Source organism: Apaloderma vittatum, unplaced genomic scaffold (assembly GCF_000703405.1).
Source record: "Apaloderma vittatum isolate BGI_N311 unplaced genomic scaffold, ASM70340v1 scaffold3506, whole genome shotgun sequence".
Classification (NCBI taxonomy): Eukaryota; Metazoa; Chordata; class Aves; order Trogoniformes; family Trogonidae; genus Apaloderma; species Apaloderma vittatum.
Window position 1 is genome coordinate 1 of NW_009719820.1, and position 70,783 is coordinate 70,783.

General features: G+C 40.6%; 2 protein-coding genes across 2 annotated transcripts; both read right to left on the minus strand.

Moving 5' to 3' along the window:
• Positions 1-238: 238 nt before the first annotated feature.
• Positions 239-10,110, minus strand: LOC104268921 (cysteine-rich secretory protein LCCL domain-containing 2-like; the record flags this gene model as incomplete). The annotated part of the gene is made up of 5 exons (XM_009870769.1): positions 9,868-10,110; positions 4,460-4,578; positions 2,353-2,485; positions 2,158-2,273; positions 239-339 (listed from the first exon to the last, which is right to left on the minus strand). Coding segments are annotated over exons 1-5 (712 nt in total), but the record flags the coding sequence as incomplete, so codon positions are not given.
• Positions 10,111-21,365: 11,255 nt separating this feature from the next.
• Positions 21,366-51,108, minus strand: USP10 (ubiquitin specific peptidase 10; the record flags this gene model as incomplete). The annotated part of the gene is made up of 13 exons (XM_009870770.1): positions 21,366-21,638; positions 23,165-23,230; positions 24,102-24,246; positions 27,128-27,293; positions 30,803-30,983; positions 32,247-32,346; positions 33,118-33,221; positions 35,126-35,181; positions 35,660-35,769; positions 37,284-37,375; positions 43,028-44,053; positions 48,549-48,594; positions 51,040-51,108. Coding segments are annotated over 13 exons (2,349 nt in total), but the record flags the coding sequence as incomplete, so codon positions are not given.
• Positions 51,109-70,783: the final 19,675 nt, after the last annotated feature.

A 70,783-nucleotide genomic window follows, 5' to 3' on the forward strand; every position in this document is an offset into this window, starting at 1 on the left:
CAGCATTCGCTCCCAGTTTCACCGAGGAAAACGCATTCAATACCAGCTCCAGGTTTTAAGTAGCTCACGGGCTTTTCAGCTTCAGGAGCGGCCACCAATTTACCACGTGTCACGTTGTGAAGATACTAATGACGGCTAATTAAAAGGTGTAGAAAGCTGTGGCTGCTTGTGATTAAGAGTTTCCATGCAAAAGTTTGCTCCAACCTTTTCCCCCAACCCAAGGCCCTCCAGCACGTACTTTTGTAGCAGAGGTTGTTCTGGCAGCCTCCTCCGTAGCTCGGTGGGCACTCGGAGCAGGGGCGACCGGTCTTGTACGGGGCTTCTCCGATCCAGTTGCCCCTGCAAGCACAGGAGCGACACGCACTGTCAGACACTCAAATACCCATCCAAGCCCCTCTGAGACCACCCAGTACTAAGAAAGTGGAGAAAATTGGAGTTTCTGCTGTGCTTATCCTTGGATGGGGAATTTTCTCCCATACCCACACTGCCTGTCGCTCTCCACTTATAGCTCCACCTGCCTGACGCTTGCCTTCATCTCTCTTGTTTATCAGAACCACAGGTCTCCCAACATTTTCTGCAACACCCCCGGGCAGCTACACGGGACAGGCTGAAGTCATTTGAAAGCTTACTCTGTTGTCCATCTGCAGCCATTTCCAAACAGAAAACCACCAGAAACATACAGCCCCTCACATTAGATCATCCTCACCCAACCTGGCCATCTTCAAGTCACCAATTTTGCCTCTCAGGCTGCAGAAACATCATCCTGGCCGGGTGCAACTAAGCAAACACTAAACAACCAGCCCAGCAAAGCCTTTCCAGAAAAATGTTCCTCCTCGTTTCACCTGTGAGATGACTTTTTTAGGGTTTAACTTCAATAAATAGCGTGCAATACTGCTGTTATATTAAATAATCCAATAAAAATACTGCAATCCGATGTGAAGAGAAGGAAATCAATGAATTACTGCTTTTTCCTCAAGAAACTACCTAGAAACAAAAGCTCTTATTGGCATTTTACTGCAGTCTTAAGGGGCTGAGAAGGTTAAAGAAGTCGGAGTTCAGCCCATGGTTACAAACCGTTGGGTTATTGCTCTTTCAGCTGTCTCCACCTATAAGGCTAGATGAGGACAATGCGCACTGATGCCAGAGAGACAAGATTAAGCAGAAATGGCAGAAACAGAGTATTTTTCCATCCAGCAGCCCTGAATGGATGACGTACAAAGAGCCCAGCCTGCTGCTGGAACCCCGTGGGCAAAGATGAGATCCCTTCATGAGGAGCAGGTTACTAAATCCAACCAAACCACAAGTATAACGTGCTCAGCAGCGAATGTGAGCAGAGGGGCTCAGACCACCCACCCACAGAGCTCTGCCCAGATCATGCTATGAGCTGCCAGCTCTGTACCCGCACCTCTTTCTTCTTTGCATTATTCTCCCCTACAATCTCCAGAAGTCAGATACTCTCCAAGCCACTCCCTTTGTATATAATGATTTCCCTAGCTCATTTTGGTTTTAGGTTTTAAATTGTCGAGCACTTGGAGAGGGAATGTTTCCCCTATTAGCCATTAAAGCAGAAAATACTAATTGCCATGCCAGGTGGGAAACTTCTCCTCAAAATAATAATCAAGAAATGGGATTTTCATTCTGGAATTTAGTCAAACAGTCAAGCCAACTAAATCTTGACCGATGCAGTTATTGCTTTTCTTTTTTTTTTTTCCCCTCTCGCTCCGCTTCCACCATCGGCAGCTGCAGGGCTGGCTTTTTGCAAAAGGGAGGGTGCAAACGCGTCAGGACACAGCAGCCTACCTGGCTGGGTACCGAGGCTGCTGCTGGAGCAGCGTTAACCACCACCCCATCCCCTCCCACCCTCCGAGCAGGGAGCGAGCAAACCTCTCTCGCCAGCTCGGTCCCAGCCATCTCCTGCTCCTCCTCCTTCCCATGGCAGGAACATCAAAGCTCCAGCCTGGCCCCAGCCCCTCAGTCTCTTTTCCAGGCAACGCTCGCAAGTCTTGAACCAGCTCTGTGCTGCCGTCTAAAGAGAAAATTTAAAGCCACAACCACCAGTCTAGACTGCCTGAAATCTCGTCCGCAGACCCCAGGCTAGTCCAGCGACCTGCCAGTTTTAGGAAAGCTGAGGAGAGCCCAGCTGATCCTCCTCCTTACTTGGGCGAGTAGTTGCAGACCAGGTAGACAGCATTCTCCCAGATTTCGCCCCAGACGTTCATCTGCTTGCAGACGTTGACGGCACAGCCGACCTTGTTCGTCGTGGCCCAGACTATCTGCAAGTGCGAGGTGGTTATTGAAAACAAGGAAATCACGGACACGGCGGGGATGCAGAGGGTCCTTCTTCTCCTTTACCTGGGTGTAATGCGTGCACATAGCGCCCGTGCATTTCTCGGGGCACCACGGGTTGCACTCGTGAGGGTACGGGTACGTGTAATCTTTAACTTCATCGTACCAAGACTGGACGTGGAAAGCTGGGGACCGATACCTGAAGGGGCAAAGACAGTTCAAATCACAATGTTCGGGCAGAAGTTTTCAAACCACACCGGTAGCTTCCTGCCATGCTGTAAGCTCAGATTTTTTTAACGCAAGCTTTGCTAATTTTTATAGAAAAGTTTCCAAAGGCAAGTTCCATCCATTGACAAGACGTTGCTTAAGGAACCCAGTAGCACGGTCTAATGAACAGAAAAAACACATTGAAAATGCTAAAGATGATTTTTTTTCCCTAGGATTCACAGCCTGGTCTGACTTTCTGCATTATTTATAGGTTTGACATGCCTTTCAAGTTCCGCTGACCTGAAAAGTCCTCCTGACTTTTCCACACAACTACAAAAAACTCCTAGTTTGGCAGAAAGTTGTATTTTGAAAGTAAACACAAGTTAAGGTTCGCCAAACACCTTAAACCAGAAGCCATCATGTACCTATTTTACCACCAAGCAATTTGCTAAATCTGGACGTAGGCTGCCAGTAACACTGTAAGACCTTTGAAAGCAAGTGGGCTTCTTCCCGCGCACCAGCTCTTGGCGTGACGTGGATGACACATGTACTCCACCTTTCACTGCAGCAATTTTCCTCTGCACCAAGCCCCCACATCTGCTGCAATTTATGCACCAGGTATTACAGTCCGTGAAGCACTGACACAACTTTTGGAGGAACACGAGTGGTGTGAAAACTACCTGTTACTACTACCTGTAGTAACCCGTACGCATTTTGCATACCTGGTGAGCAAACGGAGCAACCTGCAAACTCTGTACCAAAGAAGAGCAGTGTTTCAAACCCACTGTTCTTTATTGCTTTCAACAGCTCATGTGAAGCAAGCAGCCAGAAATACAAATGATATCATTAGCAACGGCAGTTTGTTCTTTCCACCAACTCTTCATTAAAAATCGTTCATTAGATGTATTTTAAAAACATTATGCCATTAAGTGAATACTTTCCGAATCCTATTTTACAGGAGAGGAAATTGAGGCAATCAAGTTATGGCTCGTTCCTGAAAAAAACTGAGATAAATCTGATTTCTTTTTCCCCTCAGTGACTGCAAAAGGGAGCAAGATTGGATCTACCTCCACTGGGAACCCGTGGCCATCTCCGGGGCTTGCAGGAGAGCCAAGAACAGCACGATCTTTTGACTTTGTTTCCAATGGATTAGCCACTCTCCAATTATTATTCAGTTTTGCCAACAAAAACGGGCCCAATTTTCATATCGGGCTAATTTCACACCAGCAAATTTCCATTGTTTTCAACAAAGTTCTAACCGATTTACAACAAACATAACGGTGTTTCCACCCATTAGGGCTCATCAGGATGTACAAAATGTTTGCTGTACAAAGCAGGCACAACCTGTGACTGGTTTAATAGTAAACAAATTTCGCCGTGAGTGAGAGAGGCAAATCCATTTGGGAGCCTTAACATCAGCTTTCCTAGCTGGGTTAACAACTCTAGGTTAAAAACCTTCCCCAGGAAGCTGGAAAAAAAAAGACCTGTAAAATGTTTTCAGTTAGGGGAAATTAGGAGCTGGATAAATATTTATGGGAAATACAGCAGGAGATAATTAAGTTCTCAACTAGCACCTGGGTCCAGACATTCTTCCTCAGAAAATTCAGCTTTCAGCCAGTTCAGAGCACCGTGCCAGAAACATGCCCCGAAACAGCAGATTTAGGAGGATGGGTTATGGCTTCTGCAGCCATCCAAGGTACGAGTGACCTTAAGCACTTTAGAGCTGTGTTACCCAGATATTCAGATAAATGGAGTAACCCGCATCAGTGTTGGTTTGCTGGGAACCGCCAGCTGAAGGTGGCTGCACACGGTGTCTCTATGACCGTTTCGCCAAAGCAAGAGCAACCGATGACCTCTGGTCTCCCTATTGCTCTAACTGAGCAACAAGGCAAACCTTTGTGTCTGGCTCTAAAGGAAGACCCATAAATTGCTCTTTGCAACGAGCTTGTAGCACCCCAACTCTTACCTGCCCCAGTGAACCGCCAAGTTCTGTCCAATAGACCTGATGAGGGCGCTAGGTCCGTGGTCCCAGATGCACTGCTGAGCCCAAGCGTGGGCTGATCTTTCCAGCTCATCATCCCAGGTCTTCAGGGTGTGGGGAGAGGAAAAGGAAAAAAAAAAAAAAAAAGTCAATTCGTTATCTCAAGCTTATTAGATCAAGAGACTCAATCAACAGCTACCAGTGGAGAAAGACTAAATTGCAGCTCACCCCTTGTGTCTGGCCTGTCCATGTGAAGCCAGCGCACACCAATAATGTGCCCTAAATTAAAAGCAAGTCTCTAAAGATGTCCTCCTGCCATGGAAATGCAGGGCACTAAAGGGTCTATTATATTTCCTGCTTGATGCCATGCATCTTAAGAGATGCTTTGCATATGTCTGCAGAAAACACACCTGGGAAGACCTCAAGAACCCATCTAGACTACCCACTCTAGAACACAAGATATTCTTGGCAGGTGTTTTTCTAATCTGTTCAAAAAAAACCAGACAAACCCCCTATCAAGTATGGATCCCAGCACTTCCTTGTGACACCTCTTTCTGAGATCTGCAGGAATTCTAACAAGCACTCGGTGCTCTGATGCAGTTCAGCATGTTTTTCCATCCATTGTCCTTACCCCCCACCAAGGGGAACTCCAACACCGGATGTGCTCCTGCCCTCCACTATCGACACACCTGGAGCCTCTGGGCTCAACCTCTCAGTCAAGGGGTTTGGATCTGAATCTCCCAGTCCCATCTCCCCTTCTGCTTCCAGAGTAACTGCTGAAGCCACAAATGGATCCAGTCAAATTTCACAGAGGTGGCAAAGTCCCAGAGCTGTTAAGCTAACATCACTCTCACCGGAACAGGCGTCAGGTTAGGAGCGACAAATCCCATTTATGTTCCCACTGAGGGAAGGACATCGGTGTGAGATCACTCCTCACTGAATATCAGCCGGCTGTAAGCCAAACAAGAGCTCAAACACGATACAAAGGCAAATAGGACAGCAGGCTTCAGTGGCTCCACTGCCCAGCAGTGTATTTGTTTTAAAGGCCAGACTCGTTGGACCCAGCAGACAGTGCCCTGAATTCATTGTGTAATTACTGACAGCTGCTCTATTCAGAACAGTCCTTAGAGGATAATTCGTTGGGATTAAAATATTACCGCACATTCCTGCAAATAAAACCAAAGAGAAGAGAGGTCTTGTAACGCGTCTCCAGCCCATTCACGTGCCAGTGCGAGATTATTGTCCTCTTTGGACACTTACCACTGTGACAAGCTGGTCTTTCCAAGTCGTCTTCAGAAGAAAAGCAACTTCTGGTCTCAAACATATCAAAGGACCTGTCAGAGCCTGTCTGAAGGACTGGAGGGCATTTAGGCTCTCAAACACATTTAAAAAACATGCAGCGCTCATTCCAAGTAAGGATGGGAACACACTCTCAGGCAGTTCTAACTGGGATGAGGAGGGACCCCACATCCCTGGCTAAGACGAGGAAAATGCGGCGTCTCCTGTAACTTGGTGTGTCCACGTCATCTTCATAAGGCAAACATGAGCTCATCTAACTGAGCTAACAGCCTAGACCTCTGAGAACAGCTTATCATTAAGCACGCTCAGCAACCCAAATTCCAACAACATCCCCGAGCGGCTCTGAGCTCATCAGCTTGGCTTTCAACTGAGTAGTGGCCGAGCAAATTCACATCAGTTTGCAAAACCCCGTGCGGGCACAGCTCGGATGGGGGAATAAAACCATTTTCTGTCTCAGCTCTCCAACTCCTTGAAGGTGTACGGGATCCGACCCACCACGCACATGTTTCCAAACCTCTCTTGGAGCAGACAATTGCAATTGTGCCCAGACACACGGCTTCTTGTGGTCTCCTGCTTTCTGCACTAGGCAAGGACCAGCCACACTCCTCCTTCCCATCCAACACATAAGCCACAGAAACTCTCCCAAGACGTTATGTGCTGTGAGTACTTCAGTGTTTGTAGCAGAGCATTATTCCCTGCAGCCTCAAAGGCAAAAGGAAGTTCCAAATCTCCTAATTTAATGCAGAGATGTTATGAGCAATAGGCCATTATATGGAAGTGGATGTGAACATAGGCGTTACATCTTCCTTTGATGCCTACAAATAAAATAAGTAAACTCAGACAAAAGATACTCAATGGGCAATTGGGAATGAGCTACATCTTTGCATGAGGTTGTGTCTGATGAGTAGAGAAGCTCATTTCTGCAGGCATCAGATTACAAAGCCAGTCCATTTAAATTAGAGCAGTTATTTGCCTCTTGCTTCTCAGACGTGAATGTGGTCAGGAGGCTGGAATTATTTCAGAGCAATAAACATATTTAAAAAGAAAAAAAAAAAATAAGACTTTCCCAGCTGTGCTTGCAAGAATCCTTTATGCCAATATTCAAAGCAGTATCTAGAAAGACTCCTGAAGCCAGAGGAGCAGCATGTACGCTTATGCTCAGTTTCCTTCTCAAGCAGAGAAGGAAAGCAGAGAAGCCTTCAGGTATGTGTGATTCCAAGTGATCTAGCATATGGAGTCTCTTTTTCACTCCTGCAAACTTGTAATGGCCTTTTAAAGCGCAGTATACACTATGGACATAGAAACCACGCATGGCATACACACACTACACTGCAACTTGTAGGTTGAGATTTAATGAGAACATATGCCACAAGGAGTCTACGTACTCAGCCTAACTAGTTTCTAAACCTCACCCCAGACACCTGAATCAGGCTACTTGCTCATTTTTTCTCCCCAGCTTAGACTTCTGGCATTACTGGCAATTTACTTTCAAAAGTGGCATGAGAGTCCTGACATGTACTGGCAGAATATGCTTTGCTAACTCGCACAGAAATACTTTTCCCATCCTGACAAGGGAAGTCACCACCCTGCAGTTTAGAGGAAGGGTGCATACCTTATACATGAAAACAAACCATTTTCCTTCCAGCCATCTGTACTGAGAACGATTTTGTTTTATCCAGCTGTCTTTGAGGGCTCCGCAAGAGGAAAGATTCCTGCCTTTCATCACTGCTGAAAGCCATCTGACTAAGCCATCTTAAAAGGTCAAGATGTCTTAGGAACTATTATGTGCTTTTTTACTCTGGGTTTATTAACAAAGAGTTAGTTTTGGTCTTGGCGCCCACCCACTGCCATGACTGCTGTTTTAAAGTACAAACACACAGTGGAAGTGTCAATTATAAAGCTGTTGGAGGGGTTAAGGTAATGCTGTATTTGACCAAGTTCATCAGGAAGATGGACATTGCTCGCTCATTTTCCATTAACGCTGAATACTCGTGCCAGCTTCCAATTAATTACACCAACGCAGCAGCAAAATTGCTTCTTTCCTAATTCCTTCTCTCTACCTTTACCCCATATACATAATTCTTTTGATCTTCAGATAAGTCACAGAACTCACTGGGTTACTGCTTTCTCACTAACAGCCTCCACCAACGAAAGCCTACCCTGTAGTAGATAAATATGTCCCTTTCCTGGAACATGTTAGCTCCTCTGGCCACTTTATATCACTTAAATACGTCAGATATAGAGGCTGGAGAAAGGACTTTCACAGGGCAGTGTTTGGAGGTTGATGGGCAAGCTCTACCTACTTATCCACGCATCAGCACCGCACGTTGCCCATTATGCTCCGCAGCGGCACCGCAGGCAAAGAGAAAAGTTTATCTATGGTATTAAAGACAGGCCATCCTCTTACACGAGGCCAAATGAGAAATGTCCTCTGCAGAACAAAGGATTAAAGTGAAATTCACGTTCAGAATACACACAGCATTTCCAAGTAATATTGGGTAAACACGAATACATGAAAGACTGATTATAGCCTTTCCAAGCAGCGCCATCTCATACTCAGCCTCTTTCTTCACAGCATATAAGGTCCTTTCATTTACCCTCAATCACCCATAAAAACCACTAGAAAAGCACACTGAGCAAAGGCAAATATAAGAGCATAACCACGCCGCAAGCGTAAACAGCAGTCGGGCAGCGGACAGTCCGCAACGGCAGCCCTCTCAGATCCTCCGAGCCAACCCAAACACATTTGGCTTTCTCATGTTTTGTGTTTACTTTCTGCAACTTAATCCAGTCACCTCTCCTCTGGCAGTACCTTGCCTGCAGGATAACGTGAGAGCCTGCCGAGAAAGAGATACACCAAGCACCGGTTCTTAGAAAGGCGTGCGGCTCCTGACAACAGTGGGATGGAAAGATCAGTGGTGCGAACGCTCATGGGGAACAACTGATGGACAGTTGCTCTTCCTTTCTGTACTCCCTTCTCTTCTCCTTCTCCCTACAGCCACAAAAAGCAGGATTTTCCATTTCCAGCACTCCTTTCAGCACAGCTGGTGAACAATTTTATGTTACACTCAGCATACTTTTCTTTTACCCTTTTCAACATGGTCTTAACAAATCATTAATCACTTAATCTGTCAGCAGGAGCACGCAGTTGAAGTCAGGCTAGCTTCGGTCATAACTATATTTGCACATTGGGAAAAGGCACACAAGAAAAAATTATTTGCCTACATTATTTCCTGGCCCTGCAGTATTTTGATGGCATGTTCAAAATAGCTCAAAGTCTCTGGCTTCAGGTGAAAAAAAAAAACTACTAATCTGAATTGTTGACAGTAAAGGCATATTTCATGCTCATGCTTTTAAGTTCTCCCTCTCAAGTGGGAGAATCCACTGACCAAACTTTTATTTTTGTTTCTTGAACTACAAAAAGCCAGTAACACTGACCCATCCACCCATGAACTCCCAAAGTCTTTCCAGCTATTTCCAGCAATTGAAATCCTTTGCAGATGGAGCCACATTCCTCAATCCCTGCTTCTCCCAGGTCCTGAGCAGATTCCCAGCAGCTCGGCTCACACAGCTAATGTCTGGTGGTCCATGTACAACAAAAGGGCAAATGCTACCTCCAGCATTGGGTGGTAGCTGATGGCAATCCCAAGACCACCAGTAGTTTCTCTAAGCAGACTGGTGTCCCAAAACACCAGCCACAATGGTCTGAAAGCTTCCACAGGGAGAATCTGGGTTAAACACTAGGGAAAATTTGATGTCTTTATGACATTAAGGTAATGGAAGAACCTGCTGAGGCAGGCTGTGGAATTGCCATCACTGGAGATGCATCCAGGGCTGGGCCTGATGCTAGTTTATGAATAATGGAACCAGTCCTGAAACTATGCAGCGGATGGACTCGATGACCCGTTAGTAGCCCTTTCCAACCAAAACAGTCCACTGATCTAAAGCATCGTTCTCTCCGGAACAAAACTGCTCCAGGAAACCTCTTGAGAAAAACTTACTTCAGAGGAAATTTGCTACACCTCTTACACCATAAGGAAAGTTAAAATTAAAAAAAAGGTCATAAAAAAGTTATGTATAGGAGCTAGACTCACCATGTATTCCATATTAGAGGCCACTGGGTGCACTTGACCTCTCAGTTTATTGTGGAGCATCAATATCTCCTGCCTGTCTGAAAATAAAATGGCTCTCTTGGATCTGGAGTGAGTTTCCTCATCCTGGTATTTACTCAGAATGCTCTCCAGGTGACTCGAGTTGGGCAAGATAAAGCATTCGGCTGCCTTTGTCACGAGCAGTATACATCCAAAAGGAAGGATCCAAGGCAGAGCAGGACTCATGCCTCCTCTTCTACAGCCAGCAGAATCGGAGATGAAGACGGCAACAGGTTTCCTTGCAGGGATTCCTAGGGATCAGCACAGGTCTGGATTTGGGGGAGAAACAGGCAGTCAGAGCAGTGCCAGAGAAGCTCGCAGTGCGTACGTCCCCCAGTGATGAAGCCACACAACCCAAATTTTGCTTGGTAAAGAACGGGGCCTACAATTATCAGGAAGACCTGAACACCACCATATGTGACGGGAACTCAGTTTATTACACTGGGAAACTCCACCAACACGGCATTGGGAGCAAACATTACACAGGCACGGCAGCAGGTACTTTCTCCACCAAGGATGCCAGGGGTGCAGGTGTCACCCAGCAATGCCCAGCAGCTCCGACTCATCTCCATCCCTTCACAGGTGGGTAGACATTTGAAGCTATCCACCCAGAGAGCAACTGTTGAAGTGGAGAACAGATACGAAGAAAAGAGAAAGTAGAATTCCCAGCAAGACAGATCGCCAAGGTCAGACATCAGCGAGAGCTATTTCGGAGGCCTCGCTCTGCCAATAGACTCCAGCAGAGCAGCTGCCAGATTCCGTGAGAGCGACTGTTTATGTGAAATGTCACCATAACGTCGAGCAACCAACATCCCTGCTGGCGCGTGACGCACCGGGGTGCTCTCAGTGACGCATCGCTTCGTGGCAGCTGGGAGCCCAGCCAGCAATATGAATTATGGCAGATTAGGAGAGGGGACGGAGCACCCGTCTTCACCCAGCTGCAAGATTAAATGTTCCCACGCACAGTTGGGCTCAGAGAGATGGGCTTGATCGGGTCATTGACAGGATTGAACAGCTTCATTTAATTCCCATCCCCTCACTTTCTCCATGGCCCTCCTGCCTTTTCCAGACTCTTCCTCCCTTCCTCTCAGTCAGTCCATTGGGACAACAAGCACCCGTACGGATGGCACAAGATCAGCATCTCTCTCCTTAGGGCTAAAGTCTGGAAGAAAGTTTCCTTAGTGTTTTTGACACTATGGCGAGGATCCATTTTTGACGGCACTGTTTTAACTGTTTTCAGACATGCCAAAAACGTTCCTACCCAGGGTCAGGAAACATAATCCAGATTAGCAGGAATTATTTGAGAAGTTTCAGCTCAGTGTCATGGCATTTGGACACACTGAGACTGGACAAATTGGAAACCACCCGAGGCAGGGAAGAGCCTCCCAGCTCCCAGCTGGAAAAGCTACGCTCAAGAACAAAGTCCCAAACCCCGTTCCCCAGATCCAGCACAACAGCATCTGCAGAGGGTAGTGACAAGAACAAGGTGCTTCGCGCAGGTGGGGACCCCAAAAAAACCTCTGAGGCCATTGAGAACCCCTGTTGGCTGCCTACAAGGAAGAGACAAAATCTCTGTTTGAGGCTTCTTGCTTGTACTGTATTAAGGCAGATGAAAACCAGCTGCTCTCAGTCTCTCTCCAGGCACAGCATTAAGCCTTCGCCTCAGCAGAACAATGCAGGAATGTAATTTGCTCAGTTTAGGTAACAGCTCCTCATTATTTCCTGCTCTGCAGAGCAAGTCAAACACAGGCGCCTTGTCCCCAGCTTCAGGCACACCTGAAAGACAGGACGTTCGGTGGCCTCGGGACAAACATTGCTTTAACCTCATCCTCTTCTCAGCCCCGTTTGTTGGCATTTGCCTCCCCCTCCAAGCAGGAGCCCAACTTTCGAACTCAGCTACAGAGAGGTAGGGGAGGCAAAACGAGCTGTTGCTTTTGTAGACTGTCTGACCCACATTCAGGGAACAATTCCGACTTTGAGGCGCTTCCCTAAGAGTTTAAAAATAGATGCTCTGCCACAGCCGTTCACAATGTGGCCATTTAGTACAAGCCATCTTAACTGCAGCCTGCCCTGTAGGTAGAGCAGGCAGGAACAGACAGCTAATATACGCTGCAGTTGTACCCCTTCATTTGGCCGGCTGCCCTTTGCTAAATAGGAGCCCGTATCCACCACCCATTAAAGGCAAACACTGAACTTACAGAAAGGGCAGCTTGAAAAAAAAAAAAGCAGCTGTAACATCTGAAAGCCCAGAGGAGCTGCCCCACTCACGGCTACGCAACGAAGCCAACACGTCTGGGTTTTGCGACCCAGCCAAAACCTTGCAACAGATGGTGCATTATTCCTCGGCATGCTCCTCCCTGTATCCCATTTGCGAGTGAGGGGATACTGGCACTTTGCTAAAATTAGGTCATTTCGGCACTGCTTTCTTTCTCACTTGGGGTGTGCAGGTCCCTTCCTCTGTTTTGGCTCGAGATGGGGAGCACTGAGCATCCAAAGGAAGGATGAAGGGTTCAGAGAGGGATGGAGAGCAGAAAGCTCCCTGGCCAGATTAATCGAAAGCAGCAGGAAGACGCTCACATTTCAGCAAAGCCTCATTGGTTTCAGATGTCCATTCACTCGCCTCTCTTAATATCCTCATGCCCAGGTGCAACAAAACGCTCGGACATGTGTTAAAGCTCAGGCAGCCCAAGCACCCCCCAGAGCTGGGGCAATGCCTCTGGGCTGCATCAGGCACTCCTCGTCAGGGAAGACTGGCACAATATTGCCTTGGAGTTGGGATTTGACGTTATTCAGAAAAAATTATCACTTGACAGTCAGCTGAGGAAGTCTCTGCTGTTGTTTTCAAGGGTTCAAGAGGAGCATTATCACAGCCTCCCTTTTAAATACATCAGGCCCTTAATACTGGCGCCAGGTAAACATCTGGGAGCGATCAGAAACAAGTGAGTCAGCAGAAACCAACTCCTTAATATGCTGTGAAGCCTGTCCAAAGTGGGGACAAAGGGGAGGCCACTTTCTGGGGTCTGAGAAAGTTAAAAAGCAGCGCCAGACTTTGGAAAGATTATTTTCAGAAAGCTATTTCCCCAGCTAATGGATGGTGTTGGTAGCATTTGACGCCTGGCACACAGCGCTGCCTACTTAAGCCACATGCAGGCTGACTTGACTTCATTATGTCCTCACTTCACCTCTTATGGCAATTGATCTTGAACTGCCTCCCTGATGAAGTATACAAGTGGAAGTGGGTGTCTACTCCTTGGCTACAGGTGACACTTGCAGCTAAAACATCCTGGGACCTGTGGAGTTACACTTGCAACAAGCTGAGCAGGCAGGAAAACGCAAGAGCTAGCAGGGGATACCAGCAAAGCAGGGGGCAGTTAACCTGGGATCAGCTTTTAACTCGATATAGCCAACGATCAGCTTGTAACCTCTGCAAAGAAATCCAGCAAGAAAGCCACAACACACTTGCCAGGTCATCCGTTTAACTGAGATGCACACATTTCAAACTTTGAAGAACCGTGTTGGCTTCAAAAGAAAAGTGAGATGACAAGTTCCTTGACAGGGGACGTAACGCTCTCAGCACAGAACACACTACACATTCAGCATCTTCAAGGCCACGGGCCAAAACATCTGGCTCTTCCATTACAATCCACTCCCACAGAGCTGAAGTGGGTGAGTCTCTACGCAAAACCACACGGAAAACCCACTGGTAACAGACACAACATGTGGCGACGCTGTGAAATTCCTTTTAGGCAGGATTTAAGGGCAGAGCTGCACAAACACAGGCTTCCTGGAGCAGCCTAGATGTGCCCATGGGCAGTCAGCTATTAGAGACTGCTACAGCATCCTTTGGATATTTGCTATTTGTGTAGAAACCCACTCCTGTACTTGCAAACTCCTCCCATTCATTCAAGATTAATGTTTGTTAAACTTGTATTAACCTCTGCAAAGCATACATAAGGGAAGCTCAGACAGTCTTGTGCTATTTTAGACCACACGGGCAACTTTTTGGAGAAGTTACTAAAATTGTGCCTTCCTAATAGAGACATTTCTTGCACACACACACACATAAACCACATTTCAGAAGCAGGGACCAAAGCTTACACTTACCTCGCCGAGTACTTCCAAGTCCCCAGGAAACTGTAGCTCCTCCAAGCCTGCTTGTGGAAAATAATTTATATATCTGAAATATTCAAATGAGGAGGAGGGGAAAAAGGATGAAATAAGCCTTAGGAGGTGCAGGGAACACAAGGTCTCAGCTCAGCAGCTCGTACCAACTGCAGTCTCGCAGAGCTCCCCAGTGGTATTTATGCTCTCCAAGCAGAGGACAAGCCAGGATCATCCCGTATTAACAGAAGGGAAGGGAAAAAAAAAAATAGGACCATCCTCCAAAAGGCTGTAACGAACTGCGCGGGGAGAGGGGGAAGAGGAGGAGGAGTGCAGCCGGATGATCCTATAAAAGGGTTTGCTTTGCTCTCCCTGCAGCTGGTGCTCAGGCGGAGCTCACAACCCTCAGGGCTCCCAGGAGCGTCCTCCCCACTGCCAAGGGGCTCGGTGAGGGGCTTCAGTGATGAGGGAGGGTTAATTCAAGAAAGAGTTGGTTTTGTGTTTGGTTTTTTTTGTGGGTTTGTGCTTTTTTTTTTTTGCAAGAAACTAAAGTTTGCTCTGTCCTCTTGGCTGCCCAATCAGCCATTTCCCACTCTCCATAGGAAAATCCCGCAGCGGGTTCCACTGCTCCGGGGCTGAGGCAGCTCCTCCGGAACCCACGGCAAAGTGGGGTGCCCAGGTCTGGCAGTGGGGCTGAGCTGGGGTTCCTGCAATCCCCCAGAGCTCTTTTCTCCAGAGCTGGGAGTCTGTTGGGCAACAGGAGCTGTATCCCTCTCTGCAGTTTATTCCCAAAGCTCTCCCAGCACTGATGTTATCCCTGCACACCCACTGGTCAGCCAAGCTGCTCCAGCATCACAGAGGGAGTTGTGGAAAATAAGGAAAATAAAAAGTTAGTGAGACAGCTGGGGAAGGCTCACCTCATCCCCCGAGCAGCTGACGCCTCAAAAGTTCCAGCTTCCAGAGCAAGCTCCGTGCCTGTATCCACTACTGAAACACAGTTTTACTCTCTGTGAAAGGAAACGATTGAGCATAAGTCGAGGTGCAAGTTCCTTTTTTTTTCTTTTTAAGAAAACAAACAGGAAAAGAGTAACAACATAAGCATAGCACAGCACTGCCACTGGCCTGCACTTTCTCCAGAGTTCTTGGGGAAAAAAAAGTCCTCCCGTTCTTCTAAACAGTATTTATTTCTCTGAGTAAAATATCAACTTACTGTTTACAAGAAGGGAGCTTACAAGATATTCTGCCGCTGAGCAGCTTGTTTAACCCCAAGCAGTGCTCGAGAAGCAGAATGACATTTATCAGATTTGTTCAATGGCACATGAGCAAAGCAGCAAATATTGGCGGCTGAGAGAGCAACTCCACGGAGCAATGAAAACAACCCCTCTGAAGTCAGCTTCAAGACATATCTGCTGATTTAATCTCTTACTCCATTTTGCTGAGAATATTTCAAGAAGTAACAGATTCTCATCACTTGGGAAGCATCTTCTAGTCTGCACCCTTTAAACTGAGTCGCCGCTGAGGCACAGGGGTGCCAGTCCTCACCCGTCCTGCAGCCCTTCTGGCTGATCTTCCCCACTGGCCCCATTCTCCCAGCTGTATTTACAAAGAGTTTCTATTTACTTCAAAACAAACTGACAACATATGGTCTGTGCTTTGCACCTGGTGCTCCTACCCTGCTCAGAGCGATTCGCGCAATCTGGGCAGCTCGCTCCCAAAAGCTCAGACACCGACACGGGCAATTCAGAGACCACATGGGTGGACAGGAGGTTCTGCCCAGCTTTACTTCAAAATCACTTTTTTTTTTTTTTTTTTCCTCCTCTGATTCACACCAGATCAGCGAGTCTGCTGTATTTGCAGACGGCTGATTTCATCAGCAGAAGGATGCTGCAGCCCCCGGTTTCCTAATTTCCCCCACCTCAAAACCACACAGCTCCACAGCCCTGAGTCACGGCCCTCAGAAGGTACTCTCTTCACTCCAGTTACCAGAAAGTTGAATTAACTCATTTTAAATCTCACACACTGACATACGGATCGTTTCCAGATCTCAGAGAAATTCAGTATTTTATAAGTTCCGCAAATGTTCCCGTGGGAAATTAATGTCTGTAGAATGGTTTGGGCTGTCTTACTTCTCCATCAACCCAGCTGTTTCACAGAGACTGGATCTTTTAACGTATTTTTTTTAATATACACCAGTAGAGTTTCACTGCACAAGTCATACATGGTGCACAGTTGTGCTTAGGGATGAGCACAGCCCGGAACGAGACTTTTTATCCACCTCATTTTGTCACGAGTCAGCAGTTTCGGGTCATACATTTGACCAAAGCCAAAACAATCAGAAGTTACTTTTAATCATTCGGCGTTATTACTGCCTTGATTATAATGTCTCCATTTCATATGTGGTAAAAGCCACATAAAGCAGGCAGCATACGTAAGTATATATTAGGAGAGAAGGCTTTTAATGTAATAGCCAACGGATGGGGAGAAATACACATTTCACTAGGCCCCCCTAACTGAACATGCAGACAGCACGTCTTGATTTTCGACTTCAACTAAATTCCGCTTTGCTTCCTATTCAGACACCAGCTCAGAAATAACAGCACCGAACACGAGCAGGAGCAGAGCGAAGAGAGCCTCAAAACCATAGTGCCAAGTCCTGTTACTGTCTGGTTTTGACTCGCGCTCCAGAACCGAGGGAGTACAAGGGGAATAACGGGGACGAAGCAAAAGTCGGCGGCAAGAGGAAAACACGCAGAAACTTGGCTGGAATTGTGCAAGACGAGACCATAATGGAGAAAACGAGCAGCTACTCCAGACAGGCACCAGCACGGCCACGCTCACGTGCGGGGGAACCGCATCCTCGCCTTTGCTGTCTGCTTGCATTTCCCCTCCTGCCTGGGCTTTGTCGCTATGGGAGGATGATGCGGTGGGGTAGAGGCAGCCAAGAAACCTCTGCTGGGCCCGTCCTGACGGGAGGAGATGAAGATGCCCCAGTTTCTTGACCATGACATGCAGAGGCTGCTCCAGCAGAAGAATTAATGGCAAAAGCCAGGCGTTTATAGACGTGCTCCCAAACCCAGCTAGTACTTGGCACTGAACCCCCATTTATTCTCTCTTGCTGCTCTCCTGTTCTGGGGCAGCCTGGATTGTGACCAGTGAGGTTCATCTGTGGCTTCTCTTCCCCCTTCTCACAATAAAGAACACTTCCCCAAACATTTAATCCGAAAGAAAACAACTCCCCACAAAGCTCCCCAAAGCCTGGGCCGTTTTGTCAGTGCCCAGGTTAAAAAAAATTAGGTCAGTAAGACAAGGAAACAAGCACACAAGCAGCAAATTCAGAAATTGCTGTATTTTGGAGGCACTGCCAAGCACTCGAAACACAAGTGAAAGGTGAACTAAACCACGTCGCCGTGTTACATCTGCTGTGAGAGATGTGGAAACACACCAATACTAAAATAACCAGCACAGACCTGCAGACTGTAACAGTTAAGACGTATTAACCCAATGCTCATTTTCAGAGGTTTCACTCCCAAATGGAGGTGGTGGATCACTATCACAAGTTCTGTAGACACCTCTTCTCGTTACCTCCTAATATAAATTCTTTTCAAAACAGTTTGGGTCATTAGAAATAGCCCGGAAAAAAATCCACAGTCGCATGAATCCCCAAACATCTTGAGAACATTCAGTCTTAATTCCAACCCAAAACAAGAGAGATTTACAGCAGACCCATGGAAGATAAACCCCTCGTCAACAGCTCAGGAGCCCCTCGAAGCCCGGGTAGCAATTTTGGGAGCAGCTTTAGAACTACCACCGCGGAATTCAGACGTGCCACCACTGCCCTCTGCTGCAGCGCAGCCCCAGGCCCGTCCCACCTCGGCGCTGACATTGTCTCGGGGGATATGGTGGAAAACAATCCAGTTTCTTAATTAAAAACACACAGGACCTCCTGCCCCCTCCAAATACCTTGGGCTTTTGATAATCTTCCTCCCCCTACATCATCAAATCATCCCCCTGCAGACTCGGCTTCTGATGTAAGATTTTTCTAACAGCCTTTTGGACTCGCACATCCACAGTTTCTAGTTTTGAAAACTTTAGGTTTTAACAGATATTTTTTTAAAAAAACATTTTTTAAAACCTGGATTGCACATCAGTAAACCACGACCAGACTTATGGTGGACTGGAGGGGGTATTGTCTTGGGTGTTGGGTTTTTTTCTTTTACATAACAACGTAACTGATCAAAAGGCTGCAAAATCCGTGTTTTGCAACAATGGGAGGAGTTCAACACAGAAAATAAAAATTGTGGTTATGTGTTAAGATCACGCAGTTGCCACATACTTACTTCTTTTTTTTTCCTTTGAGTAATACAGCACAGAAGGTAAATTTTAGCAGCAAGTGCATTTGTAATATCCTTAGTGAGAAATCGAACAATTAATACCATGTGAACAGCTTCCATTTCATGCTAAGAGAGATTTCAACAGTTACGTTTTAAGTTGGCACTTTATCTAAAAAAAAAATAACATTTGTAACCTGTTCATGTTGCAGCTCCCATGGCTGCAAAGGAACACAGCACCACTGAACACCAAAAACTCCTGCTAGCAAAAAATATCAAATTAAGTTCTTAGGACCAAGCCTATATTAGGCAATACTGCATTAGGTGATTAAACTGTAATTTAATATTGTAATATTAATTCATCACATATGCAGCAACTCTAAGCAAACCTTATGAGCCAAATGAAATAATATTTCATTAAATGAAATAACAATTTTTCATTAATTCTATGCCGGTTCTTTCATTCTCATCCTACTCTATTTCTTCTCTCCTCCTCTCTTCTCTCCTTTACCCTTTTTTAGTGGCTGGATTCCACTCGAAACTGCTCATCACAAAGAGGTGTCCACTCCAGGTCCAACACTTTGGTTTCTGGCATTGATGAGTCACCTGTAACTGAGAAGACTTGTTTAATTATTCACACCAAGACTGAGACTAACACAGCGTCTCCTTTCCAAAAGGAAAGGCTTGAGACAGCAAAAACTTCAAAAAAACCCACTTCATTTCGCTGCACATTCCCAAGTCCTGGGAAAGCCTTTGCAGGGCTGCCTGCAAGCAGCAGCCATCCCCCAAAGCAAAGCATTTTATTACACTTGTATTTTTAATATGCCTGTATTACAAGTCCATCTACAATTGGTTAAGACATCTGTAACCAGTAAAAGCTTTTCGTGAGGAGATCCCTCGCCATGAAGAGTCCTGTTAGTGCAGAGGCCGGCCAACAACGCAGAGTCCAGTTTGTTTCTACTAAATTTATCCAAAGTCCTACCTGCAAACTCATCAAACCCGTGACTTTTGAGTAACACGAGTCAAAAACTCTGCAGCCAACAATCTCATCCAGTCAAAAGCAAGGTTAACTGCAAGAATCTGATATCAAGTAATGTATTAATTACTGATCACCTGCCATTTTACCTGGACTATTACGGTAAGCCAAGAATATTGGAATCGTCCCTTTTCACAATCCACCCAACACGCGTAAATACTCAGTACAGCTACAGAAGAAAAAATGAGGAAAAAAAAAAGTATTCCTGCAGTACAGCGAACTAGTTCAACCAGGATGCAGAAACAGGACGTGAATAACAACCAGTACAGAACAGCAATTTCAAAATCTGTTTTCTTTCCTATTTGGAACCACCCCACCCCCCCCCGCCCTGGGTTTCAAATTCAAAGTAAACCCAAGGCCTCACCAGGGCTGGCTCTGGGGTAAATCCCATCATGGGTGGCCTCGCGGTGGGAAGCCCTGGGAGTCCCAGCCCTGGGGCAGCGCCTGGGGCCCGGCCTCGGTAGCCCCAGCTTCAGGGCACTGTGCCCAGGGTGCAGCCAGGAGCCGAGGTTTTTCCCTGAGACCGGCCAAAATCAAAACAAGCTTTGGACAGAAAATTGTTTCGGAGTTGGTGGAATGTCACTTCTCCAACGATGCAGAAAGCACAGAACACTGCTATTGTGGAATTAAGGATTAAAACAGCGCATAGATTTATTTTTTTTGTCACTTTCTGCAGCAGGAAACCAATCAAGGGAAAATTTTTACCAAACTTTTCAACGAAAATGGCAACTGGCTAAAAAAGGGAATATTTTACTTGAAGGCAGACAAAACAACATCTACCTCCAAACAACCATGTGTGGCTTTCACGTAGGATACAGAAAGGGCTCAACTCCCTTTTCTCCATCCTTGGAAGCACCGTGTCCCCAGTGTGGGCTCTGCATTATGAAGCGAAGCAGCTCTGGGCTGACTCATCTCCTCTCCCTTCAAAGTTCACGTCCATCTCAGGGCTGAACGGGACTATTTCTGCAGTTTCAAGAAGTTGTAAAAGCCAAAATCATCCGCCCTTCCCTTGGGGACCTCTACCTACGCCTCGTGAAAGCACTACAAAGCAATTTTTCAGGTTTTCATGGGTAGAATTTATGCTGGAGGAAAAACAAAACACACAGACACACTTTAAACCAACTTTGTGACTTTTATTGATGGGCGACAACTTTATACTTCTAGATATCACTAAACTGTGTACAATTAGGAACTCAACATTATAGGAGAGCAGACAGCAAAATTAAACAAAGCAGACTTAAAGAAATATCAATCTTAATTATTTTGCCCATTTTGTTTTTAATTTCATGTACACAGAAGCATAAATGCAGTTTGAAATTTCTTAATAGCAATAAAGTTACAATCACCCATCTATATAGACTAACATCTTAACTCCAAATATTTGATCTGCAATGTGTACTTAAGCAGTTTCTCATCGCAAAATTATTAAAATGTGTCTTCCTATCAGGAACCAGCAACTCTGCATTTTGTACGTTTGTACATTTTTTTGAAGCACACAGGACCATTTCCCATCTCATTCACATCGGCTCATATTTTACCGCTTATCAAAAACTATTGGGGAAGCAGAGAGCGCTTTGTATTTTTTTATTTTTTATTTTTTTTAATATTTTTTTACTTAAGTAAAGATAAAACATTTTCACAGAAATCTACAAGTTCTGTTGCTGGTGCAGGGTTTTCTTCTACTACACAATTAGTGGGAATTGAATGCAAAACCCCTTTTATTATCTTAGGATTCAGCATTAACTCGGATCATTATGGTTTTTTTTGTGTGTTTTCGTGATTCATGAGACTGAGTCTTTCAACCAAGCGACTTCACTCTGCAAAGTCAAAAGTCAACACAAACTATGTTGTGCACAAACCCAAGGTAGCTTCCTTTATCACTCTATCCCATAGTTGCAAGGGAAAAAATAAAAATAAAATAAAAAAAGAGGAGAGAGAGGAAGGAAAAAAAAAAAAGAAAAAAGATTCACTCAAAAGAGCATTTACAGGAGAAAAAAGTTAGTGATAGTTGGCGTTCTACAAAGCAGGTATCTTGCACACACAGCGTAAGAGGGGAAGGTTTCACAGCAGGTCAACCCGGCGGTAGTACAGGAGGTAGGCTGTGCGCTCTGCTGACGGCTTCACCACCTGGTACTGGTTGATAACTTTGACTGCCTGGTCATCGATGCGTAACCAGCCGTTGAGACCAATTTGGAAGACGTCCGTAGTGTAATGGCCACCAGTTGCGCTGTTTCCGTGATGGTAGACAACTGCAAAGGGAAATTCAAGATGCATGTATACACACCGTACACAAGGAAACACCCACTGAGAAAGTAAATCAAGAAAAAAAAAAAAAATCCGCTGTCCTCAGCGTGCTCAGGGTTTAGCCAGATGATATGATCTGGATCAAGCAAGAATCTTTAAAGTGTTTAGTGCTTGCTTGCTTACATTTGGTGCTACGTAATATAAATAACATTTCCCCCAGCATACCAAATCCCTTGATTCTAAAAGGAGCTTTAAGTAAATTAAGAATCAAAAGTGTTGAGTTGCTTCTGACTTCCCAGAGGATATTCCAGGAAGAATTTGCCTCACAAAGGCCACGTGCAACAGTGCAGCACGCTCATCACAGCTTCCACCAGGTAGTGCCACGTTCAACAAGATTCTAAGCTACACATTCACCCTGTAAGATGATGACAAGAGTATTTCACTGAAACTACTCATAATAATAATAAAAACATAATGAATCAGGTCCAACGACGCAGTAGTTGATAGAAAAATCAGGCAAGACTACATAGTATTCTATATGGCATTCTAAATGCATATTCTGTATGCGTTCCTTCACACACACAAAAACCATAAAAAAATTTGAAGATAAAACTGAAGTACTGTATTTTCCCACAGAAAGGGTTAGAAAAAATTACAGAGGTAACATGTTTGGGTTTTTCAAGTCACCTTAAATACATCGTCTGAACTTGTCTTATAAAAATCACTATCAGTAAAAAAAGAAGAGTACACTGTCAGAAAGAGCCTTGAATTTCCACAAGAGACAGGTACGTTATTTCCTTCTGTAACCTCAGCAGTCACAAAACTGAATCCAAACCGCCAAGTCACACTAGGCCACCAGTACTGGCACGGATTTGGTGACGCAGAAGTAAAAAACTCCACTGCTCCAGTTTATTATGCTTCCCTGCAGCCAATAAAAAGCAGCAGGTGCAAATCACAAACCGTGTAGGAGTTTGAAACTTGAGGAAATTCATTACAGCCCACAGACCGGTTTGTGCAATGCTAAAATGCTGCTGCTTAACTCTTACACGAGCGTCCGATCTGACTACTAGTTTAGGTATTTTGTATGCAACGCAGACACTCTTAAAAAAAATCATCATCTCCTCCAAATTAAACTCTTCTACCTACAACACTGATCTTGAAGGCTCCAAGGGATGCAAAACCAGTGTTCAAACCGCCATTTCAAAAGACTTCTGAAACATTATTCTGAGAAAACACGGTGTATTTTAGGCATAGTTACATTACAGCTGCCTTTCAGCTTCTGCTGATATTTTTCAGATCTGTTACAGAACTCTGTTTTTGCACAAAGCTCCATCAGTGAGATGCACAAACAGAAACATAACATGTGCATATGCACACATGTAAAAAAACCCCACTCAAGAGATGAATTTGACACCCAGGAGCTACTTCAGTGTAATTTAAAAGAAAGTATTTTGTATAATCCAGGAAAGTGAAGTGTTTTTAGAATTCTATATGCGGACACAGGGACTAGAGGGTATGTAAGACAAAATACCTGCAAAGAGCCGGTAGGTTCTTTGGCCTTTAAAAATTTTACTTTTCACACCAGGAGATAGTAGCTCTGGAGGAGGAAAGAAAAAAGTCACAAAGATAACAGTTAGCAAGCTTGGTCACTGAAATTCCATTGCAAAGGGAATCATTATTTCTCAGAGAAACTAACACCACCATAAAGGAGAAAGTTCAGTTAAAACACCTTCTGCAGTTTGTGGTTCTGATCCCCGATAGCAAAAGAATGAATGCTGACATTTGCTGGACACTAACGTTTATGGAAGGTTTAAAACTACCACAAAAAATACCTGACAGGGGGAGGAAAAAGACAGGGCATAAGATCAGACCATTTTTTTTCTTTCCATTCCTGTTGTCAGACAACGACAAAATCAATCTCAGATTCCAAGTCATACTACAATCACTTTTGTCAGGCAAGGCAAACTGAGCTAGTTCTATAAATTCACATTCTTTAAGGCAAATTTTTAATGAAATATGAAGTAAAACAAAGGGGCATTGGTCTGACAAAGTCTGCGTAATCATCGATTATATTTTTTTTATTCCTATTTGAGCTACCAGCTGGCTACCAGTCAATCTGTAAGATTAAAACAAAATGCATTTAATTTGGCAAGCTTTAGATTCTGGATTATATGCAAGCTCTCTCCCTTTTAAAATCTGTTCTCAAGATATTTGTTAAATAAAAGAACTTTTGTTGTTTTACCTCTGAACTATGGCTTGTCTACCTTCCGGCTGCATTTGTATAAAACAGCAGTTTCCTTTCATCAGCCACTGTATTTTACTCTAATTACTACATATCCAAACAATAATGGAGAGGAAATCTTGTGCACAAGATAAAGAAGAAAGCTGAAACACAAAATAGACACGTCTAGGAAACACAACATTATCTTTACCCTAAAGAAGGGAAAATTCCTTTCAAAAATCTTTACCTTTACTGATTTCCAGATCAACAGGATACTCAATATTCTTAATAAGCTTCTGACATCCACCAGTTTTTTCATATACAAACCGCTTGAGGTGTAAAACAAGAACAGGGGGAAGTTCTTCTAGTGTCACTCTCCGACTGATCTCCACCTAACAAGCACAGAGAAAAAGATGAAGAAAACCTGTAATTTTCTGTTAACTGCTCAAAACAACTCCTTTCACCAAGGAATAAGCATTTAATTTTGAACACACTAGCAGAAAAAAACATGGATTTGTTATTATAATAAGAAATTATAAAAACATTAAGATGAACACTGCTGTTTACGACTTAAAGCACGCTTTAAGGAGTGTACGGAGCCTGCCTTGCAATTCCACACTGAAATACTAGTTTTCACACCACATTTCTCCAGTTTTAACTGGCATTATCTTTATTTCCCGTTTCTCGCCAAAAGAATTCTAAAACACTGTTGAAAGACACCTTCCCAGAACAGTACCGGCAAAATAAAGACCTACTCACAGGAGAGGTAGTGGTGATTAATGCATTAAGAGTAAGAGATTAGTACACAACAGTTCAAAAATTATTTTCCATTAACCAGAAGATATTTGATGTTCAAGAAGCCCCTTGAAAAAACAAAGTGAGTTCTTATGTAGGGCACCTAAAAATGAGTAAGCTATCTGTTATGGAAGAGATCAGTAATTAAAGATTTTTCTTCTATATAAAGTACACTGGGTCCTTTAAAAGGTTCTGAAGAGAACTCAAAGATATAAAATATGAGTTATAACCACACTTTTCTCTACTAAATATTGATTTTTACATAATTATCACCAAACAATGCACAAAGTTACTGTCTGAAAACCTGAAATTGAACACAGAATTGCACAACAAAAATGTTTTTTGCCTTCCTAGAAATTATGACACAAAAACATTTCTCGAAATAACTGCTTTAAGTCTTTCCCAATTTTTCTATTAAAAAAAGAGTCATTATTGTAAAGCAGCAGCATATTAATTTTCAATACAGGGTCCCATTCTGCTAAACTCTACCAACTGTGGATTAGAAACTCATGTGGAAACACTATTAATGCTTTTCCAAGCTTGAAAAGTAAAAACCCTCAGGACGCTACAGCAAGCAGGTTTTGTGTGGTACTTCATTTCCTCGTGTTTCTGAGCTGATCCAATTTACAAGAAGTAATTCTACATTCTAGGCAGAAACAGTCTCAAATTATAAAACGTCACCTGCATCTTAAGGGTTCAAAAAACACTTTTCTGCATCCAAAACTCTTGGCAACAGCAGCAGCTTCACGGAGTGCTTAGGAGTTTTTAGTGGTTTGGTATTGTATGTTGCTTTTTTTTAAAGAGTAAGGCAAACAGGACCCTGTTCTTTTCCATTCAGCAAATAAACAGTGCCTGCTGGTGTCCACCTCCTCAATTTCCAGGGAATAACATGCAGAATAAGAAGCCAGAAGGCAAACTCTGAGATTTGGTGAGGTGACAACATGAGGTTCACACAATTCTCCCATCTTAGCATGGAACAACTTCTGCTTTAAGGGAGAAAACCCAGAGAGGTTTTATACAGAGGAAAAAACCACGCACTTCAAATAGACAGTTGATTCACCCGGTTATTACAATCTCTAGGTTTTCCTGTAGAGAGTCTTCTAAATCTCTAATCTGAAGGCTTTGAATTCAAGAGTCTTGCGCAAACAGAACTTAATGGCTCCGAGCGCAGGCACAGAGGATGCTGAAGACCATTACCGCAGTGGTTTAAGCAACTGCCCTTCTCCACCCTCAGAAAGCGAGCGATGGCTGCACCGCCGCTGCACGGCTCCGCGTTAGCTCAAACCACGGACCAAAGCAGTTTGGTTACGGTGCCAGACTCAAGAGCAGCAGCTGAGGAACAGGCACATGTCCTGCTGTCCCAGCTCTGCGAAGGGGCCCTGAGTGCCGGCAGCAACGCTACCTGCTAAAAGTGCCACAAACGTTTGCTTAGTGAACGTGAGTCAGAGTCCCACGAAAATACGTGGGATCCTCAACCTTCTCTTAAAGCAGGAAGGACAACTCTACTAGCACCACAGTTAACATCTAGTCTAGGTCCTACACTTATTTACCATTTGAGTATTACTAAGAAAAAATCAGTCTTTTCAGGGCAACCCCTGACATATTTTTACATCTGGTTCCATCTCTCTAGTTCCATGGTTTTTCCTCTTGATGCTGAACAGCTCCTACTTCTTATTCATTCCTTTTACCTCACAACTTTTATGCTGCCATTCACTTTGACTGCTCTTTTCCAGGTATTCTCCAACTGTGAAAAACATTTTCCTTCAACTGATGACCCAGTACTACTGACGACCCAGTACTACTGACAAGTTGAGGTTTTTACTGACAAGTTTGGGGTTTTAGGGCTGTGTACAGCTGCGTCGAGGACACTGAATGAAGGTATTACTCAGTATGGAAAGATGTCAGAAAGAGAGAAAGTAATCATCATCAGATGTTTCAGTGAGGTTCTAGATGGACGTCTACCAGACCTTCCTCCAATGAATATCTTCAATTTCCATTAGGTGAAATGTGTAAATCAAAATCCATTGAGGACAGGCACACCGACAGCCACGCAAGTGTTCTGCCGCAAGGGTCTTCCGCTCAGAGCTAAAGCGCGCTTTCAAACGATGCTCTGAAGAGCTGTTGCTTTACTGAGAACAACTGGCAATCTCCAGGAATCCTTATGTTAAGATCAGCTAAAAGCTCTTTTACTCATAATACCATCACAAGTTCACCCTGGTAATTTCATATACACCCTGGTAATTTCATAACATTCCAGTTAAAGTCTCCAACCAGTGACTGCACCAACTCAGAAAACACACCTACTCACAGGCACGGGTTTGTTTAAGAGTTAGTTCTCTTCCTTTCAGCACACGTGTAACATGTTTTACCGTCGCATGACACTCTGAAAAGGTTAGTACCGCTTGGTAACGTAAGTCATAGTGTTCAAGTAGCTACTTGTAAAGCACGAGCTGTACAAAAGGGGTCCACAGAACATACCTCCTGCTTGGTTTTTGTGGTATAACCCTGGACAGACTCTCTTGCCACCAAACTTTCCAGCGCATCCTGAACTGTCCGTATCTTGTCCGACTGGATATCCAGCTGCAGAGTGAAGAAAGGTTGCAGCGTAGCAGACTCCTTAGAACTCTGCTGGTAAACAACAGACCTATGGAAATAAAAAAGTTAAAATGTAATACAGCAGAGTAATTTTCAACAACATAGAATCTTCAAGTAAGAATCAAGTCTATTTTAGTAACCTGATTTACAATAAATCCAAAACGATGCACGCAAATACCAAAATGGTCAAGCACAAGTTTCAGCAACCTTAATCCACTTCACTGCAATTTAAATGATTTTCACATCCACCTAAAGCATATGGAATGGGATTATATTTGAATTGCTGTATTTATGCAAGGGTTAAACTAGTTATTGGTCAAGCACCAAAAGTTTAAAGAAAAATACTGACTTTTTGATGATGGCTTTAGAAAGATTCACATCTACGCTCTTTTCATGTTAAGAGTTTTGAAATGTTGTTTTTCTAGCAGATCTTCAGAAGTGTAACACACTAGTGCTTATCTAACTGTAAGTTCTACTGTAAAAATTACAACTGATTCCAGTTTCTCCAATAAAAATACATGGGTTTTTTAGTCACTTTTAGTCACTACCAAGAGCAATTTCAGTTATTTTAAATTGTTTGCTTAGATCTTGCCATAGGAAATATAAACTATGCTCCATTGAGGACCAGCATTTCCTTTTCTGCCCATCATTTTCCATGTCCAGGCTTTCTCCATGTACTCCTTTGTATATAAACTGCAGTTCTTTGGAAAACTGGCAGGAGTAACAACCTAGGGCATGAGAACAAGTTTCCTCAAGTTGTTTTTTGTTTGTTTTTATTTTTTTTTTAAGTGTATTCAGCCTGGCTTGGTCATCCCTGTTTTGTGCAATGAGACATGACACCCTTCAGCCACAACATAAGTGGACTCTTCCTGATTTCCACTTTTCTTAAACTTCACTGAAAAGTTAAAACCATCAAATATGGCTCAATAAATTTTTTTAAAATTTTATTTTGAAAGCAGAACTTAGATTAAAAAGCCCCAGCTGCTACAAACACAATCACTCATTTATTACACTGTTCTATTTCTTACAAAGCTTGGAAGTAGTAAGATAATCAGCATAGCTCTAATCGATGTAGCCAGGCTGAGATTTCTCCAGGTCAAAACATTAACAGGGAGGTTTAATGCCTGCCCTGCAAACTCCCATGAAAAGAGTCTCTTTGACTCAGGGAAAACCCTGAAGCAGGAGCAGCAAGCCCATGTGTCTTTATATTGGCAAATATACAACCTCCAGAGGAAAGAGAGCGCATGAAAAAAACAGCAACATCTTTATTTCAGTTTAGCACCTCTTCCTTGACTATATTTAAGGACAAAACCTGCAACACACGACAAGCGCAGCGTTTCAACAAACCAACCCTTCCCTCGCTGCTTTGGGGTTAGCTTCTCAAGCTAAGCATTATTTAGTGCAATAATCAACCGAAAAATTGCTCCAACAGTTTTCTAAGCCCACATGTTAAATGTTTAATAATATGGATAATAAATACTGTGAAAAGATAACATTAAGGAATTTAAGAAATAAATTAAAAAATAAATTGTAAAATTTGTCCAAATCATTTTTATCAAAAAGATATGCATAAATTGATTTGATAGCAAAACCTTTGCTGGACTATCATTTTCTGTAACAGTATCACTTGTTATAATAACAAATTTCAATTAGTCAAGGGAAACAGTCAATAGTTTTCAATAAGTGATTACTCTTGAGTACTGTAATAAATACAGTAAGATTTTTTCAGGAAAACAGGCACTTCCCATTGCTACCCTGCTTAAACTACAACAACCTAATCAAGGTATTTTCTTCTAAAATAACAGTGCATTTGGAAGGAAAAGCTGGGAACTACTTATGGAAATATTTAGCAGATTTCTAACTGGCTTGTGCCAGCTTGCATAACAAATATTTGAAATTCACACAAGCTGAAAGTCAAAAAGGGACTCCTGCACATGGAACCAACCAGGTCCTGACAGAACTCTCTGTATTTATACTTACACATTAAAATCTCACATTGCTTAAGAACTGTTTGGTTGTTTATTTTTTAAGCAATTATGCCAACGCAGGCATTTAATAGACAATTAAAGCCTCGAGAGGACAGCTCAAAGTTTCCCGAACCCAAACAACGCCAATTCAAACCATGTTTCCCCAGCTCCTTTTTCCATTGGATTTTTCCAATTTCCAAGGCTTTCGTTTCCTGCAATCATAGTGGCAATTCCATACTCAATCCTTCCTATTTGCACCCTCAGCTTCGGAGGAGGATGAAGCTTTCCAACATCACAACACAGGATAGTGTTTCTGCAGCAAATTGTGTGACCTGGTTCGGAGGCTGAAATAAAGCGGGTGTGCTGACAGCAGACACCAGATGTCGGACTGGACCCCGTGGTTCTGTTGCTCAGTGCAAGCTTTTGCCATTTTTCAGAATTACTTTTGCTTTCTTTCATTTTCTGTGGAGATGGTGTTCTCCTGGTATTCTTAACGTAAGAACTAATGGAATCCTGTAGAGATCTTAACAATTCTGACAATGATAAATATACTGAGGGTATTAACCATATCTTGGATACATCCATGCGGAATTTCCTCAATCCGCACAAACATCTGTCTGCCGATTTCTATGGAAAACATCATTTTACTTGCCAGCTGTCTGACTCGACTCCGGGAAGAACAATTTCAGTGCATTTCACAGGCAGAAGGCACTAGCCCACGTTATTCACACCTCTAGACTGAACACCTGGCGACACAGGCAGTCAAACACTAGCAATTAAGTGTCTGTCTCCAATTTAAAAATAATTCTTCAAGTCTAGCATTTTTGTTTTGGAATATGTTTTTAGCAAGGGTTTACCTTGCTTTCATTTTAAATTATACATTTCTCCAAACAAGTCATGAGGCTTCCTTTCCAAAAAACGTTCTTCCAGTATCTGCTTTCTGCCTTCATCTGGTATTAGACGTGAATGTAAGTAATTTACGTTTTTCCAAACTTCTTTTGCCTTTCACGTTTATTAACAATTACACATAACTTCCCTGCCTATGGGAAGCGTAAGTGTCTAAATAACCAAAAGTTGGGGGTTTTTTTTGTTTTTTTTTCATTCTGACCAGATTTAACTCTTTGCAAACCTGACTATCCCTTAGCATCCTTATTTAGAAAACGAGTCAAGATTCCTCAGAGGTCACAAAAATCAGATAGCTCTGAAGTTCTTTGGAATTCTTAAGACATTGATACATAAATCATATATATTTCCAACTCCATCTCTACGTGCAATTCAGGAGTTTTGTTCTGTACACAACCTGTTCTTTAAGTGTGTTAAAGAGATCCAGGCTCTACAGTAAGTCATAGTATTATTTGATCATTCATCAATCCTTTGATGGTTCCTGTCCAGCTTCGGAACTCTCTCTTGCATAACAAATACTTTATGGTAGAAAGCTCCCCTCTCCTGGCCTGAACAAACTATGTAGGAGTCACTTCCATCCAACTATCCAGTAATGGCAAAAAATACAGAGAGTAAAGCAGAGGAAGAAGTTCTCTGCAAAGGCAAAGCAGCCTACGGTCTCAACAACTTTTACAAACAAGTCCTATACCTTATGTGACCCCCAAAAATATCAGTAATTGGAGTTTGCACAAAGTCAGCCTGTCGAGTTACTGATGATTTGTTGCGAGGTCCCACTTGCTCCCATTCATCATCACTGCCTTCCCCTTGTTCATCTTGCTCCTCTTCCTCATGAACAGTCTGAGCCTCAGGGCCATTGGAAATCGAGAGTTCTTCAAGTGGAAAAGAAAAAACACGCATTGGTTTTTGGTTTTTTAAGAAATAAAATACATATACAGATAAAGAATTTGAAAGGCATAAAAAACCCCAATACAAATAATTTCCAGAGGATAAAATGTTTTCATAGATCACAGATTTTAGAAAGTAAATGCAAACAAGTATATTCCAAGCTCACTCATACCTGGACACATCCACGTATGAACAGAGCGCAGCTCACTGATGACTGCATGTAAACAGACGTAGTTTTCTAGCGAAGTATGATATATTTTTAGTAGTAAATTTATGGGGGAGAAAATTAGAAAGTCAAGTGTTTTTCTGGAAACATAATTAAGCCATTATTAAATACAGTTCCTTTTCTGCACTGGTATTTTACAGGGAACCCAAGGCTCAGCAAATATTTGCTTTACAAGTGCCAAAGTCAGGAGGCTATGAACTGGGCACAGCTAAAGAACAAAATATGGAATGATCACTTTATATCGTAAAAAATTTACCCAGTGAAAGAGAAACTGAGTAACCAGTGACCTTAGTTCTATACTTGGCTAAGACTAACAGAGTTTTGCTTCATTTTTAACGGGAGACCCAAACATAAAGCCACTGTAAAATAAACTGACGTTTTACTCTGCATACAAATTCTAATCCTTCTTCCCCAAAAAAATTTTCTCCAGCTTTGTCAATAAGAACTTTAAAATAATTTAATATATTGTTTTATACTAGATACAAATTAGCCATCAGTCTAGAAGTTTCCACTTCAGACAAAATAATCTTAACAGTGGTTTAAAGAGTAAAAAAACCACAGCAGCGTATTTTCGAGCCACCTTGGAGAGAGCCAAAACCCCTGTAAGAGCTGACACTGCAGCTGTTACCAAAGGCAAATATTCCCAGCAGAAGACAAGACTAGGTAGCATGAGTTAGAGCTCGGTGAAGTTTGTAATCCAGAAATTTGTTGTTTAGGAGGACCAGTTACATGACTTATTATTACTGTCATTCAGAGTATTTAGAGAATGACAACGCTTTCCGAAATACTCAGGAACAATTCAGATCATTTTTAAACTGGAGAGAATGGACTCATTTTATCCTTTGGGCAGATTTTTGTTTTGAAGTCCCTTAAAACACATTCTATCCCTATCTCAACACATACTCCAAATGTTACTCTGTATTACAGAACCACCATAAAAACATGCCAATATTTGAAAGAAATAAGTTTGATACATACAAAAGAAAGAAACACAAAAAAAACCCCAAAATCCAACACTAACTTTCATTATGTGGAGAGAGAAGTTTCTTTAGGGTCAGCATTTCTTCATGTAGTCCATTGAGGATAAATCCCAAGTATTCTTCAGCATCTTCTTGCCTGCCCTGAATAAAATGGTTTTTTTCCATTATTATATGCCATTTTCATGTTTTCATTTTTATAGTAGGTTGATGACATTGAACATCTAGTTTTCTCCTGATACTTTCACTAATTTACAAACTACTCAGTCTAAGTTGTAAAGTCAAATAAAGTACAAATTTCACTATAACAACTCGCCATTTTTAACTAGTTCAAAAAACTGGAAACAACACATTAATGAGTAAACTGCCACAGGCAGTAAGTACACACATAAGCTTGACCTGGATACAAGCATTTCTGCATTCCTTTAAATGAACGTTTGACTTAATGTGTGAGTTGGTAATGTGTTATTTTTCTGTTTCTTTTTAAAGTACCATCAAAAGTTATCGGCAAACCAAGACCAAATCAAAAGATGGCTTGAACTGTTACCTTTTCTTTCAACTGAAACTACACCTGAAATAGTATTTTGAAGTCTCTGTGGACCTTCAGCCACTCCAATCTAAATTCCAAGCAGAAATAAATTGTTCATTTCTTAAATATGAATCAAATAAGTATCTTCTTCATAAAAGAGATGTTCCATTCCAACAGTAATTTGCCCATTACTCTGGCATATCAAACTGCTAAACTTGCAATTAATATCCTCCTGTAATTTAAGTCCCAAGACACTCTAATGCACTATCAACTAGTTGATTTTCGTGGTATTTAGGTACAGAACCTGAGGGCTGGCTTTACATTTTTGTAACAACAGAGACTGCCTTGCAATGCAACACCAGAAGTCAAAGACTGGAAAGTCACACCTTTTCTGACAGACTTGACTTTATAACCGTCAAAAGTCTATAAATGTACGTAGGTTCAAAGGCAGCTCCCGGTCGGATGTCTCTCACAATTTTATCACCTAAAGCTGCAAAGCGGAAGAGAAGTACAAGTAAATAACAACGTAGAAAAGTTCTTCTACATTATACCTTAACATTCTCTTCACACATCGCTATCTTTTGGAAGCCAAGATCCCTTCTTCCTAATGGTTTTATTACATTTTCCAGTGACCCAAACTCAGAATTCCTAAGATACAACTCCTTAATCATGGAATGGTCTAGGCTGGAAGGGACCTTAGAGACCATTTTAATCCAGGCTCCCTGTCGCCAGGGACGCCACCTCTCGACTAGATCAGGCAACACATGGGGACCGAATGGGAATTGAACCCGCGACCTTAGTGTTGTTAGTGCCATGCTCAACTCTGTAAATGTTCTTTAAAAAATATCTTACTTCATCCTAGATAGACTGAAAGATGGTCTGGAAAAGTTAGTAGTCTTCTTTTATAATCAACACTCTAAGAAGTAACAAGAATATCCAGAGCCATCACACAAAACCAGTTCTAGTTGTATTTAAACTTTTGTACTACTTTTGTATTCAAAGAACACTTCCTTAAATCTTTTACGTATCTGCAATTCTCACAGATTACTGCAGGGGGGGAAAAAAACAACAACAAACATCAAAAAACACAGCTCAACAGAATGTTCAACCTAACAGCAATATAAGGCCTCACAAACTATATTTGAAAACTACATGATACAATAAAACGACCTAGAAGTAGAGTAAATTGCGTAAGACAAAAAGATTTGTTTTACAGCAATAAAATTTAAGCAGCAAACCACAGAAATGTCTGAACTGTTTGGAAATCACTGGAACAACCAGCTCCTCGTGATACTTTCTTAAAATGTTACATAAACACATTCCTGAAACTGGTTTTTATTTCTATAAGTTTGTAACACAAGAAATTTCAGTTAGAGATTAAGAATTTGAAAACTACGAGGTAATTTACTTGTATCAAGAAAATGGTCTAGTCCCCACTACATAACCATCTTGATCCTAAACAGGTGTTAGTAAGAACTGCACACTTTTCTCAAGTTTTCACACTGAAACAGCGCATAGGATGGGAAGGAATTAAAAGCCACAACAACCTGAGGCACCTGAGAAGCTGGGAGGGAGCACAGGAGAGCTGACTCAAACTAGCCAAAGGGCTACCCCAGAGCACAGAGCATCGCAGTCAGGACAGACACTGGGGGAAGGTGGCCAGAAGGGGCTGGTTGCTGCTCGGGCATCAGTCAGTGGGCGGTGAGCAGTTGCATTTTGCATCACTTCAGTTTTATTTCTCTCTCCATTATATTCCTTTTCATCAGCAGCATCATCATTAATATTATTACTGATGTTGTGTTTTAGTTATTAAGCTGGTCTTCTTTCAACCTAGAGGTTTTTTTCCAATTTTTCCACTGGGACTGGGGAGGAACGAGTGAGCAGCTGCATGGTGCTTACTTGCCGGCTGAGGTTAAACCACCACACGGTCCCAGTTTGTTCCGAACAAAGGTATTTTTTGTATTTAATGAAGAATGACAGAATTGAGCAAGCTGATAAACCAAACAGCTGGCAATACATAGGGAAGCAAGTGGAGTAAAATACAGCAAATATCAAATGACTCTGTTGGAAAGGGCATGTTCTTAGAAGACATCTTCTAACCTTCAACAAGAACCTTCCTCACTGCACTTGGACATTCGGTCTACCAAACACAAGATAAAATACAAGCTGCAACAGCTTTGACTTCTTGACACAAACACCCAGAAGAAAAAAGCATAACACTGACAGAAAAAGCAACAGCAAAACTAAGATATTAAGAAACCCCAAAAGTCCAAAGAGCCATGAAGGGGATCAAGCACCAGTATTTAAAGTCTTAAGTACACCACACAATGCAGATCCTTACCCCAAGCCTTCTTAGCACGATTTGTACATTTTGCTCCCCCTATTCCCACTCACCTTGTTTTGCTTTAGGAGGTACAGGCATATTAGTGAACTCATTCATTAAACGAACACTGAAACAGAATGGAAGGAACAACTAGACATGAGCAGCAAGTTAAGACTTAGAATGACAAATTATAAAATTAAGTAATTGTCATTACTGACTGCCAAAAAAAAATATTTAAAAAATAAAATACTATCATAATCAAGTCTGAGTAAAGTTCAGATATAAAAATTAACCTAATCATTGCTAATGAAACCAAGGTGTTACGTCAGTTCTTGCAGCTCTTGCTTCATTTTTGCACACTAAACACTATTTAAAACTGTTATTCCTTAGGTAACAGGAAGTATCTCCTTGAGTAGACAAGCAATTCTAGAACATTAGATTTGTTATACAAGCCATGGTATCACCAAAAACACACAGAAAAAAAGACTTCTGGGTACAAATAAATTTTCAACAATTACAGTAAACAATAATTTCATAGATATTTCTGAATGAGCTCAGTCAGAGTATAGATTTTTTTTAATTTTTTTTTTTTACAAGCTACTTACAAACTGTCTATCATTGGTGTTGAGGTACACGGCCGCTGCGATTTTGAATACATTGGAATGGACTTCATTAAATGATACATTGGAGGGCAAGCAACCAAGGCTTGCAGGGTCTATGCAGTGACATTAAGGAAATATTCGGGAAATGTGATCTGCATATTAACCAAATAGTCAATTATATTTAAAATGATATGCAAAACAAAGCTAACTGTTACGTAACCAATCCAATAATTGAACTGGAACATCACAACATCAGTAATGCACAGAACTTAAACTAAAAACCTGGTACTCTGTAATACACAGTGGTTTCACTGACAGTCTAATAAAGGTCAAAAACTTGAACTAAAGGGGAAGGAAACATTTAGTCTAGGAACAGGAGAGGAAAAGAACTTTCACAGAAAAAAGCTTCACAGAATTAACAATTTGAAAATTGGCAAGTGAGAACCTGTAACATGTTTCCTGAGAAGAACGGAAGAATCCAGCTGACAGACTTCAAGTTAAAGATGATGTTTCAGCCCTGTCACCAAACCAACCTGCTGTGATGTGAAACTTTTGGCAGTGTAAAGAAGGGTTTGGAGCAATCAGTACAATGACAGTGTATGTTGGGCAAAAACACTTTCAAACCACCAAAATCCATGCTATTTGGTAAGAACTGCCAACATAGGAAATGCACTAAGACTGAGAGGGCAGGGAAATGACAAAAAAGGCAGCAGTCTCAACAGCAAGACAAAGAGATTAAGTTGATCCCTATAGTGTACAAATAAGACTGAAAAAATAGGAGCTAATACAAACAGATGAATGCACAAATGGTTATGTAAGATAAAAGCTGAAGCTTAAAATACAATCGCATGTCGGGAAAGAGGTTATTAGGTTCTGCAAGGATCAGCTTTGAAATTTTTGATCAGCCATAGTGTTTTTCACTCGCAGTACTAGGAGTTCAAGTATCCTAACTGTCACCTGCAGTGAGCCATTGCTAACATAGGAGATATCAATACATTTATAACAATGTATTATTAATGAAACTATTGTAATACAGTGCTGAAGAATGAAATTTCCATTACCCAAGGTACAAGTTATTTTTGCAGAGGAATACAATTCTAAATCAGAGTGAGCCCATCTTCTACCCTATTGTAAAAGGCTGATTTTAATTGCTGCATTTGCACAGATGATGCAACAGTGACAGATTATTCAACAGAAAACCAAACCATCCTCTTACCGAATTGCCAAAACAATGCCCAAAAGTAAGGATAGTTAATTCAAGTACAAAAGAGAACTAAGCACTTAAGTTGATGCACAAGGAGTCATGAGCAAGCACACCTAGAAATCACAAGAAAGTTTTCAGTCATGAGAAAGTTGAAAGTCCTGAAATACTTTGACCGAGGTAAGGGAGACAAACTGCAAACAGGATTGTGCAACCAACTGCGGGGGAACCCTGGGCACAGTGTTCAAGCATTCACTACAGCCCTGGATTTCTAGATGCTACACTTTGACATTGTAAGCACAGTAGCAGGATATTGGAAGACAAACAAGTTTATAAAATACTTACCAGAATAATCCAGAAAACCTTTGACAGATAGAATATACAAATTTTAACTTAAGTGCATTAATTTTTCCAAGGCAAGGATACAGCATTGATGTAGCACCAGTTTCCTTTGTTGATCAGCCCTCGTGGTTGCAAAGACACTGGTTTATGTATTAATCTTACATTTTCCAGTATTTCTGCAGAATGAGAAATAGTAAATTGAGCATCAAAAAAAGGCACAGGCTAGCCATCAAAACAAGCATCTGTTGACGCATTACCCAAAAACACAAATCAATTAACACGATTCCCAGAAACTTCAACAAGTAATTTTTGCTCCATTTAAACATTGTTCATATTTCAACCAGATGTATTTCTTCAACCAAAGACATCCTGGAATTTGGGTCAGGAGGATGATGGTACTAAATCCAGTCATTTCAACACTGTGAAGACCTATTTGTTATGTTCTCTTAAAGTTGGGTACTTTTATTTATATGGATACATCTGCAGATGGAAAATCCCACTTGCTGTAACCCCCTACCACCAACTTTATAAAGTATTTCCCAAATTATTCTGCTCTGAAGAGGTATGAAGCTGACATAGCTGGCCTCAGCTTACGATCTTCAACATACACTCAAAACAAAAATACCCTAGAGCGAACAGGGCAGACAGGTATTAGTTTAAGACGTCCAAAATCTACAAGATAACAAGCTTACATAACATAATGCCTACTGTTTTCCTGCTTTCAAAAACTTCAGCAATGGTGCAAGCTTAAAAATTAGAAACCACTGCTCATAAATAAGTCTGCCTTGGTTTTGAAGAAGAGAGTAACAGACGGGAGGTTTTTTTCCAGAAAGTCTGGTCTGCTATTTTGATACCTAAATACTAACTCTTTGAGGAAAATATTGGATCTGTTACATTTTACATTTGCAAAATAAGGACAAAAATGTATCCAAGATAGAATTAAAAGTAAGCAAATAAACATAGCCATTGTCTACCAAGGGTTTGTTGGTTTTTTAGAAATGTGAGAGCCTCTAAAGCCCTTATATACTACACTACATGAACTTAAGAGTTTGAGCTGTTGACTAGAAGGAGCATCGAAACAGACAAGATAACATGACAGGCGGAAAAGCAGAGGGACGAAGCCCTAACACTAAGCAGAGGAGGTGGCAAAACTGCAAACAAAAATCCATGTCCTTCTGCTTCCAAACTGTCTCTTTAAATGTATTTCCTGCGGACACCACCAGTTCTAATCATATTAAAAACATGCCAAAAACACTGGTTTAAAAATGTTCTATTACGTTAAGAAACTGATTCCTGAACGGGCAGGCAACAAAATAGCTGTACAAGGGAAGGCATGAGAAATTATCACGTATGTAAGATAAAATCCTTCTGAGTGATGAAATATATCCGTTATTAAATTATTAATGCTCAAGCATTTCAGAATATATTGTTAAAGCAACAACATCTGAAATGTGCTGTGCACCCACACAGTCTTTCTGTTAGTATAACTAAGCACTGTTGAAGATTAGGATAAAAATAATGAAAATGTATTTTTATAATATCCATCAGTAACTTTTTATGTTAACTGTTGCTTTCCTCAATTTCGTGTCATACTAAATATAAATATTACCAGGACCTTTAGCATCCTCTTGTGGTGATAAAACTGTTTTGGTAAACAACGTCTAGAACAATTGCAGTAAGTTTTGTTTCTTGCAACATAATTATTTTTGTGTACAGCAATGACATTCAATACCATGTTTTAATCTCACATCTAACATTTGAACAATAACTACAAAAAATTTTACAAGAGTATCAGAAGAAAAATACATTTGTCAACCACGAGAAAACCTTAAAATTTCAAAACTTGTTTTAAAGCACACATCACTAACCAGAAATAATACACATTCTCTTTGATGGATACTGACATTTGAAATATGGCCTTGATTTGAAAACACACCTAGAACAACATTGCCAGGCTAAGTAATTTCTGCCGGTAAGCAGAAAACATTTTGCTAAAGTTCATTCACTGGATGGCATTATCATGAATACCTGCTGGATTAAAAAAAATAAAGCAACCAACTAAATAAAAAACCCCGCCCCAAACACAAACAGTAATTCTCTAATCAATGTAAGGCCAAAGTTTAACTAAAAAGAAGCCGTGTGGATATGATGTCCATGCTGAATAGACATGTGTCACAAGATAGTAATTCAGCATTTAGCTTGAGATCACGATTCAGAACACATCATGCACAGCACTTCGATTCTTCTTTGAATCTGGATGATGGTGAAAAGGTGCCAGGACAGCACCACTTGATAACCCTACGCAAAATCAATTTCTGCAAGAATGCGGTTTGATAGTATAACAGGCTAAACTCCTGAAGTAATAAAAGTAACTTTTCTACTATCTAACACTGAAACCCTTTTGTTTCAAATTCAACTAAGTAATCTTAGTCTTGTTTACTGCGGTCCTGGGAGACCAGTGAATTGTCATCTTCTTTATGTATTTGAAGTTAAATGTATGATCACTCCAACCATCTCATGTTAGACAAAATAAATCCAAACCTTCCATGTTTGCCAAAAGAGCATGGCCTTCAAATTTTACTTGGTTTTGCTGCAGCACTATTATATCTTCCTTGAGAAGTAATGCCCAAAGACTGGCATTTCCATCAAGTCCTCAATAGCAAAAGTAGATTTACAGTTATCTTCAATTTTTTCATGTGAATCGGTATTGACGCACACACTACAAAAACCAACTTTGTCTTCTTCAGCTTTACTACGGACACTTAGCAACTCTCTAGAACTTCCAGGTCCCTTCAGTCTCTAATACTACTACCAACCATTGGCTTCTTGTACTGCACGCTTGCATTCAATATCTCTTCTGGTGTATCATTCCAGACCTGCATCTACTGGATTCCCCTCGTTCCAATTTAAAATCATTCCCAATTTAGTCAGATCTTAAACGTTTAATTTATGTGAAAAATCTGCCTGCTGTAAACAAATTTTATGAGCAGTTAACTCCATCATCCATAATGAAACACTGCAAAAAAAACGATTCAAAAAATATTTTTAGATTCTCCCATTGAAACTTCTCCTAAACTTATTGAAAACAATGAAAAGACTACTTGGAGAACGGCTACTTTTCCCAACACTTATTTCTCAAGCCTGCTTAAAATATTATATAAGGCATTATTAACTGTCACTAGGTTATGCATTAGAGGATGGTAACTGAAAAGTGGCGAGGCCCATATTTTACAAATACGAACCATTTATAACACTACCATAACCCCTTACAAACAAATTTTGAAAATGTTTGTCCTAGCACCTAAGTTATGTTAAGGTGTATAACTAGTACGCTCATCCCTTTCCAGATATGCAAGTGCTGTACCTGTACTTCTCCAACGCTCTGATGTTACCTGCCTTCAGTTTTGCCACAGTTTTTTGCACACAGTTTGCTTCACAAGTTCTTTTAACTTCTTCACTAGTGTTGCCAGTAAAGCTTCTCACCACACACCTCAGCCACTTGCTAAAATTAACTCTGGTATTGTTTCCGCATCAAGATTAACACGAAATTCATCTGTCTATTCTCTAGTCCTGATCTTCATCTCTTTATCTTGTGTACCTTTCTTTAAAACTTAAGACCTAAGAAACAATAGATCTTTTCAGGTTGAATAGAATAGCATTAAACTATCTTCAAGGTTCCTGTGAATCATTAATCGCCCTTGTAGTAACTGGTGAAATTAAGGTACAAACCAGCAATTTCTTCTTGGAAAAGTAACTTATTTTCTTGTGTCCTGAGCATGTGTTCTAAATGAAAAACTGTACAGAAGGGTTTCAGAGATCGAACATTAAGTCAGAAGATTTGTCAATTTTGCTTCCTAAACTCAAAATACTTTAGATCTAACTTTTACTTATGATACTTGTCAAAAAACCCCGTTCCTGCTGGTCTGAGTTGAAACTGGTGAATTGCCAGCAAATCCAACGACAGGATCGCAACTCAGTCCCACAGGAAACAATCAAGTCTGCAGGTACCTACGCAAACCAGACAGGGTTGCTACAGACCCTTACCCGACGATGGCAACCTAGGCAGAGCTGAAATACGCACAGAACAGAGCAAATGAGCTCGCTTGAAACTGCAAACTGAAACACATTTTTTGAGCGTGGGTGTATCCTCAAAGCACTAACGTACCGATTTTCCAAATAGGACAGAGAACAAAAAAAAAAGAAACAAAAAAAGAAAGAAAGAAGAAAGTCACCTTTTTCCACAGGCACTGCTAACATGGCACTCAGTTCTTCATGTAAATGTTTTGTATTGAAATCACTAGCACCTGAAGTACAGGAATTGCAGCAATCTAACTCCCACCTAAATCAGCTACAACAAGAAGATTAATTCCTTTTCACAGGAAAAGGACCTATACTGAGATTGTACCTCTGCAAAAACAGCTAGCTAATAGCAAAGGTATAAAAGGAAATAGTACAAAAAATTTGTTGCTATTTTAATACATTAAAGATGAAATAAAAAGCTCTGCTCCCACCTGGTGGCAAAAAATAGTAAAGAACCAGCAGAAGTCTAGAAAGTTAAATCTGAAGCAACTTGGACAAGAGAAAAAAAAAAACCAACAACTTTTTCATTTACAGCAGGCAGTCCTAGTTTTACAGTTGTCACAAGATAGTTTTAAGTTTAAAATTCATTACCAAAGGATAGCTTAAGTTTTAATTTAAGACTACAACATACTCCACGTGTATGGGCTCATACAAAGCACAATCACCTGCTTGCACATTTATTTTTTTTACTACAGTCAACTGTGCTTGTGACACCTAAGTGAAAAATAAAGAGAAATATAAATCATTCTGACAGCTCTCCTCTCAAAAGACAACTTTAAGTAATTAGTTACTGATAACGAGGGGGATGAGAGCAAGTATATACTTCTGGGTATTCGGAACAGCAATCTCCAGGTCAGCTTCTGGTTAGAGTAGAAAACTTGAAGCTCATTTGAAGCTGTCACACACAAAACACCATCATATGTGTAAACTAACTTGTAGCACAGACTATTTCACAGATCTGAAATAATTACTTTTGTTTCAATGCTTGTTTCAATTTTTCTTCGTGTTTTCTGACAGAATCTGCAAAACCAGTGTCACGCACATTCTAGGATTTCTAAACACTCAAAGCTTTTATATCAGCATTGCCTTTCCTGATGGACCCGCTGGACAGTTTCTTACAGCTATTCTTCAACAGGCAATAGCTACCCTTATTTTTGAATAAAATTATATTGTTTACAATGGTTAAGGAAAATGCTTCAAAATTTGAATGACAGACCTCTCAAATCAACAAATACAAAAACCACTTCCTGAACTAGTATTTCTGAAGTAAGACTTAGTTAGATGTTACACTTAAGCTATGGTAGGTGTCCAGCAATTTCAGCTGCTTTGGCACAAACACATTAAAATTCTTCTCTTCTTGTAACGGAATGCATTGCAAGAGTGTAAATACTGGATAATATAACACACCCTTTCCAAAACAGACTTTTTAAACGTATTCTCCCTATTACAACAGCACACAACTGAATGCAACCCATCTATTTAAAATCACAGGTCACTTAAACATACTGTTCGATAAACAGCAATAGTTCTACTGCATCTGGGATATGACACGGTAACACCTCTTCGGAATATGAACTCTGGGGATATAAAACTAGCTTAATTTAAATTACATCCTTCACAGCACTGTTTGAACAGTCATCTTACGAACATTAACCAAGTTATCTTCTCTACGGATATGGCACGCTCCTGTTTACAAGCAGAGTTAATACCCTTCCAGTGTAACATCCACTCGTGTGTATTAACTATACCTGCAATCTTTATGGCTACAGGATCCTCTGAAACTGGAACAGGTCCCTCTTTGACTTCAACCTGTTTTTCAGGGACCAGAGTAGATGTGGCAGGAGGGGTATACTTAGTCTCAACATAGACCACAGATGTGGAAGCAGAGGGCTTGGAATTGTGAAAAAGACTAGCCCACGATTTCGCAGGCTGATTAACAGGGACTGATCCTGCAACCGGGACTGTTGCCTCAGTAGTAGGTGAAGCTTCCTCAGGCTTAGCTTGGTCTGAGTCAGTGCTTTCCACAGTGTGCAATTCTACCCCATTGGCAGCTGTGTCCTCCCCAGAGGATTCAAGTGTTTGTCCATTAGGAACGCCAAGATTTTCAGTAGTATCAGTACCGGCATAAGACTGTACAACAGCTGTCCTTAAAGGGCTATCTCTGCCAGTCTCTGCGGGGATGCAAAACTGTTCAGAATTAGTAACACGGCATACCTCAGGCTGCCCTGCAGTCCTGGTACTGTCTAGTGCGCTAGAAACAGAATCATCAGAGACAGCTTCGTTAATGAAGTCCACAGAGTTGTCCGGGCTGTTGCAAGTCCTCGGTGTGGCCAGGGAGGGCACGTCTCCCGTCAGTTCCGTATCCTCCGTGCTTATGCTGTTCAGTCCTGACGAATTTGCGTGGCCATTCACAAGAGCTTCCGTGGGACTGATGCCATCATTGACATCATCCAAGTAACTGTAGTATCCGGGGGGTCTTTTTTTCTTCTTTTTACGCTCCCTTTGCCCAAGGCCTCCAGCCAAGCCATCGTTTTCCGCATTAGAACCGCTGTCCAAAGCGAGGGTTGGATCAGTGAACTGGCAGTCAATGGAGTTGTAGTTTGTTTCACTGAGGGCATCATCAGGTGTTTTCTGAGCAGGCGCGCAACTGAGAATGAATTCTGGAGCCTGAGGATTCAGAGTACTTGAAATACTGTAGTCGGTGTTATTTAGTACAGATGACTGTGTCTCGATAACTTCATTAACACCAAATTCAATTCTCTGATACTCTTCCCCTGGACAAGAGAAAGCAAACCTCAGTTAAGAGAATGACATCTAATCAAAAAGCTACAAGATAAGAAATAAACCCCCCACTTTCCTGCAGTTCAGAAAACAAACTACATTCCCTCAAACAAAAATAATTCTTACTCTCAATCTCAACCCTGAAGACTATGTCAAAACATCGTCTTCTTAAAGATAACAGGGTATGATTCAGGTGCCAATAACACCTATTAAATTCACTTATTAAGAAAAACCATTAAAGCCCAATGACTTTAGCAATATTCTGCATTAATTACTGGATAATTGCATATAAAATACGGTGCAATATTTAACTCCACATTTCTAAAGCCAGTCTCTTTCACTGACAATTATAAAATCCAGGCTTTACCTGTTTAACTTCTAAAAATAATTTGCACACGTGGAGTTCGGGTTTTGGGGGGTTTGGTTTTGTTTTCATGGTGTGTCAAGTTTTACCATAATCCTTCATAACTGAAAAATATTTTCACTACTTGTATGGAAACACTGCAACTACAACTTCTGAAACTCTAGGTTCATCAATAAGTCACTTAGTTTCATCACATTTGAATTTATTCCTCCATGAGAATATATGACTATGATTTTACAACAAGAAATACCACAGATGTGCCTCAACATATGTCAGTGTTCAACTTGCACATACAAGCAGGTCTGAAAAATTTATGAACTGAATTGTTGGGGTTTTTTCCTGTTTTCTTTTTTCTTGGGTTATTTACTTATTTACCTTGGAAATTCGAGCTGCTCCTTAAAGAAATACTATGAATTATTCTGAAGGCACGCTGCAGTACCACAAAATACTGTCTGCCACAAAGTACTGCAATTTCGTGGAACTTCATTAGTGTTATAATTGCATGCATGCTAATTAACACTTCAGTTACAACTTTTTCCAAAACTAACAAATAAAGAGATAAGATTAATGAAACTGAGTCCCAGGAATGTTAAAGGTAAACTCTCATTTTAGTACCTAAAGTTTTGTAGGTCTTTCTGTAATATGTATGCTACTGTTACAAAGACATTATTTTTAATATTTCCTGTTTCCTCAAAGATGGGGGCTAAAAAACACTTTCCAAATTTTTAAGACTGTTATAGAGCACCAAACATGACTAGATGTTATTTCCAAAGGAATGTAAGTGGATACACCACTAAACTTTAAACATTTTGTGCAATTTGCAATATGTATGACTGTTCTGAAACTCTATAAATGTCTGCAGACAAAATTTTAGCATTTAAAAAGGGAAAGAAACAAGATTTTACAGGGTTCATATTTCTAATATCTAATGAAGAGTAACAAACATTCAGCGGGTGCTGAGGTCTGACCTATGCAAGCAATACAGTTTATTATGAATTAAGGAACAAAGATACATAGAATATAGAAGTTAACTGGTGTTCTGCTTTGATCTATTAACCTAAGTAAATGACAAGTAAACACATTTCACATTACAATTTCAATCTTGCTGTCAGACTAAAGGAAACTATTAAAAAAACCCACCCTCTTTATACACATATGGCTTCTATAAATCATGTTAACAAGAGCCTGATCTTCACCTCTCTCCTACACCCATGACAAAGCATTTTATAACACTGTGTCCGTCAATCCACCATTCATCAACGACTTCTGCAATCACTGGCTAGCGATCACCAACCAGAAAAGAAAGCTCAAGTTTCTTCTAAAAAAAAAAAAAAAAAAAAAAAAAAAAAAAATAATAATAATCATCAGCCTAGAGGTGGGGAGGTGGAAAGCTGCTGCCAGATATCCAGGGAAGAGGGAAGGGCTGGGAGATCTCTGGGGGGTTTAGCAGCAACACTAACCGGCTCTCAGTGCTGACCTGTCAGGACACACACACTGTGAATCCAGCCACAGGGCAGGAGGTTTTAAGGGATTCACAACAAATCTAAACCAGAACTACTCCTTGTTAGTTCATCTGCTCAAGGAGCAACTTGTTAGTTCAAGCACGAGTCAAGAGCTAGTCCTTTACCCATTGTTACAACAGCAAAAAAGCACAAGCAACAACAGGTAACACCTAATATTCCTCCAGCCACGCTGAATTACTGGGTACATTTCAATTCCCTAGCAGTTTCAACTAATCTGGGTCTTCTGCTTCTTTTCCAAAATCCCAGTTAAAAAAAATAATAGTAATTGCTTTGAAACAAAGAATGCAGTTTTCCCTTCAGGGGTGAGTAAGTCTGCCACAGCCGAAAGTGAGAGTTCTCACTTCTGCACTCCTCTCTTGCAATTCTACTCTCCAGCAAGCTTGCAGCACTTGTGCTACTGAAAGCTGACCTAGCAAAAAATAAAATAATCCAAGTAAGTTGTTTTTTTCTGGTTTTGGTGAATTTATCAGCTTATTGTATACTAGACAATCACAAGAGCCCACTCAGGGAAAGCGGAGAGCAGAAAACAAAACACATCTCTCAGAATTATGGCACAATGCTAATTTAGTCAGAAGTGTAACAAACATCATAGGCTAAAATCTTGCCAATAGCGTGACTGATATTCTAGCATTTAACATACAAATTAGGAAGTTACAGATAATTAATTAAATTTTACACCTTACAGCAGGATTAGGACAATAAATATCAGTAGCTACTGTATAGTTAGTCTAAGGAATGACTAGCAGAAGCTCATTTGCCATAAGATTGTGACAAGTTAATTTGAAAAAAAATTAGACGTAATTTTTTCTACTTGACTTTTCACTTTGCTTCCGGCCATCTTTGTTTCAGTCTAGTTCGCAGTGCTATAACATCCTGCACGGGCTGCAACAGATACATCTGTCAGGAACAACATGTCACTCATATTGAGACAAGTATCAAGAGGTGCTCCCCAGACAATAGCAAAAGCTGTGAATACGTGTACTAATTAGTCTGAACAAAGTTCTGCATATTAGAGCTTCAGCTGTAATTTGTTTATTTCTAGTAAGTATTAACACATCATCTAATTCTGTAATAAAGTTAAGTATTTAAGACGGGTATAGTAAAAAATTAGACTATGGGGAGTGGCAACATGGTCAGTATATGTCATATCTTATTGTAACTATAAATATTCTGCATAAGCACAGCATTCCAATTTAGTTTCCACAGCTTCTTATGCAGCCATCCCAGTGATAAAAATGCATGCACAGTACAGTGCAAGCTTGTTAAAGACATTTTTCAGGCAAAACCTAAATTGCTGTCATTACCTAATCTCAGGGCTGGGAGGGGTTCTCTCAGGGTCTAGGAATGATCTGAAAAACATTTGTACAAACTAACTTTCTGTATGGCTTGTGAACATTAAAATCTCAGTCTTAAAGAACAGAACTTAAATCCACAGTTAGACAAAGCAATATCCGATCAGACGCCCCTACCGTCAGCAACAGACAATCACACCATACGGTCCTTTTCAGGAACTTTTCAAACTCCTACTTAAAACTACTCCTGGTCCTAAAATGGCTCTTGTACCAAAACTACCAAATTTTCAGATACGTTGCATATCTGCTTTCAAATCGGACCTGTTTGCCCTTCTTTAGGACTGGCTAGCATATTTATGTTTACACGAAGTCCAAGTCACTAAGCACAATGATCAGCTATTCTTAAACATTACTTATGTGCATCTTGGTCCTTTTAAGCACTTTGGAGAAATGTCCAGCCAGACATCTGCATTATCTTGAAGTAGATCTGGATGTCATTTGTATCATTCTCCTGTGCATCTGGGGACGTCTCAGCTTCCTTGCTCTCCCCAGGTTCAGGGGAAAAAACCCAAACGCTCATTTACCTGCCACCTAAAATACTGTGAAAGTTCAGTTTCAACTATCTAGAGTGATGGTCACATGGCACCTCCTACTTAACTATCCACTTTACCTAATTATGATGTAAGGCCAGGCTGTAAGGTCCATGATTTGAGACAGAGTATAGATGTCACCACTAGAGCTTTAAAAAGGAAACTCTCTAATGAGTTTTTTAATCAGGATTCGTACTTTCATCAAAAGGGGAAATAAAAAGTATTTTCCAGAACAATAGCTGAGCCAGACAGAAACAAGAGTCAGAAGGAACACTGAAGAGAGCACTGCTTGCAGAGCTGTCTTCAGGTTGTACCTGCCAGAAAATATTCATGCTGTAGCTCTCACAGGAGGGCAAATCGAATGTCACACTGTTAATTTTGTCAGTGCCAGTTCTCTAACAAACTTCATATCCCTCTAGACTTTTACAGCTACATCCTGCAGTATTTCAACAAGACATCAAGATTGTCTGGTAGCACAATCAAGGAGGAGTAAGCATGTCCACCCTAACTAGCTTAGGTTCACAAACGTTATTTTCAATCTCCTCACAGATCTCACCCAATAAAGGTGTTTAAAGAAACAATCTGCCAAATATATGCATATATACCTGCTGAACAAGTTCTAAAGATTAAAGAGAAGTTGTAGGAAATCTAAGGGAAGTGTCACAACGTTTAAGTTCTAAAAAAAATATATGTTGATTTCTTACCATCGTGAAACTTACCTGTGGACTTAATACCACATGAAACTGTTTCATTGTACGGGGGGAGCTGTACAAAAAAAGAAATGAAACAAAGCAACTCCATTAACATTTGATACTAGTGTCATTGGAAACATTTCAATCCTTTAAGAATAGTATCACTATTAAGGTTTGATTTTCTGATAATATGTCTTGAACTCATGCTTCGAGTGTCCTTGCAGATTATCACAATTACTGAAGGATAAAGATTATCGTGGTTACACACCATAGGCTCATCAACTTGTCAAGCAATTCACCTCACAGTATCAGGATCTTCCCTCATCGACAGTAACTTGCCACAGTTTTAAAAGGAGGAACACACCCTCTTTTTAAACAGAGACCAAATATAGACCAAATTACCATGAAAGGATGAGAAAAAGTTTTGCACAGGCAAGTCACACCTAAACCTTTTGATTCTCAACTTGGTTCAACTATAGAGTTGCCCCTGAAATGTTTCAACTAAGGTCGGTTCTGAAACAGAATAAGAAAAACAGAATCCTCTATTTCTCCTATTCAAAAGGCTTCAGAAAACAAAAAGTAACAAATTATAATAATAAAAAAATATTAAGTAGTCCACCTGTTGGTCCCTTACATATCTGGTTAATCAACAGCACCTTTGCAAAGCAGAGATTTGAGTTAACCTGTTTCATACAACTGGGTCATCTAAATCATTTCAGTCAACAGGTATCTGGCAGAACATGTATTAAAAATACTAGGAATAAAGAGACAATTTTTAGCTTTAACTAGCCCCTTCCCTCAGTCCACTCTCAGTCTATCAGTAAGGGACTTCAGAAGGACACTGGCTTTAAGGGACGCTGGCACCACCCCAACGGAATTTATGTCAAACACCACTGCAGTGTAATAATCTCCGTCTCGTCCTTCTTGAATTTCATCCTATTTTTCTCAGACCATTTTTCTCTGAACTATCTGCACAGTGTAAAACTAATAAGCGTATTTTTTTATTTCATCATCCAGATAATTAAAACATTGAAGTGAACCAGATCAAGGACAAACTTCAGGAACATTGCTCAACACAGTTTTTTATTTTGATAGCTAACCAGTAAGTGGTACACTTGAGACAGTTATGAAGTAAGACTGGTTCTAATGCTGTAGGTTCACATTTGCTCAACATACTCTATGAGAACAGTTTTAGAGAAGTCAAGAGGTAACATTTTCACGTTTCACAGTGTGCTACAACAGCTGACGTAGCACGCTTAAGGTGACACTGCATAGGATGCAAACCTCACGCTGCTGCTCTATGTGGTGGAAAAATAGTGATAACATAAAAAGAAAGATCTATTACCCGAAGATCTATTCTTTATTACCATCCATCTACTAGAGAAGATACAAAGCTACCCTTAAAGGCAAGTAGAAGCTATCTCTTTCTTTCTAAACCTCCCCCAACCCCACCCCACTCCCTTCATGCACTGCTGTTAGTTTAACAGGGTACGATACTTACCCTTGAAAAATTATGGGAAACTAAGTCACATTAACAACACTTGTCAAGATTTGTAACACAGGACAAAAGGATTTCCCAATGCACAGCTGAAGTGCTCGTTTCCTTTATGCTTAGCATAGAGCACAGAAGACTGATTGAAACGTTTGAATTGAAATGTTTGGAGGAAAAACATGGAAATGGACTTAAATTATTTTTCCAATCTTGAGATGAGGGCCCCTACAAAAGAAAACGGTTTCTCCACTCTCTACCAAGAACTGCAGAGAATAAGAATCTACGTTAAAATCTGTAGTACGTTACGAACTCAAACACACACAGACTGTTTGCACTCTGTGGTTCTGTCACCGTAATTAGTTCATTACTGATTCATTTCTCAGACCTCACAGTCTTCCTCGTAAGAATTGCTGTGATGGTTAGCAGTGCTCCACCTGTCAGAAAAAATTAAGAATCCCTGTGCTTCAAAAGGCTCTCAAGACTTTAGAAGCCCACCTAACTCACAACCAACAGCACTGCTGAGAAAGTTTTCTCTATATCCACCTCCAAAAAAAAAAAAGAAGAAAAAAGCAGTAAGCTGAGGTAACAGGGCAGGGTAAATCACTTTTGACATCCTACCACTGCAATGTCAGCTATTTCAGCTCTGAAAGATGACACTCAGAAGGTGGAATAATTAATTTTTTATTTCTAAAAATTGACTTAACATCTACATACATGGAAAGAAGAGTCCTGTTCAGTATCTTCAGTTTGTAAAGTAGCAAGCTAAGAGAATGATAAAAAAAATAGTATCACACACACAGAATCACACAGAATGTTCGGGGTTGGAAGGGACCTCAAAAGATTATCTAGTTCAGCCCCCCCCGCCAGAGCAAGATCAGCTACAGTAGATCGCATAAGAACGCATCCAGGCGGGTTTTGAATGTCTTCATCGCTATATTCAAATACTAGATTGCTGTATTTCAAATACACACAAATAGACATAGCTTTAAAATGTTAATTGTATAAGTTGTTTAAAGTAGATCTTACCTCAACAGAGCATCGTGGAGTCAGAAAGAACTGATTAAATTCATCAGGGCTGAACTCCCCAAAGATATACTAAAAATAAAAGAGAAAGACTTTTGTTAAAGAAGGGATTTTATTCAATAAAATTAAAAAATTCATGATAAAATCTATTCAGATATTAACATTCAAAAAGACCTGCGTATCAGGAGCCAGAAACTCACCTGTTTGCATCCCAACTCTCATGCTAATTCTTTCCCGAGCCCTTTGTGAAGTACTTTAGGTGCTAAAATTGTATACAACATTTTCCTTAAAATTCCCACTAGATGCAATCACAGCACAAACTGCAGCTAATCCTGTGACCAGTTTTAAAACAATATGTAAGGTTAGAAGTTGCACCTGTTCATATAAGCCCTTGTAAAGCAGCACAGATACCTATCCTTCACAACAGCAAAAAAAACCACCAAATCAACCAACTATGAATTACTTTTACAGAGTTCTCCTAATAATGAGTTACACAAGATTAAGTGTATGTGCACAGAACTGAAACCTCCTAGGTATAGAAAAATATACAGATTTAAAATAAGATCTATTTTCGTATAGCTGCTCTTAGGAATTTTGTTACCCCTGTGCCTTACACTCTGCATAACAAACCTAAGATGAAACATCTTTTCTCAACACCATCTTCCTGCATTCTTTTAGATATTTTGCCTCTATACTTCTATTTGGCCAACAAGGCCAAAAAAACCACTCCAAAATCCCACACTGCGTTTAGTATACAGAAAATTAAAACATCCCCAATAAAAAGGCCTGATGAGTTGGCATTTCATAGCACCTGGAAGCTTCTAGGAACGTCCAACCCCCAGGTGTCGTTAGCTGAGTAGCATCTGAACATTCAGGACAGCAGAGAGGTACCGGGACGGAAAGAAGATGAAAAAGGACTTGAATAAACCAACAAAATCGACAAGAGGACTAGAAAATATCATTAATAACACAGTCTTGGCATATAAAAGGACACTCACGTTAGGAGTCAGTAGTCACACGCATTATGGCTATGGATAAAAGCAAGTCAGTTTGGCCCAGTACCTTACGGCCGAGCACTCGCATCCATCTTCAGTGTATTTCGACAGTTATTTCAGGCAATTTTTTGCTATCCCCTAGCCCTCCATACGGAAAGCTTTTTCAGCTTCAGTTTCAAGTCTTATTCATGGTAAATCTTTAGCTTGGCTGTATTACGATACAAGTGACTAGACTGGAAGTTAAACCACACAAAAAAGTTCTTAAAGTATGAAAAATTATCTCTAGTGAAGTACAGCCTGTTGCCACAAACTGTATATAAAGTAACTTGATCACAGTATATTTTTTAGACTTTAGTGGTTTATTCCAATAAAACTCATGTGATTGCTGTTTGCATGACTCATAGCCATCTACATTGATACATTCCAAAGCTGAAGTTTAAGCTAAATTCCACAGCAGTTAGAAACCAGTTTTCTTATACAAAAAGTGATTTTAGTGTATCTCGCTTTTACGCGTGGAAAGGGTTTAGTCATGTTAATGCCCTTCAGTGTTTTTAAACAAATTTTAATATAAACAAGTTTAGTCGACAAACAATTCTAACAGTCAAAATAAACTGGAACATCTGCGATAGAAACATCTGAAGCACAGGAAAACAATTAATGCTTTAAAAACATTCACATAACTGCTAACTACCAACAGAGTCAGTACAACACCTGAACAGAACAGGATCCCTAAACTGCGCTTGAGTGAATGGCTTCACAGTTCTTGGCACAGGACTTAGCGCTGGCTTGTGCTCCCAATGTCATTTTTATTCAGTAACATACCAGCTAGAATTTATCATATCCCAAAAACATGCCTAAGAAAAACACTTGCTGAATCATAACTAAATTATGTATTTAGGAGATATTTTTAATGCGGTCGTATAACAAAGCAAAACAATAACCTTAACTATTAAAAGTTATATAAATCCAACTCTAATTCCTCCATATAATAACACAGCCTTTTCATTTACTGGCATTTTTAACCAAGGTATCACAGGCCTGGTACTTCTTCCTAAGCAAAAGAAAGTGCTTCTTTCTTAGGAAACACAAGATGAAAGTTAAACAAAGTGATCATTAATACCATCTTAATCGAACTCTTTTACTATATAATGATGTATTCACATGGGGAAATGTTGTGTCTATGCAACTGTTTCTTCATAATTTAAAACAGTACATTAAAAATTCACCAACATCTAACCCAGAAACTAATACTATCCAGACTATATAAGCACAAAAAACCTCATCCCATTTGGGCTTGAAGAAAATAAAATTTTATCTGATTTTATGAGGCTTTATTTAACAATAAGCAAATCAGTAAAAAGATCTCTGCATAATAAACCGAGAAAAATACTGTTTCAAAATAAACTTTTTATGCCCTGTGTCTGACGATATTAAACCTGCTCAACTTAACCGATCTTCCTGTCCTCTGCCTCTCAAGTCAGGCTCCCTCACCTCTCAAGAAACAGATTTCTGCAAGCACAACAGAATTTTCCACCCTTTTTAAGGCACAACTACTCGCTGAAGCAAAAAAGAACCCAGCTATTACATCACTTGGCAAGTGTAACACTCTCCACAAAAAGGGAGGTGGGGGGGGGGGAAGCCACCGCATTTCAAGCAACTTGAAAGACAGCACCAGCTCCCTGCCTCCCCTGTCCAGCCCACATCTCAAGGAATCAGTGTGCCTGGCGCTATACAAATTATCTCTGTCTAAGAAAATACTGGCTCTAGCTGTGCAACAGCTTCAGAAAGACAGCACTCTAGTACTTACTCTGAAACATTAACTCAAATATAAAAGGTTCTTCTGCAACTGAAATGCAGAAAAACTGAAAAGCATTTTTAAGGAAGCGAGCACTAGGATTTGATAAAAGCAATACACTTTTGCAAGAAATAATCTCATTATCAGTATGAGCTTTTGGGGTCCTGGCCTGTACACTCTCAAGTATTCCATATAATTTCAAAAGCCTCAAAGTTAGCTTCTTTCAAAACTAAGAAATAAGATTTAATACTTGGAACAACCAAAACCAAGTTCAATTAAATTATTTGCATAATACCTACACAAGCTACTTGTGATCACCATTAATTTACCCCACACTCCATAAATAAATTTAAAACGCACAGCAGAGATACACTATTGTATATTAAAACTTTGCCAAAGCTGTTTCTGACTATTTAAATGTTCTTTCGGTGTGCACTTGCATAACAAATAAACATAGCTATTAGGACTTCATCAAACTGATTCCCTTAAATGCCAAACTCCAATCTGCCCTAACACCGGATCAGTCTTGGGTGTACGTCACAGTACTTCAAGGTCCCAGTCGTGGATAATAGACTCAGACTTCACTGTACAAGCCCCAAGGAAAAAGTGGGTTTCAGACCCGGACTGCTTCCCATCAGTCCTAACGCAGGCAAGAGACTGGGACTTGCTGGGAGCTAAGCTGCTTGTCGTGCCGACTATTATCAAATGTCAGCGCATCAACAGCTCCTTCCTTTACAGTAACTACAACCATACAGTCACCTGAGCAAAGGCCAAGCACAAGCACTATGACAACGCACGTGAACAGACGGCTGAATCGGCCCAGTTAGCAAAATCCATGCCTACAGTCCCCAATAATAAACTGAAGTATGGGTGGCAACACACAAACCCAAAATATTTAAAAGATACTATCAGTGAAAAGTTGAAGCTTAATTAGAGCTCTACGTATTTCACTCCCAAAAATAAAAAAATAAAACATCCAGCCTTCTCCAAGCAACAACATGGTTAGCATTCAATTACATATTATAAAATTAACCTTCATTTATATCTTCAAATAAAAAAGCATCTGCTTGAAAAGCATGCTAAGTAACAGTTAATGGTGTAAGTGGTAACTCGCAAGGCAGAGTTGGAATGATGCTTAGAAACTAGAGTCCAGTCTTACGCCAACACTCGATTTGGAAGAAAATATTGGGGGCAAGTTTGGAAAATTTCTGACCATAGTGTTACCCCTAGACTTACTCTTATACTTACATAATCCCCAAGAGGCTTAATTCAGAGTCAAATCTGATCTCCCTCTCCTTCTCAAACCCTCTCTGCAACCTACATAGAGGCTTTCTGTTCTGCCTCCTGGGAAGGAATCCTCTCTCACTTTTTCAGGAGCATCTATCTCATGCTGCATTTCTGCCACCATCTCCAGGTGATTTAACACTGCAGAGCAATCATTAACCTTGCATTAAGTGTATTCGAGGATCCCTTAAAACACCTCAGTATGGTGAGCTTGACTTCTGCCACAGATTAAGAGCAATGTCAAAACTGCATTACATAAATTTGAACGATCTTCCACTTGCAGCCGTAAAAGAAAGACAGATGGAAAGTACCAGTCTCCTCTGAGGGGAGGCAGGGGCATGGGGGGGTGTAATGGAGGGGGTTTGGTGGAATTCTCAGGGTTAAAAAAAAAAAAAAAAAGCGCCCTACCTCTACTACCTTTCAACTTTCTTATCAGTGTTCCAAACATCATCTTTGGAACGAAAAAAGAAAACTGTAACCCCAAAATATACTGACGGATCTATTCCATTTTGCCATTCACAACTGTAACCTGATTTAACCATTTACCACAGGCACAATATATTACTAAACATGTTAAAATTAACATGATTTTACCTAACTTGGTAAATGTTTATTAATGTAATATAATGCCTTTCTTGCACTGCATGATCAGAAATTGAAGGGTTTTTCCATCCAGTATCTTCCATACTGAGATTTAACAACCAATTGCTTTAAAAATAAAATTACTCACAAGGGTTGCTTTCTACCCTTTCATACAATGCTAGTTTCAAGACACACAAGTCCCAAAGTTCTGGAAGTTCTTAAACAAGAATGTCTTCTTGCAAATGCTCACACATCTACGAGACCAAGAATGCAAATAAAATTAAACAATGCTTGAACGAACCTTAAAAATGAGATAGCATTAGGCAGCATAGTACATGATATGCACAAAATCTCTCCTTTCAGATGGATCATATTTGGAATATCTATTTTTCCGTAATACAAGTTAGGAATATTGCATGAATAAGACTACAGAAGCTGGTGCAGCTGAAAGGGCTTGCAGTCTGCGTTTCCAAAACTCACTAGTGAGCTGGCGTCACCAATTTCAGTGCTCAGTCTGACATGCTGTAAGAGATTAAACTCCCGTGTGACAAGTGCCTGCCCCCCCCACATTAGTGTCTTTAAAAAAAAAAACAAAAAACCAACAAAAAACATACTCATGTTAAGTATCTTTCTTAGAGCAACATGCCAAACTCTGACTGCCAGTCATTTGTGTATCCAGCCACAACAAACCTGGAATCAGTTTCTAAATTAATCTCTCTAGTACAACTACAATGGCATAACATACATGTGCACTCCATCAGATTCCACATCACTCTGAACAAATCATTTCATCAAAGACATCATCTTCACATCTTTGAAGTACTAAGTGCACCTAGAGTGTAACACAAGTAAAACCAATTAACCAAAGAAATCTACACAAGAAAATGTTTCTACCCCACAGGAACGAAAGTAACAGTGGTTTTATGTTTGCACAGTAAGTGGTTACCATAACTGACCAAGTGGCATCTTAGCTATGCAGACAAAAGCAACAGCAACAGAACTAATGCCTACAAGGGAGGAAAAAAAAGTTCTCCAAAGACCCGAAAAGATTCAAATGCCTGGCCTGCAAGCTCTACCCATGTCAACTCATTTCTGCTGTGCTCTCCTTAACCCCTTAAAAATGAATGCTAACATTACCCTATTGCCTGTAACAAAATCTCCAGTGGAATTCCAGTCTTGCAACACAAACGCTCTCCTGAAGGAATAAAAGGAGGAGTACGTGTTACACAGCTGCTCGTCCTAGAAAAATGGGTAGAAATAGCTCTGCTGATGCATCATAGTCTTGACATCACCTGTGCTACAAGGAAGCTAGGAAAATGAAGTGTCAACTTCTGCTTTCAAGAAACATTAACGTGGCTTTCATCTAATAACCAGCAGCTTCAGATCTTCCAGTCAAATTAGTTTAAGCTGCAAATACTCCTACTCCAACTGCTTTTCCACAAATGAGTTAAAAATACAGCTTTTACTTAATGGTGGCAGGGAATAATTCAACCATACCTAAGCAGATGGCCTAGCAAGTCAAAACTAGTTCATGTATAAACTGAAATGATGAGATAGTTTATGTATACCATAAACTATACAATCTTGTTCACCAAGCTACTTCTACAAAGCATACTTACTCATAAGGCTATCAGGATAGGCTGGAGTAGAGAAAGAAAATGAACCATTCAGACAGAAGTCTGTTTTCTGGCAAGGAAAAAAGGGCACAAGCATATGACTGCCCTTGGGTTTTATGAGCAGAGAAAACACTCTTACATTAGTCATTCCAGCAGCAAATAAGGTATTTCCCCCTCACCCTTTATTTCTGTTTTATTTTATCAGTGTTTGACTTTTTTTTTTTCACTGGTAAGTCTATGAAAAGACAACGTTCCCTCAGGGTCTGCTTTATTTTGAGCTGAAATCCATCAAGTCTTAGTGCACATACGATTACTTAACTTGATACAACAGGTTTTCTGAACTTCCAAACCTCAAAAAACTTACTGCTAAAATGCCTACGAAAACACAGAAAACTGTGAGACTGAAACCCAGGTTCTTTTGGGGGTTCATTTGCGGGTTTTGCCGTTGTTGGGTTGGACATTTCTTCTGGTTCTAAATTTGCAAGCAACAATCTATAACCAGGTGCTACATAAACCACTGGCCATGTATTTACAGTTGTGTCACTGTTAGCCTAAACAGCAGTATTTTAGACAACCCAGTTTCTGAAAAAATCCTATGCTGATCTATCCTCTTTATGAAAAAATAAAGTTTGTTTTTATAAATAAAAATACATGGAAATGAAATTGTACTTTAAGGTGGAGTGTTGCATATTAAAGCTTTTAACAGTTGAAAATGCAGTGAATCATGAGCAAACTCTTAGTACAGCTTACAGTCCTTTATCACTAGCCTGCAGCTTAAAACTAGAACATTAACAAATCTACATAGTGCCTGCAGAAAGATCAGAGCTAGGTAAATGTAGGTCAACTAATCCCACGAGTCAGTATAACTCTGCCTGCCTACCATTTAAGCAATCAAAGGCTTGAAAATATAGTGCATGATTGTACCTTCCCCCTCTCTCCTTTTTCTTCCCTCTAATTCAGGGTTTCTTGGGTGTTACTACAGAACTCTTACAGCTGAATTTAAGCATTTTCCACACATTTTACATGAATTAATCTGAGGGGAATTTATTCCATTATGGGGAAAAAATAAAAAAGATCATTCTCAAAAGCTTATTTCCTGATCAGAGGAAAGATCAGATCACTAGCTAGTACAAAATCACGAGTTGGTGAAATTTCAGTTGCAACTACAGCATTACTGGAAGGGCAGGTTTTAATGAACAAATGGCCCCTACAGTCTGACGCTATCATGGGGACATAATGTGGATCAGATCAGCTTATCCTCAAGATTTTAATGCAAATATTCACAAAAGCAGAACAGGTTGCGCTCTTTCATGATTATTTGCTATCATCAGTTACAAAAAATATTTCAAATAAGAGCAACACACCGAACTATAACCATACAAAAAACTGTGAAAACATAAGTCAATTCCACACACCCAAATAAACTCTGTTTATGTGCTCTCTTCATTCTGTTCCCAAAAATGAGGCACTTGTTGGCATTTTTCCATTTCAAACAAACAGCAGCTGCCACAAAGTGCAACCAGCCCAAGGAAGCTGTCTGTAAAGTGCTGACTGTAGGTAGTAAAGGGAGAAAAAGGGAGTGGAAGAATAAAAGGCAACCCCATCATCTTACAGACACCACTGCACTTAAGAGAGTTTTTTCTGTACTTGAGGAAGTTATGCTGCACTCCTATCTTCTAGTCTCCAAAGCAAGACTGTCCAGCAAATAAAATAAGAAAATAAACCCCAACCAAACCTGCTGTTCCACATTTAAAGCTTTCCCCAATTGATATTTTTCTTGCTACCCAAAACCACTCACAATTTTATCTTGTATATAAGAGTAGTATAGGCGATGATGCAGCTGTATCACTCCTATGAGCTCATAAAGCAATGGTCCAGTTAAAGGAGAACTGTATCTACATTCTATACACCTTTTAATTTTCAACCTGAGAGAGCGAGCATCAGGTACGCTTGCTAAATAAAATATCTTCCTTGCACTGGAACCCAAGGCAAGAACATATATTCACGTAATAGAGCTGCAGTGAAGAGTAGTTTTGGGACTACAGTAGAAATATCTGGAAAGCACACTCCGCACAGTAAGCAAGAGGGAAGATAAAAACTGTACTGTCAGACTGATTACATCTAATCTCAGCTCTTTGTGGAGAGCAAAAGACGGAATTTCTGACACCTTCACACCAGCAGCTTCACCACCACAATTCCACAGAACATCTGCCAGTGATTCAGAGAAGTAACGTTTTCCAGTCTATTTTCTTGTGACATTAAATCAAAATAAAAGTCAAACAAAAATACTTTCCTACTAAAATCTCCAAGCAGGCAGTCTCTGCAAACATCAAAAGAAAAATAAATGCTACCTAAACCAGCAGATAGGTCCCTCCTCAGTTTCGAATTCAAGAACAGTGGTTGGTAAAATATTTATTGCTAAGGCTCTATCTTGACACCCTCAAAGAGTTTGAAAACAGCAGCTTCAAACTGGTTACTCATAATGGAGCAAACACATTTACTTCAAGCTCTGCAAGCTCTGCTTGACCTGAACTAGTTACTGAGTCTAATGAGCAAACTGCAAACTCTTCCTGCAATGAAGAGCAAAAATAATTAAGACCTGAATTATTCTAATTTACTATAGCATGATAAGGACTGATGAGAGAGAAGCTGGAACATGAAGTTACTCAAGAACACAGCCAGTTTAACTACTATTTTATTATAGGTGGGGCAGGCAAAACAATCTCTTCCTAATTTTATCTAAGACTTCCCAGCAGAAAAATCTTGGTGTTAGACATTTTTTTTCTCTGCCAGACTAAAATTATTAGGGCTGTAATCTTTTGTGCCAGATACCTACAGCAAAACTTCTAAGCACACGGTAGTAAAATCAGTTTTGCATCAGGAGAACACTGCTTTTGCCACATTATGCAGCAAGTCGTCTTTGAACACCTCACAGCAGTCCATCCAAGTTCCAGACGTGCCATATAATCATCATTTTTAAGGTTTATAAAATCTTTCTTTAGCAGATATATTAGCAACTAAGATTCTGAAGGATTGTTCTCAACGAGTTTCCAGGTGGAAGAACAGCACATTCACCATCTTTCCTACCATCCACAGAGTGGAGTGTTGGAGGAGCCAGCACATTCCCACCCTGACCAGGCAGGATGGTCTGGGCTACCAGAACAAACTGGGGGAAGGTGGGGAGGAGAAGAGGTAGAGCTCTGGGAAGAAGTGCAACAAGACCTTGAGTTGCCAGAAATTAAAGAAGTTTGACTAAAAGCACATTGTAAGTGGTTCAAGAAGGAGATTACAATTGGCTTGATGAGGAACAAGACTGAGATGAAGAGATGACACAGGATCTGAAGTTATTGGTAGAGATAGCACAAGAAAACAAAAACAAACAAAAAACCTGGTCTGTGCCTGCCAGCCCATTTCCCTCTCCAAAAGCTGAATTATCACCCAAAATTCTGGAATCATATAATCCTTCTATCATCAGAAGGCTCTTCACTTACAGCAGTATGTATCTCAGCTCTTTTAATAATACTCCCTCTCTTGTGAATTGCTCCACACACTCTAATAGCAGGTGCCCTTTCCACGTACATAAAGGTGCTAACCTTGCAGATACAGCACGTGAGATTCAGGGCGGCACCCTATTATTTAAGATAAGGAAATTGCAGTAATCAAAAGAAATGCCGCATCAAAAATACGACTGCTTGTATCTTTATTTGACCCCCCCCTAGTTTGTGTATATTTGGAATTTTCTTTGCTTATTTGCTCGACTCACAGCTTCTGAGAGGACCAATACCTCACAGGATCAATACAGACCTGTCACCTGGGAGAGCTCCACCCTGGGCAGTAAGGAGACTGCTGTTCCTAACACTGGAAAACACTGGAAGGTAAAGAAAAGTAGAATGGCTGACCTCTGAATTACTGTAGCTAAATGTTGTGGAAAACTAAAATCTATCCCTGACAGCACCACTGCTAGACAAAGTCACCCACACAATGCTTTTCATAAGCAATTACTCAAGGCAGGATTTAAGATGGCTAAGATTAGGTGAGGTAAAAATTAGCTATCTGGACTCTGTCCTGACAAGGAACAGAGATTAGCACCTTCAGAAGGCAGCTGAGCCCACCTGCCCAGGTCTGAAGGCCTAATTTCACATCTCGATCCTAAATTTCAGAAGTACTAAATGCTCAGAGCTACAGCAGAGCGAGATTTAACCTAGGAAGTTTAGTATTAACCCTAGATATGGTGCAAAGTCCTATCAAAACCACCTTGGCTGTTAAGAATAAAGAAAGATAATGCAAAAGTCAATGATACCCTGAGCTTGTACAGGGGTAACCAGCCTGACAAGTCACTACACGTATAACAGTGACAGTAAGAGAAAACACTAACCAAGCCTTAAAAACAAGCACCGACTCACCGAGGTCACACAGGTTTTACTTCCCTTTTCATTTTGCTGGATTTACAGTCTCACCTCTCCTCCCACGTCAGTTCTAGCACACACTGAACAAGCAGCAAGATGATTATGCTCAAACTGAGAAAAAATGATCCAAGTGATTCTTCTTATTTTTTTTATTACTATTATTATTGCACTGTGGGAAAGAGGGTTAAGAAGATGAGGACACAGTGTAAAGCGAAAAACGCAAATGGGCAGGAGGAGAAAAAACTCAGACTTTTCCCTCTGTGAGTTGCCAAAAATGGGTTGCAATCTCATACAGAAACAGTCAAAAATGAACTAGATAACTTGTGAAAAACACCATGATCACAGAAATGAAACACAACTCCCACCACATAATCAAGCCCCCTCTATTTTAAACTCTGCAGCTACTGAAGTTTGAGAGTAATTCTACAGAGGTTCTTACTCCATTTTCTCTCTGCAGGAATTCGAGCCCCTTCACTATGGGACAGGTACGTATGCTGTACGTCCCCATGGCAAACAGAAACTGAGACTATCATCTCTTGTTTGGATTTTCAATAGTACTTACTGAAAGTATATACTAGAAGTATACCCAGCCACCCATCTCCTCTACCAGAAGACATCCAGGAAGTAGCTGGTGGAAACCTGAGAGGACCCAGCACTGCCCGTGACAGTAACTTTGTCTTTTGAAGTGGCATCCAATTTAAAATGAAAATTGGGACATCACACATGCCACCTCCTCCTGAGGTAGTTTTTGCGCATTAGTATCTGCAACACAATTTTATGTACACACAAGATAGCTGTAAAAAGGACTGTACAGATTAATACATTGCTGCAACTAGAACACAGGTAGTAAGCATATAAAACACCCATATTTTTAAATGGCAGCAATAAAAACGGTATGAATATGGCAGTATGATAACAATGCTGTCAGTTTTAGGATTTGATTTTTTGGGGTGCAGCTCATTTCAAAAGAATTTCACTGACAGCAATGCCACTTGTCTGTCCTCATACAAGATCTTCTGCTAGCACTCAGATTTATTTTGCACATGTGAATGAACAGAATGCAAAATAAAGCACTCAAGGTACTTTCCAATATATTTACAATACTGACGTTACTTAAATCCTCCTGCTTTCCAAGGTGGAAAAATGGACTAAATCAGAGTATACTCTGACATACTATTCCTGATAAAGCCCACAACGCTCTGAGGTCAGAGTACACAGCTGACAGCCCACTTAGCCCCCTCCATCCAGAGAGGAGTTGGAATCAACACTTTCTCAGCCTGCACATCCAGCCACCTACAAATAGGAATATCAATAGGCAGCAGAGGAAACAAATCCCGCACAGCACTGGCTCTTCATCTTACTCGCCGCAAGGACAGAAGCAGAAAGAAACTGCTGCTCTCTGCAGTGTCCCTGCTCACACCCTTCACCTCCCCCAACTCCAGCACCTTCTGTCCTCGGGCTCATCCACCTATGGCACAAAGGAGCAAGAGCATTTTAAGGGACCCCACATAAATACTAGAAAACTGCCATCTAATCCACAATACTGACAAGGTTGTGCAACAACTATGAAACCACACCCTCGTATTTCAGCCTGTGTATTGTGAATTTATAATACTTTCCACTTCCAAATACCATCAATTTAGGCAGCTTTTAAAGGACATGCTTCTCATGTGGCTGTATATTGCCTCCTTTGGTCCCAAATCCAATTTAAAAAATGTTGCAAATCATAAAAGCATTTAGTAAACACCATCAGTCACTCATACTATTGTTCAAAATTGCTGTTTTGGAAATAAGACAGAAAATACAAACTGAGCTAAGTTTTGAACCAGTGTCTGCCATTATCAAATATTGCAACCTCTGGCTACTCAGTAAACACGCTCATACTTAGAGCTCACCTTCAAACATAATAAAATAAACAGTTGTTCACTAATTGCAGGCACTCTTTTTTTTTTAACCTGTCATAAAAGTAAATAAATTTGAAGCACAAACACCCAAAATTTGGGATGCAAAACCAAACAGCTATAAAATCTTAGCTCCTAGTTAAGCCCCAAGATTTTTGGCTAGAAAAAACTGTAAAGAATTCAGACTAACTATAAAGTCACACCACCATGAAAATTCTGCACGCTGAGGTACTAGCACGTGCATGTACAACTGAGCACTGCTTCTGGGAGTGAGGGATCCCCCTCGACCACTGCAACTTGTGATCGTGGTACCCACCATTAATAGCAGCAGCACAAAGCAAAGGAAAAAAAAACCAAAACGTTCACAACTGCGCTGATGCATCATTCCAGGGGTGAACACTGGTGGGAACTTGGGGAAATCTGTATTTTAAGGATGCTATTACACAATAGCAGAAAATCATAATGGCTTTTATGAGACCATCATTAGTACTATGTGTAATACACGTCTGTTGCCTTTAACCTCCCCGATTAAGGAAACTGAGTCTTCAGCAACATCCGAAACACCGCGTGCCAGCATCTGCTTTCTACTCCTGTCTTGACTCACAGCAACAAGTACCCACCACAGTTCAGTGTTGTTTGAACAAAGGTAAAGTTCAAAAGATTGAGCATGCAAACCTGTTGACATGAACAAACTCAACAGCTTTATTTCTTCCACTCTGAAAGCTGACTACCCCTCTTTCACACTTTATGATTCTGCTGCGCTTATTTTTTCTCTTGCTTGCAATGCCAGGATAATGTTATGTATCTCAATCTAGCTTGTTAAGAAAGCATAAAGCCTTTTTCGAGTCGCCCTCAGTTTTGTTAGGGGCAACAGTCTATGGTCACCGCATTTAGCTGAGATGAAAATGAGTACTGAGAGTTGCCTAAATAAGTTGGTTTTGACTTTTTTCCAACTTTATATCAATTAACTCCAGTGCTCCACAGAAATACTCAAACACTTGCAGCTTTGGTTGTGTACCCCAAAGGCAGCAGAGGAACAGAAAGTGAGGTTTTCCATGCTTTAAGGACATTATAGCACCATTTCTCACTTTCTTTGGTAACAGCTTGCTATTATTAGAGACTGTATGATTTACTGGATGGACTGAAGTAGATTGGAACTCAAGAGAACTTGATTCTTCTTGCAATTCAGCTGTAACCTGTGCTGACAATGACTTTTTTACTCAGCTTTATCACCCTCTCCTTTTAACATTCCTACTTATATTTAAAATGCCAAGACCACCCCATATTACGTACCAGTATAGCACCAGTTTTAACCAAATACCCTCCTAATATCAATATTGCAGCAAGAACCAAAGGGATTAGCAATATCTTGCCTCTATCTCCCCGTTTTCCTGTCATCTCTTTAATTCCCACCTCCTAAAGAAGGTTAACTTCAAATTCATTTCCCTCTTTAAAACTTAGACCCAGTCAGTTCAAAGGAGAGCCACATGCAGCAGCAACTCTGTCTCACCACACAAGCAGGAGTGAGAATACCTGTGGTTTGACACCAACGCACAGCATTTGGAGTCCTGATCCTTCCACACAAGAGAAGGCGGCACATCTGAAGTCACTCTTGTCATCCAATACCTGGTAATCCCACCCACGGTCTAGGAGTTTTCAATGCTAATAACAGGTGATCTTCAACTAACTTAAAACACATATGGATATTTTTGCAATACAGGCTAAAGAGCAAAATATCTACATGTTCCTGCTGAGACTGGTATGTGCACATGGCAAAGCTGTGAAGCACTCGGGAAAATACGAACACTAACTTGACACTGTAAGAATCACTACTGGTAACATGTTGCTATATTACCTACAAAGGAATCTCACTCCAAGATAAAACATTCTCATGACAAAAACCTTCATTTCCTGCATGAATGATATACAACTTCTGTGTTTTAAGTTACACTGGTAAATCCACTGCCAGTCTGCAACATTCATGGGGAAAAATGAAGCAGGAAACTCATGAATCACTAGCAGGCTCTAAATGTTGTATGAAAAAACATGCCCACTGCACTGAAGGAATAAGGCACTGCTATTTCTGCTAGTATGTTCAGTTTGGTTCCAACAAAATAGAGAGAAGCCTTTCACGCACAGAATTCCTTGAAGAAAACCTACTTTCTTGTATGTTTTTTTAAATGCATCTTTTCACACAACCTTTAGAGATATGTTCTTCCTTACAGTTTCTTACAGATAGGATGTTTTTCTCTTCCACCTCAAAGCTGAACTCCAATCAGAGTACTTTATAACAAGGTAAAAAAGTGACAGAACCCCGAAGTGATTTTCCAGTTTAACATTACATTCAGTGGATAATCCATATCCATTTCTTTCCTATTATAATTCCAAGGCAAATAATATAAAATGCTTCTTCCAAAACTTCCCCATGCGATACGAATTCACACTACAAGCACCAAAATTCCCAAAAGCACTCTTGCACATTTCTGTTTGTAGAGCACTAACATTTGTGACTATCACAGGATCTCAAGTAGGTCTTTCTTAATTATATGTTAAACACATGCTTTTCCATAAGGTGTATGATTTAAATCTAAATAAGCCTTACACAAACACTTTGCTAGGGCTACTGCGACTTAAGCTACCTCCTGTGTAACCACAGCTCAAGAAAAACAGACCTTTTAGCACACACCAAAGATCAAGAAATCTCATGCCGGCAAACAAGGAGGAAAAGCTCTCGCATGTAGTTAAAGTATCAAGAATATCTGCAATTAAATTAGGTATTAGAGAATCAAATAGGAAATGAAAAACACTAATGTACTTCAAAGTTTTACTCTATTAAAGTGTTAACGAATATATTAACATGAGCACTAATCTAACAAAAACCTTCAAACTTTTAAAAACGATCTACGTGGCACCATTATTGGCAATACTTGACACACGCACTGTTAAGCACATATGTTACAATCTCATAAAATAAAAATAGGGTTTAGAATCCCAGTTTTAAAATATCAGACTGCTTCATTATGGAGTGTTCGTGTGTGTATATATAAATACTCACACACATATGTACACACACACACTTTTTTCCACCATGAAGCATAACCCTTTGTTCCATAATCCCCAGTTGTATGTTTAATGGTCACACATAAAACACTTCCATCAAAAAGAAAAACCGCAGTTCTAGCATGTTTAATTCTTTGGAAATGAACATCTACATTGCTGAAATGGCATTAGAGTGACAAATGACTATAATCCAATGGCCCAAGGCCAGCAACTTCTATTACAACAGATTTGGCTGTTTTGTACGACACAGCATGTTGCATGTATATCACTAAACAGAAATGAGACTGCTTAGTTTACCTATAAACAAAACCCCACTTAACTTTACAAGTATTTTAACAGCTACATGAATGGAAAAAGCAGTGTGTCTAAGCAACTGCCTACAAAAACTGGATTTATTAATAGGTAAGTGGCTGGATCCATTCTAAAAACTCCCTGAATCTGTGCTATACTCCAGAATGCACAGAATAAATAGCAGTGATTCACAAAACCTGTGGGTTTTATTCTATTATTTGCATGCTGCCATATAGTTCCAAATTTATGTCACTTTTCCCAGACTTCCTTTTCTGAAGTTAACCAACCTACACTCACCCACTGTACTCCACACGGATTCACTATTCACATTTTAGAAAGGCAAACGATACCTTCTGGCTACCTAAACTCACAGCTGCAGCCTGAATTCCCCAGACCACAGAAGACCAGAACTACTCATTCCATGGGCAAAAGCTTTAGTAAAAGGACAAGTCTGTGCCCTTCTGAGCAATGGGGGGAAAAAAAAAAGGGCTGAAAAAGGCTGAGAAATACAGATTCTTCACCCCTTTAGGACACAGAACAATAACTGAACAGGACAAGGGAGAAGCAGGAGTAACAGCAAGATGATACACTCGAACACCTCTCTCCAAATCCACCAACAACCCTTGTCCAGAGCCACCTTTCATTTTGTGTTCAGGGTGTCCCCCATAGTTTTCCGAGTTTTACAGTAACCTTACAGCCAGAAGCCACATTGCCCTCTCTCCAAATACTTCTTTCTCTAAGAACTTCATAAGATTTACACAAATCTGCATGGGTGCAAGTAAGCTGGCACAAAAAATCTCACTCAGCTGCCCAACAATCAGGTTTTTAAGATTATTTTTGAGATGGATCGATTTCCTAATCAAGGTCACCCACAAATATCAGGCAATGCAACACAAAGGCAGCACAGAACGAATGCCTACAGACTGCCGCTGCTTTTTTTTTCCTCCCCCTTCCTTCCAGAAACAGCACTGGCTTAAGGGAACACCAAACTGCACCCTGCCAGGGAGCCACACTCCAACCCAGCCATAGAAGAGGTAGTTTGCAGTGCAGGATTTCAGGGAGTCGGATTGCATGCCGTGTTCTGAGTTCCAGTTATTCTGGTTGCCAGGCTAGACACAGGCTTGGGTGAGGATGAGCAGCTTATTTATGAGCTTGTTCAGCTTTTTCTGAGCTGGAACTCTTCTGGTTTTTACTTCAGCTGGGTTCGGGGGCAATACGGTACGTTTAAAATGGCACTGAGCTAATTTGACACCACAGTAATGGTGAAAGAACAAAACAAGCATAAATGATTCATTCTGCTATGGTATCCTTTCTTCTGCTCAACTTGTTTTCACAAGATTTATAAATGATGTGTTTGTATTAATTCGGTTTATGAAAAACAATAGGAAAGGTGGCTAAACCAACTGTTTTTACAGTGCTTACTCTTTCCAAACAGGGAAATAGTTTTTAAAATGCCTTTCTCTTTTTTTAAAAGAAGATTTTCAGATGACCTTCATGACAAATGGTTTCAACTATACCCAGTGCTAAATCAGCTCAACTTCTGTAGCGTCATACAAAACCCGCAGTGGTAAAATAGTTTTACTTCTAGCTCAGCTTAATAAAAAAATAAACTAATCTTACAGATTTTGCACATACTCAGAACACACCCAGAACGCTGACAGCAACACTTAAATATCTTATTAAATGATTATGAAATAATGACACAGAATAGAGGTACAAACCACTAGCAACACCTAAACTATGTTACCATACACTCACGTGCTTGCTCACTAGCTGGCCGCCCAAAACTAATGCTCCTTGGAAAATATACAATACGGCCACACTTCATGTTCATTTGTTACAACGTGCAAACTGACTGATGAAATATTTCTGCCCACTATTACATGAATCCATTAATCGGCAAAACCCTGACTACGCATTTTATCTATTACAAGAGCATGATTTTCTTGAAGACTTTTCCCCCTCCCCTCTGTGTGACAAAAAATGTCTCAATTAGAGTACACTCAAATTACAGTCACATGGAAGAACTAAGCACTTTTGACGAGGACTCTGCATTATGACACAAACACAATGACTAAATATTTGTACTCTGAACAGAAAACTTTTATCAAAAACACCTACTTATAAAACTGCATCCCTGAACTTATCTTCAGGTTCTCCACCCAAAATGTCCAAAGCATTGTTACCTTACTTCAGCATTAGAGCAGTGTATTGCTCTAGAATATGTATTCACGTAAATCCCAGACAGCTTTTAAAAAAACTCTTTGCATTAGGAGTATTAAAAAAACCCCCCACAACACTGTGCAAAAACAGGCTGTGTTCAATGACACAAACAAAGCATTAATTGAAAGGTATCTTACAGATTTGCTTCCAAATCACAGATAAATCTACGCGGCAATTGTCATGAAACCTAAATATCTACCTTTAACTATAGACAGGATTGATTTAGGATGGTCTACATACAAGTTACTACTAAAGATGAATTTAGAGTCTAGTTTTCATCACAGCTGTGCAGTGCTTCACCATAAACTAAATCATCAGCTGAATTTTTTTTTTTTTTGCTTGTTTCAAGGTACACCAACTTAATTAATTACAGACACAAAAATGTCCTCCATTCTTCTAAATCAAGAAAAGAGCTGCAGTCTTATCAAACTGACCACCTGCACTGCCGTCCAGTAGCGAGGGGAGGGGAAGTCAGCGATTTAAATACCTTCCAAGTTGCAATCCTTTTTATATATGTGCATTCTAACTCTCATTCGTTAAGGCAGTAAAAAACGTCAAAAATTAAGGGAGTTTACTCCACTTTCAAAGTTGACAGATACAACATTTTTTAAAAATTTAACTTTTAAACTAATCCAGAAATGGCAACCATCCTCAGAGCACCCGCATTAACAAAATCACATCCCTCTTTCTCTCAAACCTAAGTAAGCCAGGCTCGATAAGAAACGTCACAGTAGTTCTCACGGATTACAAACTTTTTTTTGTGGAAAAGTCCTTGTCAGTGCCACTAGCATACAAGTCTATGGATGTGTACTGTAAGTGCCCTTCAGGAAAAAGAAAAACAGAATTCATGAATGAATCAACTTGTTTAAAACATTTAAATTTTCTGAAGGAGATTTTCCACCACAAAAACCACGGTTCCTTAACAAAATTATCTTTATCAGGATCAAAGTTTTCTGAAGTTTTATTAATTGTTAAAAAAGAAGTTGTACGAAGCCTTGCAAATACACATCTCGGTACACTGCACAAACTGCCTAAGGTCTTTGCTTTAAAGCTTTTTTTTGAGAAAAAAATCTTACAGGAAAGAAATAGTGAGGTTAACCCATTCAATCATTTGCTCTAAGCACACACTAGATTAGACAAGGGATCGATCTTTTAACTTCCAGTGAAAAATTACCACGACTGCAGGGATTTTTTTGGTGGTTTTTCACTCCATGCACAAATCTTCTGGCTGGTTGAGTTAGCAGGAGACAGGGAAACTGCACACGCATCCCCATGCACAGTAATCTTGCAACACTCAGCCCTTTGCACCCCAATGCACTGAGGTTTATTGAGTGTTTGGGCGGGCGTGGGGGGGGGAAGGATTAGTTTACAAATCTCCTTATTCCCATCTCATTATAGAATCGCTTCTGTCTCTCCGCCACCACCTTCCCAAACCTCCAAAAAAAAAAAAAAAAAAAAAAAAAAAGCCCACGGTTTCTACTCTCTCCCGACCACCCTCTCTTGGCGGTGGCTCAGGTGGGGGGGGCACAGCACCGACCTCACCCCGCAAAGGGCTCCCACAGGCCTCCCCCTCCTCCTTCCCCCCGGCGGAGGC